This window comes from Strigops habroptila, chromosome 2 (genome assembly GCF_004027225.2).
Source record: "Strigops habroptila isolate Jane chromosome 2, bStrHab1.2.pri, whole genome shotgun sequence".
NCBI lineage: Eukaryota > Metazoa > Chordata > Aves > Psittaciformes > Psittacidae > Strigops > Strigops habroptila.
Window position 1 is genome coordinate 34,384,319 of NC_044278.2, and position 72,089 is coordinate 34,456,407.

The 72,089-nt window shown below is 40.9% G+C and overlaps 1 long non-coding RNA gene across 1 annotated transcript; it reads left to right on the plus strand.

The window, feature by feature from the left end:
- Nucleotides 1–9,909: 9,909 nt before the first annotated feature.
- LOC115604000 lies at nucleotides 9,910–49,524 on the plus strand. Its single transcript, XR_003990098.1, has 4 exons — nucleotides 9,910–10,122; nucleotides 11,763–11,868; nucleotides 12,675–12,761; nucleotides 49,145–49,524. It is a non-coding gene; the product is annotated as an uncharacterized LOC115604000 (long non-coding RNA).
- The last annotated feature ends 22,565 nt before the right edge of the window (nucleotides 49,525–72,089 follow it).

Genomic DNA, 72,089 nt, shown 5'->3' on the forward strand with positions numbered 1-72,089 from the left:
TAGCCTAAGTTTTTTGAATCCCTTTATAAGCAGCTTTTGTCTCATATTTTGTCCTGACTTAGCATCATCTCACCTCCCAAGGACTATTGAGTGTATATTGTCTCCAACAACACATTACAGTGGCTGTGTGACATTTGCCAGACTCCTGAAAACTGAATGCAGAAATCTAGTAGTGATTCTGATGTACACATTTTATGTACACATCATGTATACACTTTAGTATACAGTCACAGCAAGTCAGATTTATCCCCATCATAACTCTGTTGGCTTTAATGAAGCAGCACCAGAAAGTAGGTTTGGCTATGAAACGCTAAAGTAAGTTTTTTAGCCCATGTGCAGCTATTTTCCACAGTGGAAAGAGTACATTATTTGGCCATTAAACAAAATAGAAACACCAACATTTTGAGTGTAATATTGACTAAAGTAAGGTTTTTCTTCATCTGTTCTCTTCATGTGTTGAAGGAAAATGAACTGGCTGTGTTTAAAAATGTGGCCAAGCACATATGAAAAGTAATTAAGTAATATATAAAATGACTCAAGAAAAAAACCTAGGACATTTTCAGCATTGCTGGCAACTGTGCTTTTAGACCAGAACTCACTCTAGGTCCAGGTGACTTTTGTTTGTTTGGTTTGGGTTGTGTTTCTTTTCTTCTTTTGTTGTTGTTTTGGTTTAGGTTTATTTTTCTGATGCAGGTTTGTGTTTTGGGTTTTTTTTTTTTTGTTTGTTTTATTTTGGGTTTTTTTGTTTGTTTCTTTGTTTGGTTTTGGTTTTGGGGTTTTGTTTTTTGCTTTTTTGGGTTTGGTTTTTTTTGTTGGTTTTTTTTTAAAATCCAGCTCAGGTTTGTCAGAACATGCGGAACATGGCAGAAAGAAAATCCTGTCCACAGCATTTTTTTCACTGTGAGGGAGGTCACAATGGCAGAAATTTCACAAGAACAACTGACATCATCAGATTTCCACCTTTCAATTGGTTTGGGGCCGAAACAGTCATTGATTTTTCACTTTCTACTGGAGCTTGTAAATAGCCAGTGTCTTTTTTCTGTAATAAGAAAACTAGTATGATACTAATTAGATACAACAAAACTAGTTCTGATCTTAATTTATTTTCTCAATCTTACCATTAGTCATGTCTATATTTTGCATATTCAGTCACATTTGAACTCAGATAAGGTATCTTTAGTGAAATATTAAATAAATGACAAAGACGTATGGAGAACTTATTATGTACTTTTATGAGTGGTAAAAACAAAGCAAATTGGTAAATGAGTATTCAATTCCTCTACTTAAATACCTATAGAAAATAAGGTAAATACAAATATATTTGACAGTGAATATGTCCAGTGGGAACATTGCCTTGCGTTTCACGTTATAGTGGCTAAACATTAAGTCAAGCCTTTAACTTGAATTTAATGCATTAAAGCAATAACAATCAAGGCACAAGGCATTTCCTGGGACTTAATGACTGACTGGGAGAGTTGATGGGCCAATGTGAAGCCGAGGGCCATTAACTTCGGCTAGTCATTAATTTCCCTGAAAATTCCCTATGCTGAAGTTGTCAGCGCTTTTTATAATCTTTTTATATATTAAGTACATATCTAAACATTTTCCCTCCTGTCCAAGCAATTTTTAAAAAGATAAGGAAGGAAAGATTTTGGCAATAATGCTGTTTCCTTTTGGCTTTTCTGATAAATTAAAAAAACAATGGCAAAATTAAAGAAGAAACAAACCCAGACCATTTTGGAAGCAAAATACAAATTCCATAAATGAACACTGTAAGGATTGTTTGAGAACTCTAGGACAGTCATGCACAGAGAGTGAGGCAGACCGTGAGCTTTTGCAGTCAATGGTGCCTGGGTGGCTGTGATGGAGCTGGTGGCAGTAATGAGCCTCCTCATTTCTTCCAGAGGTTCCATAAAGTCAGGTTTCTGACATCCCCCGCCCTGATGCTGCCTGTTCATTGTCACTTTTGCACATTTCTCCAGCAGCAGAAGGTACTAAGACCCCTCCAAATTAATTCTAACACTTGGAACAGAAAATGTTGATTCAAAATCACCATTTGCCAAGAGGCAGCAGGTCAAAGGAAGTGATCTTTCCCCTCTACTCAGCACTGTTGAGGCGACACCTGAAATGCTGGGTCCAGTTTTGTGCTCCCCAGTATGACAGACATGGATATACTAGAGAGAGTCCATCAAAGGGCCACAAAGATGATAAAGGGACTGGAGCATCTCACCTGTGAGCAAAGGGTGAGAGACCTGGGACTGTTCAGCCTGGAGAAGAGAAGGCTCATGGGGATCTCATAAAAATATATAAATAGCTGAACAGAAGAGGACAGAGCCAGGCTCCTTTTGGTGGTGCCCAGTAACAGGACCAGAGGCAACAGGCACAGACTGAAACACAAGGGACTCCATCAGAACACCAGGAAACATTTTTTCACTGTGAGGGTGACTGACTACTTGCAATTTCCACAAGTAATTGCAAGTTGTTGCTCTTCCTGGTTTGGGTTTTGTTCTTTTGTTTGGTTTTGTTGGTTTGGTTTTTAGGGGGGGGGTTTTGGGTGGGGTTGGTTGTTTTGGGTTTTTTTGCATAGATTGATTTTCTTATTTGATAAAGTGGTTACCAACTAGTGCCTTGTAACTTGCTCAACCTGTTCTCAGGAGTCATTCATTCATTTTATAATTGGCAAGAAGATGTTCCATCTCCTACTGTAGCTTGTTTAAAAATCAGTTATTGCTAACAACAAACGAAAACTCAGCATGTGAAGTGTTAGAAAAGGATGTTGAACCACGTGTAGGGAATTTTATTTATCTTGATATTTTTGTGCACCTGTGAAGTAATTGGGGCATATGAGTCCATGATTAAATGTAGGTGGTAAAATTATTTCAACCCTGTATTAGACCTAGTGATGAAATTACTCACTTCACATGAGGAATACCCTTTATATTAACATATTTAAGATACAACCCTTCAGCATGGAGGAGTAAAGGAAAAAATCCATGATGAGGAAAGGGCTACTCTTAAATCTGAAGTCCAACGTCTGTTTAGGTAGCATTAATGTGTCTTTTTCCATCGCTCTGCTGATTTTCATCATGGATGCAGCCCTCACAAGCAAGCAAAGAGATGGAATGCAACCCTGGCTCAATCTGACCAGAAGCAAAATAGGAGATACCACCTCTCTCTTTGCCCCATTCTGACTGCGAGTAAGAAAGAGGAAGTCTAAAGAGGATCCTAAACCAAAAGCACAGATACAGACATTCAGCAGACTCCAGGGAAGTTGTGACCCAAGTCTCAATCTGAACTTTGTGGCTGATGCTTCCCTCTCAAACAGGTTAAATTAAAATCTAAACCCAGAAACTGAGTTTGAATTGACAGAGAGGAAAAGACGACTCAGATATATACCGTGTTGCCTCAAACAGTGGCAAATTATCCAGTCTGAAACTATATTATGCTGTGTCAGCGCTTTCTCTTTTTGGCAAAACACCATATATTTGACAAAACTGTTTCCATTAACTGAAACCATTGCCAGCGAGGAGGCTGTATTTTATCATTTGAGGTGTCACCGCAGCTGTAAGAGTTCTATTAGATTGTCTTGGCTCAGTGTTTGGTATTTATTCTTATCATTTAGGAGCATCAGATGCTTGTATCTTGGAAGACATCTATTGAATGGTGATAAGTGCTTGGTACTCACACAACAAGTGATATCTGCACTGAGTTAACTCAGTTTCACAACTTGCGAATTCAGAGCATCATCACAGAAAGAGCTGGGAGTTTATTTATATCAAACTGATCCATAATTAAGTTTGGCACTTGCTTATATAGAATTTGGGATTTCTCTTGTGCTTTCCATCCAAAGATGTTCTACAATTCTTCCTTAGGCAGTTAATCATGTGATTATCCTATTCATTGCTATTATAAAATAGTCACTTTATAAATGTGTATATTGCATGGGGAGTTAGAGGCAGAGTCATTGGAAATAAATTTTAAGAAAATATTCTAAAGACTTGTAAAGAGATCCAAACCGCTGGAAGGAAACGAATTGCAGTGTTATGAGCTGTAATCACTGCAGAGAGCAGAAAGAGGTGCCATGTAACTTTTCTTCCAGCTGGCTGAGGAGTTGCTAAAGAAGTTTCACCAGGCAGAGATGTGGCTCATTAGCATGGCAGCTATTTGATTAACCAATTAAGAAATTATATTGATTTGCACAGCAGTTTTTAGAAATACATGTTGTTTTTATTGCTGCTGCTTTCAATAAGCAATGGTGTCTCTAACTAGGTCTGGTCAAAGGAAATGGTTGCATTAGAGAACAGATTAATAAATTCAGAGATAAATATGACTTCAGCTATTGATGTGGACAAAAATGGATATATTTCCAAGGGAGTTATGTGGTCATGGCCATCTAATATGTAAATCCATAGTTAGCTACAATCGGTTGCAAAGTAGATAAAAATTTCTAATGATTTCACAGTTTGCTGGAACTGAGCTTTTCTATTGTAGCTGGAAAACACAGTTTTTTTGAAAACCTGTATTGGAAACTACATGTAAACTGTGTTGCTTTTTGGCTTCCTCTTAGAGATGGTTCCAGCAAAACCCATGTATTTTTTTCTTAAAAAAAAAGTGACTTGAAATCTAGTAAATTCACTGGGAGAAAAGCGTGGTAAGGGCTTGAGCAGACCTGTGATGAAGACCACTCTAAGAAATAATATCAATTCTACTACGTGTGTTTAATTTACAAGCTGCACTGGTCGTGAACCTGCTACACAGACTGCAAAGGAAACACTTTAAAGGACAGCAGATGAGTTTTACTAAATGGTTGTATTTCCATGGAATTGACACTCTAGCCTTACTTTGTTTGAGATGGGTGGTTGTTAGCATGATCATATTCATTGTGAAGAGTCCAGAAATAGTCAGTAATGAAGAAACTGATATGAAGGAAAATCTCTCTCTCTCTTTCCTGACCTGGTAATCAGAGAGTTTGTATCTCTGAAACAATGAGTTTGGAAGGATTGTAACAACATCAAATTGTAACAGCCAATTTCACTAAAGCCTTATACCTTAAAATGTCCATTAAAAAAAAAAAAAAAATTATGACTGAACATAACTCTCAGATATTCTTTTCCAAACAAGTAGAAAAAAGTTTTTGAGGGCTCTAGTAATAGGATGATAATTTAACCTGGGATGAAAGATGTAGCATGAGGATATTGGTTGTTGTTATAGGCAACTGTTACTCATTACCAGTGATTTTAGATAAAGCAGATTCTTCGAGGGAGAACTTGTTCTAGGGCAGCTGAACAGTTGCTGCCTTCTGGGTTTTCAAGCCCTGGCTGGAAACACAGCCTTTGTGATGACATCTGCTTAGACGTAGTATGCAGGATTACAGCATCTTCTTACCCTTGCAGAGGTCTGGCCACACTTCTCTCACTACCACCATGAACCATTCCTTCCCACTGCTAGCTCATTCCCTTTGTTCTTCTGAATCCTGTGTCGGGGAACTTAACCGTTTCTCCAATTCTGCAGTTCTCTGGGGTGAATTTCAGCACTTGCTGATAAATTAATGTCTTTAAGCAGATGTTAATACTAAATTAATAGTTTCAACTAGAACAGCATTTTTACTTGACTGCCATAGCTCTGCCCATTTTTCTTTTGTCTCTCATGTCCATTTGGGAATGCTGCAGAGCTTTCGCAGAGGTTCAAGGTATTAAAGTACCCTCACTGCACTGTGTTGTTTTTCACTGTATATAGCAAAATTAAGCAAGAGAAGTGCCTGAAATTAGGATGACTTTCCAGCTGCTTGCAATACATTTTGCAATGCATAGTTCATAGGGGCTATTTAACACAGATTTCTGATTAGCATAATATTCTTGCATGTTAAATGTTTCATATGACATTTTTTTGTAGCTACTGTGGGAAATAAAATGGCTTTACTGTAAGAAAATGTTTTCTTGGTAAATGTACTTATGAAAGTGTTTTAACTCCTTACTACTACTCAGAACCATGATGTGCTATCCTAACTATGTCGTCAATTGTGCTTGTTCATCTGCAAATATTGAAGAGCCCACACTGCTATTCTTCCTCAACCAGCTGTTGGCTTTATTATTATGCCAAACCCTGGTTTCCATAGCATAGATAGAAGTCATTATTTTGATTATAAATGGATCTAAATTTGCTTCATCACCTCACTGACTCTGAAGGAATTTTGCACGTAGAGAAAAAAGCATACTTTTCCCCAGAAGTAATTTCTTGAAACTACCTTGTCATAATGTAAAAGAGCTCTGTGCCGAGTGTTCAGACTTATTTAGTCAATAAACTAAGAGGTATAGGCCAGGCTGGACAATGGAGAAAGCAGCTTTTAAGGTGATGACCTGCCCAGCCCATGTTCTCAGAGGTGTAAGCACACTTGGGTAGCAACTGAAATTAGGACCTGGTCTAGAAAAATGCTTGAGTTTAAAAGCTTCTACCTGATCTGGTCTCAGATGGATGAAGCAGAGCTTGGTGTGGTAGATTAGACCCGCAGGCACAAGATGGTGTTTAATAAGTTCTAGTGGAAGGAAAGTGAGAGATGATTTACCACCACATAAAGTAAATGGATGGCACATTGAGGTATATCAGTAGGAGTACTGAGTCACAGCTCATCATCTGGAAACCTGGAAATTTTCAGTACTACAGCAAGCCAGCAGTTGCTGTACATATTTTGGGAGCAAGGGAAAAGTGACAAGTAATGCTTTTTGGAGCATATTATAAAAGAAGTAGGTTTTATCTTCTGGGTGTTTCCATCCTATAAGTTTTCCTGTCAGATTTGGGAGAACAATATTTCACTTGGCTTTCAGTTTGTCTCTGAATCATTGTAACAATGGAATATATGCTTGCAAGCTTGAATTGCTGAAGAAAAAAAGGCAGAGCTGTTTGGGAGGTGGGTGGGAAAGAGGAGAGGAGGGCAGAAGAACGAGAAATGACTGATCTAATTTTCTGTACCTCAAGGCAAATATGATAGCATTTGACTAATAGTCACTATGAAGCCACCAAATGCTTGTTTTCTTGGTTTGAGAGCATTTCTCCTGTGATGGGCTAGATATAAGAGCAGCTTTGTTTAAGACCTGAAAGGAGCGATGACTTTTTTTGGTAAAGGGAACAGCCTGTGCAGTGGACATGCTCCAGTGAAAAAGACAAGAACTTTCTGCTAGAATTTAATACATCTGTAACAGTTATGGGAAAGAGACCTGCAGCCAAAACAATATGTTTATGGAGGATTTAGTGGAAAATGCCTGAATTCTTCTAGACTGGAGGCATGTCAGTGCAGTCTCTATGGCCAATGTGCTGTTGGAAGAGACAGTTGGACTAGCCAGCCCTTGAAGGCACTGGCAGACCCTACTGTAGGTAACTATGGAATGTCAGAGTGATATTCACTGGTCAGTAACTCTTGATATCTACTGGTTACCTTCAATCAAAATTTAGTTGAGGAAGCAAAATTGGAAAACCCATCATCTTTTTCAATTTGTCTCCTGTATTATAATCTCACAGAGAAAGAGAATAAACATTCAATCTAGAGATAAAATACTCAATCTAGAGATAAAATATTCTTTATTACTTATTAGATGTAAAAGCTTGTGCTATATGGTTAACAAATGCCTTTGTAAGCAGAGCTGTGGCACCCAAATTTTCAGTGTTCACATCTTTTTCTGAATTATTGCACCAGTGTGCCACTAGGTTGTAAAGTTCTGGAGTAGAAGACCAGAACCATTTTCATAGAATCATAGAATGGTTTGGGGTGGAAGGTATTATAAAGATCATTTAGTTCCAACCTCTGCTGCAGACAGAGACACCTTCCACTAGACCAGATTGCTCAAAGCCCCACCCAACCTGGCCTTGAACACTGCTGACAGCGTGGGGCAGTGACAACTTCCCTGGGCAACTTGTGCCAGTGTCTCACCACCTTCACAGTAAAGAATTTCTTCCTAATATCTAATCTAAATCTATCCTCTTTCAGTTTAAGGCCATTCCCTCTTGTCCTATCAGTACATGCTCTTGCAAAAAGTCCCTCTCCAGATTTCTTGTAGGTCCCCTTTAGGTATTCAAAGACTGCTCTAAGGTCTCCCCGGAGCCTTCTCCAGGCTGAACAACCCCAGCTCTCACAGCCTGTCTTCATAGGAGAGGTGCTCCTGCCCTCTGATCATCTTTGTGGCCTCCTCTGGACTCTTCTTGGAGAAGCCTCAAAATGCTTTCTCTAAATGCCCATATCATTTTTTATCCTCATTTCTACAAGTTTATAATTCTTGGTGAAAGCTTTGTTTGATTTTGATCTCTTTTTACATTATGAATGGCTTGCAGATGTGCTTATATGTAATTTTTATTAATGTTGTGAAATTAAGTTGTTTAAACTTCTTTCAGATAAGTACCTGTCTATGTTGCTATTAACAAATGTGTTACATTTTCTACTTGCTACTTGCATACAGAGTTCTCTTTTACTCCTCATTAAATATTCAGATAGCCTGGTGTCTCGCTCAGGAGACGTAAGAAGCGGAACTGAAAATAGACTTAATTGTGCAGAAGACTAGACAAAGGCAAGTGACTTTATTTTTGTACCTTACTTCTTAGTACCACCAGACTTCAGCACGGTATCACAGTTTGTAACATGACTGCACAGATTTCTGGATCACCTTGAAAATATAGGGTCCCAAAATAGAGAATTATCCCCAAATATTGTTAGAATAAAATGTTTGGGAAAGGTAAAGATTGTCTTATGCAAAGTGGAGTCTATCGCTGTGAAAAAAATGAATGTAACAGATTTATTATACAAATTTGAAAACAGTATTTTGTTGGTGTGATGCTGCCATCAACACACCCAGCTCCTCCCAACCCCTTTTGAAGTTGGTTGGACTTAATGGATGGTGCTAGCACATTCTTTTGGTGTCAGTATCACAGCAAAAACCACTTCAACAAAAAGACACAAATCCAATAATTTCAACACATCGTTTGTTTCCAAAATGCAAATACATCAGGCAAAAGACAGAGAATGAGAGAACTGTTAGTACGGGGTGGGCTGTTCTTCCATCAGTGCAGGAGCTGGGACAGCAGGTACACAACCTCGAACTTAACTGCAGTTCTAGTTAAAATACAGACATTTTCTTAACGATTCCTTTTATGTATTTATGTGCTTCTTTTGCAAAATGTGTAAGCATTGCAAAACCGATTTTGAAGAGCCGGCCACCTCCAGCTAAGTCACCTCTTGCCCCCAGCTGCCCGAGAGCCACCAAGAACCGGGCTTCCAGCATATTCGTGAGCATGTGAATTATCCGTAAGGGGTCAAGATAGCGCCTTTGCTGTACACCCGCGACGCCCCGCAGACGGGATATGGACATCCCGGCGCTCGGGACACACGTGGCAGACGGCCCCGGTGTGACAGCGCAGCCCACGCCGCCGCCTCCCTCCCTCCCTCCCTCCCCTCCGCAGCTCAGCGCGGCCCCCAGGCTTGCCGAGTCCGCGCCCGCCTCGACTCCGGCAGGAGCCGCAGCGCCCCGCGCTACCGGAGGCCGCTGCTCCGCTGCGGTGAGCGTGGCCAGGGCGCTGCCGGCGGCCCGTGGGCGGGTGGCGGCGTGTGCCGCGGCGGCGGGGCCCGGACAGGTGGGCTGGCGGGGGGCGCTGTGAGCGAGCGAGCGAGCGAGCGAGCGCGGCGGCGGGGTTGGCGGCGGCGGGGCCGGGGGCGGGCCGGCCGTGGGTAGGCAGCGGCGCGGTGCCGGGCGGTGCTGCCCCCCGCGCGGCGGTGGCGGCGGGAGCCCCGGACCCGCGATAAAACGAGAAGGGGTCGGGAGGTGCGCGCTGCGGGTCTGTGCGGCGGCACCGGCAGAAACGTGCCTGGGAGGGAGGGAGGGAGGGAGGGAGCCGGAGACGGAGCGGGAGGCTGTGCCGAGCGACGAGCCGCCTCCTTCCATCCCTCCCTCCCTTTCCTACTGCCGCCCGCCCTCCCGCAGGAATCCCAGGCGGGCGGCGCGGCACGGCAGTAGCCGGGACGCGCGGCTCCCCTTGGCTGCGCGGCGGCGGGAGGGAAGGAGGGAGAGAGCCGCGCTGGTGAGGAGGAGCCGCCGCCTCATTCTGCGGCACCGGCCGGCGGCGTGAGGAACGCGGCGAGCGCAGGTGGGTGGGCGGGCAGCGCCCGCTGCCCGCGGCGCCCGCAGCGCCGAACCCTCGGGCTTAGCGGTGCCCCACTGCCTCCGGCACTGTCCCGGCGGGAGGCACCTGGCCAGGCGGCTTCGTGTGCGTGGTTGGGGTGGGGGTCGTGGTGAGGGGCTCCGTGGGATAAGAGATGGCTGGGGCGTCGGGCTGTTGGGGGCTTCGTGGGGCGGAGGGCGCCGCGGTGGGGTCGGGGGTGCGGACGCATGGGATCGCGGGGTGCCGGGGGGGCAGCGGCGGCGAGTGCCCGTGGACGCCGGTATCGGGGCGGCGCCCGGCTGGAAGGGAGGGTGGCGGGGTTCCCGGGGGGTCCCCGCGGCGGTGGGTGCCTTCCTGCCCGACGGAGGCGGGAGGGTTACCTGGAGGTGCGCGTTGGGACGTAGGCAGCCCCACCGGCGCTTGGGGCTTGATTCATTTATTTTTTTTTTTTTTTTATATATATATATTTTAAGAGCAACTTGCTCTTGGAAAACGGCGTTTGATTTCGGTTTCCATTCCAGCGTGAGGTTCCTGGTGGAGGCTGCGGTCCCCGTTGTCATAGGGCAGCGCAGGGGTGCGGGTCCCCGCGGCCGCGGCCATCCGTGCGCTCGCCGTGGCACGCTGGACAGAGTTAGCTTGTCTCCTTAATGTGTAGAGAGCGTTTTCCCAGACTGGGACATAGTGGGAGCATTCGGGCGACTGCTTGCAGGGATGACAGGGGTAATTCGGAACTGGAAGAAGGGGGAGTGCATGTGCGCGCAAAAGCCAGTGTTCCCCCCGAGCTTGTACTCTGAAACTTCGTTATTCGGTGAACCCCCTGTTCTGAACACCAGAAAGCTTTGCTTTTTCCAGGAAGCCCTGAATTTTCTGGTTTATCGTGTTTTCAGGAAAGGGTTAACATGAGGGCTCTGCGTACTTAGTGTTTTAGGTCTTATTTTGAGGTAAATGGTTAATTTAGCAGAATCAGTGGCATAGTCCTCCAAGTAAACTGTAAACCGGGTATAAACTGGTTTCATTGTATGAAAAAGTTCAAGATCACTTTTAGTTCTATGAGATATTCTTCCAAGTACTAGTGTGGTTTTGGTTGGTTTTTTTGTTTTTTGGTTGGGTTTTTTTTTTTTTTTTTTTGAGTGGTGGTGGTGGTGTTTGTTTTTCTTTACAACCTGTATAAGGTGACTAAGCTGAGCATGGACATTACATTTCTGCAAAACTGTGTTCATTTTTTTTCAGGTGGAAGAACAAATCAAATTAGTTTTCGTATTTACCAAATAATGAAGTGCAGGTGTTTTTGTGTTGCTGCTTCAGAAGTCACCTTGCTCTGTCAAGGTTATGATGTGTTCACTGAGCAATAAGGATAACTTAAAAATCTGTAAAGCCCATATCTGTCTCTCAGAGTTTTAAAAAGTTCTCTTGGGTTATACTGAGTTGGGATTGTGATTTTTTTACTTCCTTCCTGAAATTTATTAAAGAGAAAAATTACAGGTAACTCGGTTTGAGTATCTTAACGCACCTTTTACAAAGGGGAATGCTTTAGAGTGGTTGTATAGAAAAAGAAGTGAGCTGAAACATTGTGGTAATAGGATTTGCAGCGTAAAATATGGCTAATTTCTCTTGTGTGACTACAGGTGGCAGTGTAGAAGCCAAGAACAAAATTTGGCAGAAATTATGTTCTGTGTGTAAGAAAATGAAGAGTGTACTCCTGACTAAGCACAGGAACCTGGAAAACCACAGGTATGTGAAGTGATTCATACAACTGCGTATGGTGCTCCCAGTATTTACTGTATTCTGATGTTCCTGGCTCAATAGGTATTTTTGGACCAATTATCACTTAATGTATTCACAGTAAGAGCCTAATCAAACTGTCATGGAAAAATCTGTATTTGATCACTAAAAGGAGCAAAAATACTTTGAAGGTAGTATGCAAGGAGAGGTGGTATTTTCCCACTTCTTTATGGTTTATTTTAATGGTGAAGAATTGGAGCACTATGTTGCATGAAGGTATTTTTTTCCTTCTAAATAAATAGGTTTCATATTGATAAACCTAGCAGCATTTATAGGCCTGAATATACTTGAAAAGGAGAAAAAGGAGAAACATTAGAGACAATAGGAAGACTTGCATGCCTGGATGTTTTGGATGTCTATTCAGTATCAGTACTATTTTTATGAAGAATTTCGATTCATGAAGAATTGAAAGCTCGAGGAGAATTACGGAAGACGTAACTAAGAAGATGTCATTTCAAATAACTGTCCAGTTGTGATACATTTGCATTGTTAAGGGCTAAATCTTGTAAGATTTAAAAAAAATAAAAAAATCAGTAACACTGTTTTCTATTTATGAAAAAAATAGTAAAAATAAGCAGTACATAATAAAAGCTCATGATGAGCTTTCATATTTCAATCCAAAGGGAAATACTAAATTACCTTCGTAATTATTTTTTCTCATTAATTAGTGGTGTTAGAGTGAGGCAGAGTTTTCTGTGTATGTTTACATTGGTGTACACAGCCTCTAGAAATTAGTCTGTGGGTCTGCATTCTAGGATTGCTGGGAAGCCATGGAGGATGGAACAGACTCAGAGCTGGAGCTTGAGGATTTTTTTGGAAGTGATGAGTGGGAAGTTGTCCTGGTAAGATGTGTCAAAGTGGAATTATCGCTGTGTTTATGAATATATTTATACTCTTGCATTTGATGGTTGTTATTCTAGTCTGAGAAGGCTTTATATCTGAACCTTTAAATTGCTTCTGTGAGGACGTGGTTATACCACAAATGTCCACAGATGACAAAGTCCCCTTGTGTCAGCTATCCTGCAGTAACTGGCCTTGGCCACAGTTTTAGTTATCCCCAGTTGTGAAGTAAGTTGCAGAAAGAATGATTTATTTCACTGTTAGAATGGCTAAGAGTGTACATCCCATTAGGTATAGCGAGCAGCTGTCACCAGTAAACTGTTAAATGATAATAGCTTGGCATCTTGAGATTCTGAAATCCAAATAATCCGAATCGGAATTATTGGGTGGTTTTTGTTTTTGTGTGTTGGGTTTTTTTTGGTGGTTTTTTTTGTTTGTTTGTTTTGGTTTGGTTTTGGTGTTTTTTTTTTTTTTTGGGGTGTTTTTTTTTTTTTTTTTAATCCACTGCTTAAAAAAGCATCCAGGAAACTACACTTCAGGTATAGCTTTGTGGGCACCTGTACCCTGAAACTGTAAGCTCTCTGTAGAGAGGCTGTATTTCTGTTGGTAAATAGCAAGACCTTAATCCTAGTGGGGTTTGCGAGTGCTTTCATAAAGCTTTCAAAATACCCTGTGCCTTCATGGGGTACCCTGAAGAGCTATTGCAGTTCTTAACTGCAATTTAAATATAAAGAAGTGTATAAATCAAGATCTTTGGGACTGTTCTGCAGCGGACAGCTCTTCTAACCATTTTTGGCCATCATGTCACTGGGTTGTCACCTGTTACTTCTGAGTGGGGACTCACTCTAATGTAGCTGGGGAGAAAAAAGCGTCAATACTAATGTCTATACGGCCCCATAGTTCTTTTATTATTATCTCTTATTGAGCAAAACAGTTAAGTATACTTTAAAAACTTAAATTGATAGACCTGATAAAGTCAGTTGTAGTCAGTTTATGTAGTACAGGTCAGCGTATGCTTATGGCTGCTTTGAACATTATTGAGTTCTTTAGTTTGTGCTAACACATTTAGATCAGAAAATGAAAATGTCATTTGTCTTTGGTACAAAATTTTAATGGGGTCTTCAATACATCAAGTGTTCAAAATTTTAAATAAAAAAACCTCTGGTAACTAAGCAGTGTGATGCTCAAGAGTTCAATTTACAGACACTTGTCTGTGCTAATTATGAAGTATTGACATAAATGAATGAAACTATTTGTTAAAGTGCCTTCTGCAGTGTATAGCAGTTATGTGTTCACAAGATGATTCATAGCATTCTGCAATTTGTGATGAGTTTCCCTGCCATTACTGGAGATTACTAAGTATCTAATGTATTTGCACTACACTGGGTTACTTTAAATTAGATTTGATGGTGGAAAGGAAAAGAGAACCATTTTCTATCAACTGCAAAATCAGGCCTGTTTTATGAATCAGTTAGTATTGAATTTCCCTTTACTGTATAGTACAACTTATCCTTTACAATAAAATGCAAATGTTTAATCATCTTGCCTATAAATACAGCCGTGACAGTGTGTGTGGGGGAAACCCTCAAGAATTCTTCTGTGTTTAAAGTTGTGTACATTATAACTAATAAAATGTAGCAGACTTGGTGTAAGTGAAAGTAGAATTCATAGTAAGAAATCTAATTTTGGAATCTAAATGTGTAAGGTCCCATTTTGAATTGACAAGAGAGAATACTCCTTGATTTGATGCAGGATGTATTGGTAAGCACAGCTCCCATTAGCAGTTCAACAGATGCTGCATCTTAGAAAACTGTCTTGAGCTTCTGTTTTGAACTGAAAGTTGTGGCTGGTTATGTGTGCTGTTGTCTTCAGAATACTATATTTAAGGTCTCGCACAATCAGACGTTTCATATGATTGTAAAGATGGCTGTAACCCATTAGATTATGAAGCATGATTGCCTGGCAGATATTATTGGAAATATCTGTTAGTGATACCAGCATTTTACACAAGAAAAATTAAACTTTCTCGCTCCTTAGTACCTGTGGAGGATTATCTTGAAAATGCTTTGTGGGAACCTAGAGAATGTACTAGGCTTATGGATTAATGATGCTGAATGGAAGGCAGATAAAGGATTCTTTTATATTTATTTTCTAAAACCTTAATAGGCCAGTATCAAAGGCAGATTTTTAGAAAGCCACTAGAATGTCTATCAGGAGGATGAGAATGGTCTGGATCAAAGTCAAGGGCAGAGGGAAAGGGGAAGGAGACACAAAGTGAAAATTTCAGATGGAATACACTGAGAGTAAGCCTAAAACTCAAGGAGTGTGTCTAAGGCCATTTAGCTTGGACACTTTGGTTTCTCAGGCTAGAGGTTGATATCAGGTCTCCAGTTAGAAAAGAGTAGCGTTTTCTTACTCTCAACAGTATTAATACAGCTGTTAAACCAAAGAGACAGTTATTACGTTGCAAGATGCCCACTGTAGATTACTATAACTGAAGTGGACTCTTGTCCACTTCAAAAGTCACAACATGCTAAGCATATGTGTAAGGAAAGTATATTTAATGAGCAAATGCGTAAACTAAACCTCTAAGCATGTAGTCTCACTGCTTATCTCTAAGCAGGCTGCCACTGGGCTTCTGTGAGGGGTAACTCCTAATTTGGAGGACATCAAACCTGTAAAGGAGAAATGATCCTGAAATTACATCCTGTAGATGAGACCTTGCTCCCAGGTGATGGCCAAGTATTCTTTTGCTCTGAGAATGCCATTGCATGGTGTTGAGTCTAGGTGATAGATGGATATCTCCCGATACTTAACTAAGCGGGGTGCAACTGGATTTATGTTGCTGGAAGGGAGCATACCTTCCAACTATATGCCAAGGAGGCTTACAACAAAAGGAGTCTAGGCTACGTTTTAGCACTGGAGAAGCTGGTGGAGAAGTGGTGGTGACATAGAAAGGTTCCCAAAATAGTGCTGGAAGCATCATCTGAGTAGCTAGATAGAAGGTTAAGAATAAAGACCTCTGCAGCATCAGTCTGCACTGAAATCCCAATACTCTGAGTGAGGACAAGCAGAAAGGACACACAGGTCAAGATGACACAGCCTCTGGGGTTGAAGTCCTTAACATTGCTTTACATAGGACAGAAGTTGGTGAAGGTCATATAGAGAACAGTGAAGAACTGCATGAAAAATTAGGTCAAATTAGGAGACAGACGAAAATAGAAGTGTTTCTATGCAAATGGTAGAAGACTAGAAGATTAAGATGGAGGGAGTGAATGCTTAGTTCTGAGGTAAGTTATGGATTGTATAGGTCTACCATAGAGAGGGTAGCTAGCAGGACACTCAGAATTTCTATGGAAAACCTGGTAGGGGGAACAGTCAAATGAGTAAAATGCTTATAGCCAGTGTGGAGAAACTCAGAACAAATGCATATCCCCTAACAACTGCTTCTCTGACCCTTTAAAAAAGATTTAAAAAAACAATTAGCATGGTTGAGCAGGCTTAAGGAACAGAGAGATACCCTTCAAAAACTTATGTCCAAAGAATACACAAAAAAAAAAAAAAGTGAGAATCAGGCTAATTTGACATAAAATACACAGTAAAACAAGTTAAAGCCTGGTAAGTGATTTTTAAAAGGCAGAGAAGCTTGTTACAAGTACTCTTTCAAGAACATCAGAAATAGGAAGGCCATTGGGTCAACAGATAACTAAGATCTAAAAGAGCTCAAAGAACTCATGCTCACCGTGTAGGAGCTCATATTCCCGAAACAAAATCTTTTTCCTTTGGGGAGAGAAGCACAAAGTCCTATTGAGGCATTTCTTCCAAATCAAGAGATGCTGAAACAATTTAGAACAAAATTATAAAAATGGGTTACAGCATTTGTTACCACAAAAATTACCAAGTCTGAATACACCCAAGACCTCTGGAAGATCTCTCTGTAAAATTGCTGAACTGGTAATGGTGGTGTTTAACAGCACAATACTGCTGTGGTAGCAGTGAACTTGAGCATGCCAGAGAAATGTTGCCAGTTTCAAAAAGGCTTCCAGAAAGCATATAGGAAAAAGCAGGACAAGTATGACTGGCATTCTTACCAGCCAATTTGCTGGTAAATACAGTGAAGAAGAAAACTAATGGATTAATAGACAAACTTGATGTACCAGGAAAGAGTCAGAACAATCTCAGAGGTTTGGTAGAGTTCTTTGAAGATACTGTTTAGGTTGTGAGTAAGTGTGATCTAGTTGATGCACTACTCCTGGGTTTCAGAAAGTCTTTTGAGAACTATTTGCCAAAGGTGCTGAGCGAAATGAAACTGCTCTGACATAAGAGGAAAGTTCTCTCCTAGACGGATAGTTGGTTGAAAGAAGAAGTAGGAATAAATGATCTGTTTTCACAGAGGGAACGGAGGTCACCGGTAGAGTTGCACATCTGTGCTAGGATCTGTGCTAGGCTTAACACTAGTCAGCGTATGCATTGGTGATCTGGAAGAATGAGTGCAGAATGATTCAAAGTTAATGAGGGTAGCAAAAATGAAAGCTAATTATGAAGAATCAAAGAGGGATCTTATGATGCTTAGTAACTGGAGATGAAGCTTGCTGCTGATACTATGAAGTAATGCACGCGGGGAGAACACTCCTGCTATTATTGAGACTGTAAGCTATTAGCACCAAAGGAAGTGATGTAGAGAGCTTTCTGTAGTAAATCCAAGCATTGGTTAAGTGTTTAGGACTGGTTAAAAAAAAAAAAATTAGGGAAGAATGGCCAACAGAACTTAAGTGCTATGCCAGTCTATAAACTGCCTGTGCTTTTGTCTCGACCTCTGGGTGCAGTTCTGATCCCCATATTTAAAAGAAGGGTGAGGGGAAACAAAAAGATAATAGAACTAGAAGTGGTTGGCAATGATAAAGAGCAATTAAATAGATTTAAGGATCTTCAGCCTCACAAAGAAATAGCTAAAGATGAGAATGTTAAAAATCTATATAGGAGTGTAATGGAAAAAATGAACGCTCATTAGCTGTCTCTTGTAGTACAAGACCCAGAGGGGATCAAATAAAATCATCAAGTGGCAGATTCGGAACAAGTAAGAGGGGGTATTTTTTTTCTTGGTGCATAGTTTAACTATGAACCACTATATATACTAAAAGTTTACCTGGCTGTGGGCTTTCAGTGCAAAAGGATCAATTCTTGTTTTGAAGAACAGAAAGCTCAGTCCCTGAAGGCTGGGGAGGGATTCTGAGGTGTATCCCTGCAATATCCCTGAAAATAGGGAAATCACTGCTTTCCCTGGCCTAGTGCTGAGAGACCTCTGCTCTCAGCCTTTGCTAAAGATATAGTATGGGGATAGACATATCTTTGGTCTGACTGAATATGCTATTAGTATGTAAAATGGAGACTAATTGCAGTCCCCTAAAGAAAATGCTGACCATATGCCATTCCAGATGCATGACAGAATTATTGCTGAAGAAAATGTGTTGAGAAGGACAGTTTGTTTTTTTTTTCTTGGGCTGAATAACTTCCCGAAAGGGGAAAAAAAAAAAAAAAAAAAAATCAGTTTTCTTTAAAGACTGTACCAGTCCATATTATACCATATTGATACATGAAATTTGGTGCCTATGCAAAGGAGTTGAGATTCTTCATTCTGAGGTGTCAGTATTCAGCTTTAATTCTGTGCTTGCTCAAAGTAAATTGAGCATTTGTTATTCCTTGCAGTTTATCTTCATATGGACTGAATTAAAAACCTAAATGCAAAAATAAACTGGAAAAGTTTGGTACAAACTTACTCATATAATGAAATGCTTACCTATATAATAAAATGAAAAATACAGTTTTTGAGTCAGGAACATGGAAGATTAAATCTCTTTTCCTATAAATATGGTGAGATTTACACTTAGGTTCTTTCCTTACTCAAACATACAAGGACTAAAAGCTATATTAGACTTGGACTGAATAAAGACTTGGCAAAAATAGCTTATTAAGAGTAAAGGATGACTTGACCACTAGACATGAAAATTGTATTTAAGTATTAAAAGGATGCAGAAGTTAGAAACAAGAATTATGTAGTCATCCAACCAGTAACACATGAAATGAAAGAAGAGTCTCCACGTTGTAGGGTTTATGAGCTTATGTGAGTACAGCCAGCCGCGAGGTACAGAACTGGTGCAAATGCTGTGCTACATCCTACAAGGAGGTACAGGAATGGATGTTGGGTTATACACAAAGGTTAACTCTAACCCAGGAAAATTAGTCTTCTTGGGTTCCCGTGGTCAGTAACAATAAATCAGTATCTCCAGTGTGTAATACAGAGAACTCCAAGCTGGTTTCTGCTCTGAATTACTGTCTAGAGGAGGCACACTGTCCACACTGGCTACAAACTGACAAGGGAGACAAAGACGACTGGCCTCCCTAAGTCAAAGGTGGCCTTTGAATATACCCATTCTTTATGTTAGTGTCAAACCTGATTTATCTAGAGGTTTTAGTAGGTCACTTTTTAAATCCAGTGGTACTGAGATAAAAATACATAGCAGGACAATACTAGCTAAACCCCTTTTTAAAGGTTCCAGGAAGAAGTGCTTATTTCATACTTCAGATTGTCCCACAAAGTTTTCCACGCTTGCCTGACAAAGCTGACAGCTGTATTAAAGAAAAAGAAAAGTAAAATCAATGATTTTTTTGTTCTGAAATAAAAGGATAAATAATGCAAAAAGAGATCATCCGCAGTTTTTTAAATTACAAGAGTTAGGCAATAGAGCCTGTTTGAAAGGAGGAGTTAATTAGGTACCCCACCAAATATCCCCAACACACTCTTCTTTTTCAGGAATGGGAGAAGAATCAGCCTCTCATTAGCTCAGTTATTCTGGTGATCTGTTCTTTAGAGTATTCCTATTTGTTCGACAATAGAAAAGCATACTTCTAAGCGTATTTTTTTCATTTTCATTTCCTATAATGAAATATAGTACCAAAGGGGAAAAAAAAAAGTGTAAGAAAAAAATCTTTGTTTCCTCTTTATTTGGTAATTAATGTAGTTAGGTAATGAAGCTGAACCACTGGCAGCCTGACATTAAAGGAGATTTTGGTCAGCACAGATGACAGTAAGTTTTAATTTTTTCTAGAAGTAATTTGGTACCAGACACTGTGGAACAGAACTTCACTGGTAACGCTTTTGAAGGGTTAGACATTCACTTCTGTTTAAAACCATACTTTAACCATAATACATAGTCTTAAATAGTTAACAGAATGTAGCAGCCATAGCACACTTCTCAAGCAGTATTTATTCCAGTGTTATTTCAGGAAGTGAACCCTGCTGTGGTTTTTTGGTGGGTTTTGTTTTGGTTTTATTCTTTGGAAATAATTTCTTTGGAAACTATTTCAGTTATACTTTTCTAATGCAAAATCCTCTGAGAAAGCAGGCTGTGTATTTCAGTATTATGACACTCCTGCATTTGTATCTTTTTTTTTTTTTTCCATTTTTCATATCAACTAGACTTGATGTATTTCTCTGTATTTTGGGGACATGGCTGGCTCTGTAGTTATTCCCTAATGCCTTACAAATAGTTGGTTGTACTTGTTAGTTTTTATCTGGATGGTTCTTAGTGTTCCTGGTATTTCAGATGATTGTGCACTCTATAATAAAAATAATAAGTGGGAAGTCAAAATGAAAGTCACATGCTGTCCTCGAAGTTATATGAAGTTTATATGAAGTCTGTGTTGCTCACAAATAAAGTTGTAAATTCTTACAAAATCTTCAATAAAATGGAAGCCAGAGCCCAAAGCAAAACAAAAAAACTGCTTATCAGGTCTCTGCTGAGCCCAGTGGCCTGGAACAGACGTAGTTCTGACATCACCTCCTACAGCCTTACATCTTGCTGGCTCCTGAGAATGCAAAGAAATTGCAAGTCCTCTAGTTTCAGAGATGGAAACCATTGCTGATTGCCTCTTTTCCTTTTACATATGCCTTCTTTTCTGGTTTTGTTCCTTTGTTTTTTCTTTGCTTTTCTGCAGTTTTACCCTTAATCATCACCCAATTACACAAATGTTACAGAATTTTTAAAAAATTATTACTTATTTTGACCTATCTTAGTGTTTCCTGAAACTTCTAAATACTGTCTCCCTCTTTCCTTTACTCTGTGCACAAATAGTTTCTAATTGGAATGAATATTTAACAGCATATTGAAGATACAGACATAACAGTGCTATCTTCATTGACCCAAATCTGGTCATTTTATGAAGTTTAAATAAGCTTTTATTTTGCTTGTTCAGTCAGAACAACCTGGGCTACCCTAAGTGTTAGTATGCTGCATCAGTTTTCTGATGGCAAATGCCTTTTGAGAGTTACTCAGTTTAACACATTCTACCTCACCAGATAAATGTGCATATGATGAATTACAGAGAGCAAGACTGCACTGGCAACATCTTAAACCATGTTATCTCAAATGCTTGCCGATGTGGGCATTTGCATGTTAGATTAGGAATCTGTGAAGGTGTAATCTTTTGTCGAGAATGGTGAAGATGCTTTTGAATGGGGCGCGGTGTCTGTTGAATGGCTTGTTATTTCTAAGACTGTAGCATAAACAGCTCAAACTCTGTTGTATGCTTAGTTTAATTTGCAGTGTTCCTGGGAACATGGTTGTTAGGAAAAGCCAAAGACCAAAGAATTCAGGAATCTTCTGATTTCTCCACATTAATGCCAGCTGTGGCTCCACTTGCTCTGACTTTCTGTGGTCCTGTTCTTTGCTGTGCAGTTTCTGCAGTGAGTGAAAGGCAAGGCTGCTCACTGCACAGAGTTGCAATCCTGAGGGTTAGGTTAGCATCTTCAGAGATGTAGGATGGAATTGTGAGTGTGCTGTGGTCACAAGGCTGTTTTGGCAGGGAAGTACCTGAGCTACTTAGCCATCTTTCTCTTCAGACCATTTGGAAAGAGTCATGCTCATCTGTTGAAAGAATGAGCATAGGTACCTGACCTTGGGAGATGATTTTGAGTTCTAGATGGCAGGTGGAAGTAAGGCCCTGGCCTGCAGCACAGTGTCCAGGCTAAGGTAGGATTTAAGATCAGTGTCTGCACTTGGATATGTCTGGATTGTTTACAGCTTTGGCCAGGCACTCTGGTTTGTCCTTCTGAGACTTAGTTTGTCCTACTGCCTAGGTAAGGAGCCCATCTGTCTGCTGCAGAGCTCTGACTTCGCTTTGGGAACCGTGGGCCATCAGCTAGGAGTAGTAGTGCATGGCTTCCATTGGAGCCTTTTATTTCATCTAGCTTTTGGACCAGTGTTGGCAGGGTGGAATTTCAGGGAGCTGCCACATCCAGAGACAGTATGTGTTTTGGGGCAATATGTTTCCTCATCCTTTTTCATCAGCCTTATGCTTCTTAACTTTTAACTCCCAAAGACTGCCAGTAATTCACATCTCTCTGCTATGTTCAGCTAAAATGTGAGACCTGCTGAACATTGTCCAAATGATCTTGTGTAAATCCTTGTCTGTTGATGGCTCCATTGCAGCTATCACTTTTTGTTTTACTTCATCACTACAGATTATGACTTGTTAGATGGCAACTGAGAATGGCAAGACTAAAAACAGAACTGTAACCTTTCTTTCTACTTGAATTTGGTCTATAGGTGAATGTTACAAAAGGAAAAATGACTGGTTAGGTGTAATTTTGTGAAATTTTTTTTTTTTTTTTTTTTTTTTTTTTTTTTTTTTTTTTTAAATACTGGGCAGTTAAGGGGAGACGATCTGGTAAAACCAGTGACGTATTTCATAACTCCACCAAATGTCATTTTTTAGATATACATTTAGACTCCAAATGAAAAAGTCAGCCCATTCCAGCATAGAGCCATGAGGTTTTCACATGAAGTGAAGGGGCATATTAGGACTAAGGTGGATGGAGATAAGTATGTAAATAAGACTTTTTAGGGCTTGAAGTCTTGGTGATTTCTGTAAAGAGTTCTGTGGTGTTTTCCGTGTGTATTCCCTTCATCCCAGTGCTCTTAAAATTGGTAAATCAGGACCGGTTTGTTTTGGATGAAATATGTAGCTCTACTATGGAGAGAACCTTCTATTTAAAATAGTAACTTCCAAGTTTGAGCTCCAGTATTGTCCTACAGAACTAAAAAATAATTACAAGAATTACTGAATTGCTGAATATGAGCTGGCAGTGTGCCCAGGTGTCCAAGAAGGCCAAAAGCATCCTGGCTTGCATCAGACGTAGTGTGGCCAGCAGGACCAGAGAAGTGATTGTCCCTCCATAGTTGGCAGTGGTGAGACTGTGCCTCGAATACTGTGTTCAGTTTTAGGCCACTCACAAGAAGAAAGACACTGAGGTGCTGGAGCATGTCCAGAGAAGGGAAACAAAGCTGATGAAGAGCCTAGAGAACAAGTCTTGTGGGAAGTGGGAACTGGGGTAGTTTAGCCTGGAGAAAAGAAGGCTCAGGGGAGATCTTATTGCTCTCTACAACTACTGAAAGGAGGTTGTAGCGCGGTGGGTGCTTGTCTCTTCTCCCAAGTAACAAGTGATAGGACAAGAAGAAATGGCCTCAAGTTGTGCCAGGGGAGGTTTAGACTGGATATTAGGAAAATTTTTTTCACCAGAAGGGTGAAGCATTTGAACAGGCTGCGCAGGGAAGTGGTTGAGTCACTGTCCCTGGAGGTATTTAAAAGATGTGTAGAAGTGTTTCTTAGGTCATGGTTTAGTGGTGGACTTGGCAGTCCTGGCTTAATGGTTGGACTCTGATATCAAAGGACTTTTATGACCTAAATGATCTTGTGGATCTTTTCTTTCACAAAGTCTTTCACTAAAAAGAAACACTTGGATGAGGCTTTGAGCAACTTGGTCTAGTGGAAGGTGTCCCTGCCCATGGCAGGGGATTTGGAACTAGCTGATCTTTAAGGTCCCCTCCAATCCAAACCATTTATGATACAACTTTTTTTTTTTTTTTTTTAATTTGAAACCCCCCCCCCCCCCCCCCCAACAGACCTGGAAAATTTCAACCTAAAAAAGAATTAATTGCTTTGCATCTGTGGGGCTGGAGCATGGCAGGGGCAGTGGTAGTAGTGTTCATAATGAATTTTGAAACATTCAGAAGATAGCAGTCATTCCAAGAAGTCTGCTATAGGTCCTTTGGTTCAGCAAAACCTATAAAGCTCCTAAGAATTTGAAGCCAGATGGACTACTAGCTTAAATAGTTTGCTGAGCTGCTCATAAACTGTGACTGGTTTAACAATTAGTTTGACGCTGATTTCATTTTAATGATTCGAGTTAGAAGAAAGTTTTGTCCCACAGAAATTTCCTTTTGTTTTACTTCTCATTAATTAATGTCTTGGAACATAGTGAAAAGCTGATCAAACCTATGGATGATACAAATCTGTGAAGCTGGAAAATTCTTAGGTAGTTAGAATTAAATCAAACTTAGCTGTGAGGCTTTTGTGGAATGGTATGATGTAAAAGTGAAGTTTTAGAAAGAAAACCATGTATCAAAATCACAGGCATTAAGTAACTTGGTGAGCAGAGGCACTCAGGGAAGAATTTTGAAGCTAGCAGGAGAGGTTATGTTGTTCAGTGGGAAAGAGGAACATGTGCTTAGATTTCATGTCCATGATGTTACATTTAATGCGGTCAGAGGCTGTGACAAAAATATATCAAAAGGTCTAGGAAATAAAACAAATAACTCTTCCCCCTCCCAAAAAAAAACCAAACCAAAAAAATGCCCTCCCAAAAAAACCAACCAAAAACCAAAAGAAAAAGATAGCCCAGGCAAAAGACATAATGGCTGAATAACTAAACAGATACTATTGAAAAGGTCCTTTTCACAGTCATTTTGTCAAATGAGTCTTGTTACACAGGATTCCTGGTTTTCATCTGAATTTTGACTGGTACTTGCTTGCTGAGGGGTTTTTCCTACTATTTTTCAGTGGTCATGCTCTGTCAAAATACGTCCATCTAATTGCCTACATTTGAACGGGGGAATATTTTATTCAGAAAATGCTGTGGATCTTCAACTGCCTTATGGTATTTTAAACAGAAGTTCATCAGAACTGATAAAAGTTTGTCTCTTAGACCAAACATTTCTGAAATAGCACAGGACTTTCCTTAAGTGGCAGTTGCATCTTTTTTTGGTTGCGTGCTGTTGTCTTGTTAAAGTTTATAGATGTTTTTGTTGCCTGCTCCAGTTGCCTCAAATGTTCTTTTACCTTTTCCCTCTCCAGCCTATATTGCTGTACGACCTTAATGCAGAAGCTTCTCTTCTTTTACGAGCTGGTTACGTGGTTACCATTTAGTCACCCAAGTTCTCCACCAACTCTGTTAATGAAGACATTTGGCCTACATGACACTTTGAAAACTTAGCATGTTTTTCTCTTCCAAGGCAGTCACTTTACTGTGATTTTTTTTTTTACACTGAATGTTAATCTCTCACAAGCCCGTTTACTGAAGTGTTCATTATTATCATCCTTTTCCTCCCCTCTCATAAATTCTTTTTATGCACCCACTTTGTCAGGCAAGACTTTTTTCCCCCTCTTCTAGGCAATATTATTTTCTGCTGGAGTATTAGTTGAAGGGCATTAGCTTTGATGGCTTTGGTGGGGCATTCAGAAAGGCTGTCTTTAGTCTCATGGGAATACTGACTGTGTTTCCTCCCTGGCTAATGGAAAATGATTGGGGTTTCTAGGGCAATTCTGAGTTTCCAAGTTAGGCTTTTTTTTTCTTCCTGAATTTCCCTCCAGAGAAAGCCACAGCTTTTGCACATGGTGCCAGCTGCAGCATCCCTTCTGCTGTTCTTGCAGTCCTTTCAGCAAAGGGCAGAAGCTCCTTTCTGACTCCTGTAGCTGCAACAAGGCTGGATTTGATGGCAGCTGGTGAAGAGCTACATCTCTCTGTCCATGGTGGCTGGATATATCGGGAGAGCAGAAATAAGCTGAATGATTGAGAATTACAGGTCCTGAGTGTTTATGTTGGCTTAAACTGTGTGCACTTGATACAAAATACACCATACAAGTGTTTCGGTGCTTGAGTTGTTTCTGTTTTCAGTGACTGTTAGAAATCAGAGAATCTAAACAGTTCAGCTAGTGTTTTCTCAGCATGCCTCTCATATAATTGGGCTGACAAATACTTGGTGGCCGGTGTCATTGGCTTCATAATATATAGTAATTAATTTTCATTATAATTCTGAAATCTGTCCTGTTTTGCCATGTAGAAGACTATTTCTGTCTTACCTGAATCGAACAGACTTTTGAAGCTGGTATGTGGGTAAAATATTATGTGGTGCTGTTACAAACTTGTCATTAATGAGTTTATTTTAATTCAGGAAATTTAGTTCTTGTAGTATGTCTCCATCTTTGTTCTGGTTCTGGAAAAAGTTGAGACTTCTACGGAGACAAAGCTACTTTTGAGACCTTGGAAGCCTTACTCCTAAGAGTCTGCTGGAGGTCTGCTTCCAGGCTATTATTAAATCAATAATTATTGTTTGCTACTAAGGATATACATGATGCTTCACACTGCATAAGTTTTGTCACTTATAGAAGAAAATGGTGTATCCGCTCTAAAATAGCTTTTTGTAGAATATGGAAGACACTAGATGATAGATGAAGCCTTGGCTGTGTGCTCTTTTGCTTTCTCTGAATTCATTTTTTTCTGTTTCTCATCATATTGGTCTATTAGTCTGTCTAATTTCATTTAGAAAGTTTACCTCAAGTGTATATACTTGGGTATTTTACAAATGTGAGTTTGGAATTTAGCTGTAATGTTTCTGTTATTTCTATCTCATGTAATTCATGTAGAAACCTATTGGTGAAACCTGAATGATTGGTTGATTAACTTAATTGCATTTATCAATTTTTAATGTGACTGGGGTTTATGTTTGCAGTTCTTGACCTTGCTAATCTTGTACTGATTCCCTCCCCCCCCGCCCCTGGCATTTCTACATGTATTTTAATTTTCTTTTTTATGGTATCCTTTTCTATGTTAATTTTTCTACACATGCTGGGAGGGGATTGAGGGTGGCAGACGTATGCAAAGATGTGCAGAGAACCATCACGTTGTGAGGTGTAAAATTAAATTGTTTATTTGATGTTAAGAATTTGCTTAACACTACACCTAATATCTATGTTTGGAAGAAGAACATGGGGAATTCCTTTAAAAAATGACACAAAAGTAGGAAAGGATGTTAACAGACAATGATTAATTATGTTATTGAAAAAGGGGAGCTTTTTGTATCTCTTCTTAGTTTGAAATGAGTTGCCATATGTTGAGAAGAAGGTAGAGACTGGCAGAAGACTTTCCTGTCTTACTAAGCTGTGAGATCAGGAAATAACTAAATTTACCGCGGGGAGTTTACCTAACTAACCACAACCTTTTACTAATATGTTCACTTTGTCCTTGCATACAAATTTTGAAATAAAAACGCCAGTACTCTTGTGTCACTGATGGGAAATAAAAGGCAACATTTGGTCATAATTGGTAGGAGGCAAGACTGACATTCACATGAATTTTCCCCAATTACAGAATGAGCAGAAGATATTTCATAGAAATTAAATTATTTCTTAAAATTTCTGTCATGATAACCTGGCATTTGGAAATCCTTGTGCTTTCGCACTCTTAATGCTTCATCTTTAGAAGTTGTTTTCTTTAAATAGGAAATACATTATTTGTTTAAAACATTAAATCTTTTCTTTAGATTTCAGACTTCAGCTTTAGCACAGCCTTCAGAATCTTGTTTTCAAGGCCAGAAGTATCTTCATGCTACCTTTTAAAACCTCCTGCACACCAAAGGACACTGCAGTGTGCACAGCAAAGATTCTGCTGTGTTCAGTATCTTGCAAAAACTTAAGGGGATGACAGAATCCATCACTTGGCCTGGTACTCCGTTCAAACAAAACGTCCTCACCGATAATTTATACAGACTTAAATCCCCAAGTCTCACTTGAAGACAATTTGGTTTTTATCCCTTAAATCACTTGGACACTCTTTTTTAGCACCTTCTGCATATAGTTCTGATGTCTAAGTATTCTAGTATTGATCTCACCATACATAAAAAAAGCAAGATAGGCAAGCTTATTTCTGTTAGGTGTCTAGGGATTGTCCTAATCCTTTTTTGCCATAACACTGCCTGCAAGGTGTATGTTAAGTGATTTCTTCAGTGATCTAACATCTCCATGAAAGTAGCCACGTTATGGTCCCAGGTTTCAGACATGCACCAGCTTTCTGTGTTCTTAGGAGTATGACCTTGCATTTGCATTACAGTTTGCCTTCACTGTGTTCTATGTGTATGCAGCTGGGAATTTGGGGAAATACCAGGCTTGACTGGAGATCAGTCTGCTTATGTATTTGAGTCTTCTAGCGCTCCTCTAGACCTGATTCTACTGCGTGAGCCTTAGGAGTAAGAACTATCCTAAACTGTGTCTTCTCTACCTCCTTGCAGTTTGTAATAATTTAAAAATGAGTCATCTACATGTCATTTAACATTACACTTCGCAGTTGTCAAACTGTACTTTCCTCTTACGTAGGAAAAAACTGGAAAAATTTTACTTTGTTTTTTTTTCTTTTCTACAAACTCTAGCAGCTCTTGGGAACTCCCCTGTTCTGTTCCCAGCTTGCCCCTTCACAATCCGTTTCCATTTTTCTGTTAAGTTAGAATTTTATTTTTTTCCCCCCTACGCTAGAGGACACCCATACAGGCTACTGTTGCTTTCTTCTGTGATCTTGACCACCTGCAGTCGCTTATCTGGGGTGCCTTTGTTAAAGGGTACAGGTACTAACCTGGCTGATTGACTGCAAAAGCTCGTTTATCTGGAGACTCCGAAGGGATGAGAGCTGCAGTGCTTGGCATTCAGGCCCCATTTTACCTGATAGCTTGCAGTTGTCAGCCTCCTGACTGTGGGAGGGGGAGAGTTAAAATGCCTCTTTGACATTTCATGCCTTCTGTTCGTATCTGATACGTCAGCTACGTTTTGGGATGCTGTCTTATGAAGTAACTCAATGGTGTCTGGCACCTTGTACTAAATCAAGGTTATGCTCTATATTTATAGAACCACTTTCTGGAGCCTATCAAAGCCTGCTTAGAGCTACTTAGAAGTCATAGAATCACAGAATGGTTTGGGTTGGAAGGGACCTTAAAGATCATCTAGTTCCAACCCCCCTGCCGTGGGCAAGGACACCTTCCACTAAGCCCCTTCCAACCTGGTCTTGAACGCTGCCAGGGATGGGACAGCCATAGCTTCTCTGGGCAGCCTGTTCCAGTGTCTCACCACCCTCACAGTAAAGAATTTTTCCCTTATATATCTAACCTAAATCTACCCTCTTTCAGTTTAAAGCCATTCCCCCTTGTCCTGTCACTACATGCTCTTGCAAAAATCCCTCTCCATATTACATATAGGCCTCCTTTAGATACTGGAACATGTACACTTAAACTTTTTTTCAGCCTCTATGTTGCGATAATGATTGGCTTTTTTCTTTTACGAAGTATTCCTGGTGTGTGGTGGTTGCCTGTGACAAGTTATGCTCCCAGAAAAAGGGCTGTAGAGCTTCAGCCTGAAGACTTTTTTCATACAAAAATGTATTTGGTATCCCTATCCAATATAAACTAGACTAGGGCTGCTCAGCTGCTGAAGTCCATATGTGGCTTGACAGGATTCTTCATGTAACCCTTTTTCCCAGAGGCTTCTTCAGTGTAGACCATGGATTCAGACATAGCTGATACCTGCTGCTGCTGCTGTTTTCCCTGCAGCCCGTCTGTTGTCACTCTGTGTATTGCTCCTCAGGAAAACACTATGCCTGCATATGGGTTGTCACCACCAGTATAATTCACTTTGTGTGGGTCCCTTTCTTACCTATGCATGTGTTTTTGCTGGGGATGACTGAGGCTTGCTTAAAAGCGGTGTGAATTACCTAAGCAGTAATTGCCCATTTCTGGCAGTTGTCTTCCCATTCCAGAGGGTAGATAAGGATACAGACTGTGTATATAATGCATGTTTGGGAAGTCTGATGCTTTGATGGAGCATCCAGAATTTGCACAGGCTGTGTCACGCTCTTGTGAATTTGCACTGCTGAGATGTACAGAGCCCCCACGTGCACATAAAGGGTGATGCTGTTGGGGTCTCACAAGATGTGTGCAGGGCTGGGGCAGGAAGCATAACATCATGGTGTTTGATGGTGCCATGCTGTCACATCTCTTGAGTGTGCAGTGGAGTTTGGAGAGGCTGGGAGCGTTGTCTGGGTTCCTCAGCTAGTCCAGTTTGTTAGCTGGCCATAGACTCTAGTTCTTGAGGAAGTGTTGGAAACTGGAGAATCAGAGAGGGAATAGTGGGACTCCCTTATTTGTCCCCCTGGGATATCAAGTTGCTTACCCTAGCAGACCATTTTTGGATGGGTAGGGGAATTCACATCCCCCCGCCATGCTGCATTTGTGCTTTGGTTTTGCCCTTTGGGAAAAGGGAGCAGAGTTGCAAAGCATGAACTGATCTTGTCATTGGGAGCTGGGAAGGGACAAAGGCAAATGCACAGCAGGGGTCCATCATGCAGGGCATGTTCAGGCGAGATGACCCACAGTGACACTAAGCAAGACACAAAGTCTTATGACCTGGTATGGCTTGGGACTGCAGAACTACTGTCATGGTATAACGGGTCATCGTCTTCTACTGTATAGTTTGTTAGCGTGTATCCAGGAAGCATGGTCAAATGTAACAGAAAAGGAGCAGTTACCTTTCTCAGCAACTGAAGGATGTAGAGATTTCCCAGCTGTAAATAAACTCAATTTCTAGAGGAGAGGGCAGTGGAAAAGGATGATAATAAACAATGGAGTGAATACACATTATCAACTCCTGCAGTGTTAAATTGATAAAAGATGCACACTTTGAGTTATGTTACTTTGAGTTTTTGAGACTTAAGTGTGCAAAATACTAGAACTCAAAACTAAAAATGGAGTGGAAGTGTGAAAGCTTAGACCTGGTTGTGACTGAGGGGAGGTCCATCTTCAGGCCCCTGAAAGCAGAAAACCACTGCCGAGAGTTGAACAAGTTGTTTCAGGTAAAATTCTGTAGAATATATTTAAAAATAGTGAACATGCTGATATTTTTCTGGAAAAATTATGAATTTGTTTCAGAGCTAAGTTTTTAAATTCATAGAAAGGGAAGGAATCACACTATTGTATACTTCAGGAAAAAGAGGGGAACAGTGTAGATCTGGACTGCTATTACCAACAGGGTTTTTCTTTTTTGTGTTCCCTAGCACATGCTAAAAATATTTTGAATATCTTAACATCTGCATTATTATGAAAAATGGCATGTCTTTGTTTTGTTTCCAGCTGTGTCATTCTTGCATTACATCTTGTTCCATTTGCTCTCTTCCGCTGGGATGTGAAGTCACTTTCTTTTGTCAGTTGTAGGCCTGATTGCTCCGACTCCAGAACTGCACTGTGCACCACTTGGAAGAAGTTATTTCTTTTGCTCTGTCTCAACCCAGTCTGTATGTTGGGGAAGGTGGAGTTATTTGATTGGATGTGTCTTCTGTTTGGCAGAGAGGGGCAGAAAATGGGGTAAAAATAAAGGGAGCTAAGCCTCTTTAAATGTAGGAAACATAAGGTTGAGGAAAGACTGGGTATGGGAGTGTATTTTGCATACTACTCTGTATTAGCACATCTAATCTTAAATGCACCAGTGTGTCCCATTGATTTCAATTGAAGGATGGATGAATGGATAAGGTAGACTCTCTCATGTTTGTCCAACTTCCTGGCAGGCTCCTAAGCACCATGCAGCAGAGGAGGACAGGTGAGTGAAGTTTGGCCACCATTCTGATTCATGTGTCAAGTAAAAGCAGCAAAACAGGCAAGAAATAGGGCCAGACTTGCTGCCAACGCAAGAAAGGGAAATGTTACGACAGAGTGGTAATGAGGACAAGATGGCAGGGGAGGTCATTAGCTGTTGGATGTTGTTGCTTTCCAGTACCCTGCCTGGAACACAAGGTTCTTGGGTTCCTTTTTCTCCCTTAGTCTAGGGTACTACAAAAGATGATGCCTATGCACTGATTTCTTGATTGATTCAAGCAACAGAGCTGAGTGTTAATGCTCTTACTCTGTCTCTCAGGTGTGCACTTGTCAATAGGTTGCCACAAAAAATGAATTTCACTGCCTGGTTTGATTAATTTTTTTCCTTCTAAAATTTAAGAAACTTTGCATATGCACAGTGCACTTCAAAAGACATGTTAAGCGGGCAGAGCCAGGCCACCAGAACTCAAGGGTTGGCTGAAATCAAGGTTGCATGTGTTACTTTAATTCTGCTTCCTTGGATGTATATGTTGGTGCAAAATCTTTTAATAAATGGTAAGTATTGGGGTGGGTTTTGTTTTTTGGTTTTTGGTTCCCTCCCCGAAGAAACACACCTGTGATGAAACAATGGTGTTTATGGGATGAATCAGGGATAAGTAGTGAATGAGATGATCACAGTTATTCCTGAGATGGTTTGCTTGCACAAAGCTGTAGCAGACACATGGCTGCCCTAGGCAACCTTCTCTTCCCAGGGGTTCCTGTCAGCTGCCTCTGTCTTCAACTCCCCTCCTCTGGGCAACAGCACTCATGGCAACAGGCTCTGGGACTTAACATACGTTTAGTGCCCTCCCTTAGAAAATCCCTAAAGGTAGGGAGTTCACTTTTTTTGTACCCTTGCAGTGAGCCAGCAGTGTGGCAGCCGTTCTGGCTTCATACAAGCTTCCCATGTACTTCAAAGGAGGTGCTGGGCTGTGCAGGCAGCCTTCATTTATCATTTTAAAGTAGCCAGCATCCCACTAATGGTGCACGTGCTGTACTTTAGGAACATCTCATCTCTAAATTTCTTCTTGTCACAAGAGTGCGATAGTGTGAATGACAAGGCATTGGACAAGGACAGAGGAGGGTCTCATGGTTAAGACATCAGATGGTATGAGAGTGAGCTGAATTTTGGCAGTGCTGCCTATACCATAGAGTTCCTGCATGAAACTGTCATTTTTGTGGCCAACTGCTCAAATGCTGGTGCGTGTCTTGTTTTCTATATTTCCAAATCAACTCCAGGAGCCGCACAGTCATTCAAAGCCAGTTTTAGATGATTTGCTATGAGAAATTCAATAAAAGGCACAACCGCTATTAAGGAGTAATAGGGAGTAAGACTTCACTAGTGAATATATTACTTGAGACTAGAAGAATCGGACAGTCTGAGGTCTGGAGTGGTCTTGTGCTTGAATTTGCAATTTCAGGTCAAACACAACTTATTGGGATTTCCCCCCCGCCCTCTGCTGCTCCCTCTTTTTTATATTCCCCAGAGAGCGGCACACTTAAATAGAAGTGATTGAAACAAAAAAGGCAATAGATGTGTCAGTTAATCTATAGCTCTTTTCTATATTAAGTTAGTTTTAAATAGCATTAAAGGCTCAGTTTAGCAAAGCACTTAGTAAGGCATCTAACTGCATATTTGAATTGAGGCCAGGATTGATAAACTTGGATACTGCGTGATAATACATTCTAATAGGAACACTGCATCCACAATGGTTGACGTGTATGTTCCAAACAGGGCTGTGTCTTCCTTCTGCTTAGATTCAGGGTTGCAAGTTTCAAAGCTGGTTTATTTGTGGTTTTGGTTCACATGTTTCCAGTAAGAATGCGATACAAAGGAAATTTTTTGAAGTAATCGATTTACAAGCAAAGAATATTCTCTAATTTCCCCAAATACCTGCTGTCTGTCACATAGCTCACTCTTGGTTTGATTCTTTCAGCACTTTAATTTTTCCAATGCTTATTGGGTCATTTGCTATCCCTGTACAAGATCCAATTACAGCAGATTTTTGGAAAGAAGCTTCTGAGACTTCAGAAAACTGGAAAGGAAAAAACATCCGTCTAAATTTCCACCAACCAATTCTCATTCTTAGTTTATGGGGAAGCATTTAAATTGTCTGAAAGGTAACTGTAATGAGGCCTTTAGAATTAAAAGTAAGACACTATTTGCTAGTTGTGAAAAAAAAAAAGGGGGGGGGGTGGCAAAAATATTGAAGACTTTCATGACTTCCAAAAGATAGACCTGTGCACAGTTAGCCTCTTAAGGATAAATATTAAAGGTCTCTAAAACACAGGAAGGAAGAACAAGAGAGGGAAGCTTCATGCAAGGAATAAAGAGTGTAATTAAGACTATCTATAGAAGAGGCAGAAGATGGTACCTAAAATATTGACAAAGAGTTGAAGTCTTGCTAAACTCATGCCAACTTAAATTACTGTAAACAGAAACAAAATTAAAAGATACATGATTTTCACCTGACTTTCAAGTGGAAAAGTATTAACTTTTTTTTAATTTAATTTTTATATTTTTAGATTCCTGCAAAAGTTTTCAAAGTTCTTTCTTGTGGCTGGGGAAAGAGCACCTTGGCCAAGTGTTATTAATCTTGTAAATCCTTCATAGGTGTACAGGAAATAATATATTTTAAAAGTGTATTTTCATTATCCTTGTGGATTGAGTTACAATTCTAAAATTGAAAATTAATCTCAGTGGCTCCATCTCCTTGAAGTCTCTCTGTAAATCAGATGAAGAATGAACAAAATGCCATGCTTTTCTAAATGAGGATGGTGACTTCTAGAGAATAGTGTCTTTAGGATGTAAGAAAACTTAGCCAAAATGTGTACATTGAAAACAAAATAGCTTTTATAGCAAGGAAGAGTATATTTGATTATTTTAGAATAAAATGTAATTGCACTTTTGTTAATAGACCAATGAGGTTGATACATTGAGAAAATCTTTGATAAGAGTGAATGGGTTTCCCACTGTATCCTCATAAAATTAAGCAAAGCGAGTAATGTTTGGTTTTCATGATGTGTTTGATCAACATTTTAAAAAAACGTAGTTTGAATTAGAATTTAATAAATCTATTACCTCCTTCATTTATGGAAACAGAAAATGAAGTTATCTCCTTTTTCGCGCATAATTTGTAATCCTCAGCTGAAGAATTCTGTCTGGAAATCCTCCCACAAATTGAGCATAACAGCTGATAAAGTACAAAGTAGTATTTTACTGTACAGTGATAGAGCACTTTGCTTTAGTATAACGATCTTAATTTTGAGGCTCTGTGGGGACAAAATTACCATTTCTTTTTTATATTTCTGTTAATCTTTTAGTAATCATAGCTAAATCATAGGAAATATTAATTTCATATTTTTACCTTTTTCTTTAAAAAGAAAGCCTAAGTAAATTTTATTATGACTACTCATACATAAATGTCTCTGCTAAGCAAAGTACCAAAATAACAAAATATAACTTCCTTTTGTCTCTTTGTAGATGTTATCATAAAAGTAATTATAGCACTTTTATTTCCTTTCCATTTCAAAAATCTAGACTCCTGTTTTATCTTCTATATGCATAAAGACCTGATTCCTTTTATTAAAAACAAACAGGCGACAATGATGTAAAGTTGTTTATTGGGGTTTTTTGGGGGTTTTTTTTGGTTGTTGTTTTTTTCAGGGGGGGATGTTCTTTCTTTGTTTTTTGTTTTGATTTTTTTTTTTTTTTTTTCATCAGGAATGTCATCCTATATTGGCCCATCTGGCTGGAGTATATTCCTCTAGTGTGCAGCCCCAAACTGGCTTATAGTTGTAGAGGATCTGCATGTGTACAAATAGGTGATATGTCCATAAATAAGAATATGCTTTAACTCAACAACACTTAAAAGAGTCTGCATGAAAGAGTAATCTGTAATCTTCCTTCTTCTTTCTGGAATAACCATTCTAGAAACTTTTTTTTCACTATTGTTTTCTTTTGTAGCAGACTCAAAAAAGCTAGGTAGCTGATAGTGGCCTAGTGGGTAACCTACCTCCCCTCCCCTCCCCTCTCCTCTCCTCTCCTCTCCTCTCCTCTCCCCTCCCCTTTACTTTTCTTTTCTTCTTTTCTCTTCTTTCCTTCTTTTCTTCTTTTCTCTTCTTTTCTTCTTTTCTCTTCTTTCTTTTCTCTTCTTTCTTCTTTCTCTTCTTTTCTTCTTTTCTCTTCTTTTCTTCTTTTCTCTTCTTTTCTTCTTTTCTCTTCTTTTCTTCTTTTCTCTTCTTTTCTTCTTTTCTCTTCTTTTCTTCTTTTCTTCTTTCTTCTTTTCTTCTTTTCTTCTTTCTCTTCTTTCTTCTTTTCTCTTCTTTTCTTCTTTTCTTTTCTCTTCTCTCTTCTTCTTTTCTCTCCTCTCTTCTTCTTTTCTCTTCTCTCTTCTTCTTTTCTCTTCTCTCTTCTTCTTTTCTCTTCTCTCTTCTTCTTTTCTCTTCTCTCTTCTTCTTTTCTCTTCTCTCTTCTTCTTTTCTCTTCTCTCTTCTTCTTTTCTCTTCTCTCTTCTCCTTTTCTTCTTTTCTCTTTTCAAGCTCTCACAAATGTATTTGACCATTTGAATATTTGTTTGATACATATCCCACATGTTTTATGTGCATGTATATATTTTATATATACACACAGACATATATATGGGGGGTGTGTGAGTATATTTTACATATATACATAAAATACCAATCCAACTTCCTCTGGTGGTTTCTATCATTGTGACTGAGGCAGAATGTTTTTTCTTCAATGGTAATGCCTCTCTCACTAGGTGATTTGTAATTTTAGTTGTTCTATGTACCTAATTCCTCTTCCAGAACTACCCCTACAGAGAACATACTAAGGGAATATTGCTGGGTTTGATTCATATGGACAAATAAAGAACAGGGATACAAATTTGACAGAGAAGTCAATGGCAAAAGCCTTATTGACTCCAGTGGGATGAGAATGTGGAGGGAGAGGATGTACAGTAATACATTAGTATTAAATCACCGCTGCCCCCACACATACTTTGTGCTGCTTCACCACGATTCACTGTCTGTACCTTACTATTCACCTTATGAAAACTAGCTCAAGTTAAAATACTATTAAAAAGGTGTTCAACAAAATCAACCTCAGTCAGTTATAAGCTTCTTTGAAGACCTTGTTCTGTCATGTGCTTTTTACTTTTGGGGGAAAAAATCGTTATAAATTCTTCAGTAAAGCAATGATCAGTACAGTCACTGATAGTCAGCTTAGACTTGAGAAACTTAATGGCATTACATAATGAAGAGTAGTGAACTAATATAAGGAATCTGGGCCTGTTTAACTTGGAGTTGCTGTATTTCTAATGCATATCCTTCTGCAAATAACTTCACCTGTAAGTCAAGCTAGTATGGCTGCTTACATGTGTAGCATTAAAAAGTTACACACATGACTGAAATCAGCCCTCTGTAGCATAGTCATCAAATCCTTTGGTGCATACTGTGACTTTGGTGGGCTATGTGAGTGCTTAGATGTCAAAATTAAAGCATACGTCTCAGGCCGTGCTGAATTAGTGCTGCCTTTGTGGGCCTGAAGTCCCACTGGTTGAGTGTAAATGGTATAGCTGGTGTTCCTCCACATGACTCCAGTTAAAAATGGGGTAGGTTTGAAGCGTGAACCTAATGTTTTGTTGTGAGCTCAGTGAAAAAAATGAGATGTTACACAGCTCCTTATTGCTTTTTATCTAAGGAGAGATTGGTGTATTGCTCTGTAGAAAATGATAAAGCTAGAAGATAGCATCTAGAATTTCAACACCTAGTATTCGTGGTATTAAAGTATCATACAAAGTAGTGTTATGATTAGAAATACACAATTTGTTCAGAACATGTGTATTAATCTTTTGAAAATGTAAAGCCACATACTTGGAAGTTTACAGATACGCTGATTTTGCTACAAGTTGCCAAGAAGGAGTTGACAGTTTGGACCAAGGATTGCTGTGGTTGCTATGTGCAGAAGCCTAGAACAAGCCAGTGGGAAATAATAGCAGGATGGGAAAGTATTGCTATGGTTACAGAGTATTTTCTTTAAAAGAGAGGTGGATAACGCAGCAAGAATCACTGAAACTTAGGTAATACTGTATTATACAAAAGCAGAAAGACTGAAAGATAATAACTGTCTTGTGCTCTTAATGGCATTTTGTTAGTTTCCAGCAAAGAGGGATTTAATTAAATTAGGAATAATTTGTGAAAGCTTTGTTAGAAAAATATACTTAGCTTTTGTTTTTTTGTAAGTGGCATGCTAGCACAATATCTTGCATATTTTGGCTCCGTCCCTTCGTTTTTTAAAACAAAAAGATTTTAATTTTTTTTTTGTCAATTAGATTGAGTGCTTTAAAAAGGAATAAAACGGTAATTAGACCCAAATAATTAATGTAAACTTTCAAGTCAGCTTTTCAATACATTAAAAACTGTAACTTGGGTGCATTTTGAAAAAATATATGTAATACAAAAATTATTATAAAATACAATAAAAATGTAATAATAAAAGCCTGCTTTAAGTGGTTCAGTAAATCTGAACTGTAAAATTCATCTAGGAAACATCGTCCTTCACTTACAAACATCTCTTAGAGTTTAGTTGTAATCACCTCTGTTGGTTTGGTCCTGCAAATCAGTAAGTAGAAGACCACTGTACAGCTCAATTTTTGTTTTGATATTTGGGAAGATCCTCTCCTCTCCCCAGCCATGTTTATCATGAGGTACGGTGTGATGCATCTAGATGGCATGGGCTGGACCGTGCCCAGCTCATGCTGCCCCACCAGCATTCAGAAATGCTCTGCTGGGAAAGGTGGAGCTGGGGACCAAGCAGTCTGGTTGGAGGGACAGGACAGGTCTGTGCTCTAGGACCAAGAAAAGGGAAACTCCAAGAAATGGCTTCTTTTTTTTTTCTTCCCATGGCTACTGTATTACGTTTATCTGTCACTCTCCAATAGCCATGCCTCTGAACGCTGCATTGTTCAACTGCGCTTCGAGACCCACTGCTGAAGTTCATTTGAGTCTGAATAATAGAACCAGATGTACAAGTCAAAACTCCTGAGCTGCATAACTGTACTGAAGGTTTACAGCTGACCCTGACTGATGTGCCACCTTTATTCCTTGTCCATGGTGAAGGTATGGGGCAGAACTGATTGTGCTGGGGGGTAAAGGATGGAAAGAGGCATAGATGGATCTCTGCTCACAGGAGCCAGCTCTCCTTTAGAGCATGGCTCCACCACACCACATAAGTTCTTCATGTCACATCTCTGCCTTGGGCACAATTTGTTGAAGGTAAGAAGAGAGAGGATTTAAATTCTGAGCTGAAATATGCTCAGCTAGTTGTGACTGTTTTCCATAGTTTCGTGCTGCTTTGCCTGTACTATGAGGTAGGAATTTGAAACTTGGAGGTGAGACAATGTCCTTTTAGTTTGCTCTTGACAAGTAAACCTAAATAGGGAAATAACTGCTGTACCTAGTGGTGCAGACCTTGTCTATTACAACTGGGATCAAAGAACCTCTTTAAGGTAATACTACACCTTTGCCAGAGAAATCCTGACTTCTATGCAGTGGACACATAAGATTGACTGTGAAGTACAAAGTGGGGAAAGAATGGCCCTGATGAGGACTGAGTATATACTGCAGCTGGACTAAAGTGTAAAAACTCAGTGTAAAAACATTAAGACAAAGGCCCTGAGGAGAGAAGTCCAGGACAAAGACCCAAGATGGGGAAAAAGCAAGGGAAATGAGATCAACTGGGGAGATGAGGGGTAGCCAGTTGGGCAGGAAAACAGGAAATTTAAGCAAGAAGTCCCAAGAGGGAGTTGAGAACTGGGATTTGGAAACCTGATGGACTAGAGACTGTGACAAAATGAGAACTGGCGACAGTGGGAGAGCATGATAGTGATGAGGGCCAGTGCTTGGAAGCTTGAGAGTAAATGAAGAATAGCTCTTGTAAGGAAAAAACCAAGGTGCTAAAAGCAGAAGACATCAAGGCTGAGGAACTGGGTCAAAAGTTACATACAACTCAAGTACACTGATCTCTGCTAGGAAGAGACAAAGATTTCTGAGCGTACCCCTACTATCACGTCCTAGATGTCTTTCGTAGCTGATCCACAGTCAAAATGATGGCTTACATGGAAGAGAGCATCTTACTGATGCAGTTACTCCGTCCATCAACACAAACAATAGAGGCTGTAGTGTAGACCAAACTGTTCCACGCTGCTATTCCATGCTGTGGTCAGGCCCCTTTCTTACGAATATTTGCTCCACATTTTTTCCTAGGGCTTTAACGATATACTGAATAAAAATACATTGAATAATAAGGTAGTAAAATAGTAAGATAGGCACTAAATTATCCAAAATCAGAATTAAATTTGGCAATGTTGTCTTAGCTCACTGTAATTCTGATTATGTAGCCATGATAGAGGATCTAGTTACATATTCACATAATATTTATTCCACAGGATTTCCTTCTTCTACTCATTAACTTCAGGAGGATTTGCATAGGGATGCATCAAATCCCCATGCAAATCTCTATAGATTGACAGCCACAGACTCTGAAAGATGTATTGTGAATGAGAGAAGTTTGCAAAGAAAGGATGACTTAAGGGAAGGACAACTGAGAGCTGCCGAGGGATACTCTATTCCTGCCTCTATATCAGAGATCTGTGAGACATCCTCCGTCCAGTCCCTTACCACTGCTGAAAAGATGGTTTCCTACGCATTTATGCCATTTTCAGAGCATCTGACTGTTCCTGATGTTGGCAGTGCTGAGCAGTCTTTTCTGTTGGTGAGGTCAGTGATAGCTGCATTTTGAAGGTCTCTTACTCCTGGCTTAAGACAATTTTAACGAGATATTACTGCCCCTAGCCAAGAGCCATTGCTGTGGGGATGGCTGAGGTGGCTTTGAAGCAGCTGCTGAACCATTTCAGTTTACAGCTCAGCCTGTTAAGGTCACCTGGCATGGTTTCTCATTTTCTTTGCTATAGCTTAAGTTGATGACTACAGTCATCCAAGCCTTACTCTCTTTACACGTCAATTTCTCAGGTGTGAAATGAAGTTAATTCTTGATCCTTTTTTCATAGGGAGATCATGCTTAGAAATATTATGGAAGTCACTTTCACAGTATGCATAGAGTGGTGATAAGCCCGTGAAGAAATCTGCTGTCTCTCAAAGCTGGAGTTAAATAGGTTACATCAGGAAAGTCTATGGCCATGTGAATGGCAGAGTAAATTGAAATACCATTTTGCCCACTGAGCAAACAACTGATGATCTTGTGTACTAAATGGGATGGACCTGTAAAAGGAAAAAAAAACCAAACCAAACCAAAAATTCCCCTAAACAAACCCCCACCTACCCCCACTCAAACAAAAAACCCCTAGGTTTTGAACAGTAACTAAAGACTGTTACCATATGTGCACATGTAAAGGAAGATGGACTTAAAATTGCACAGGAGTCCTTCAGTCTGGCCCGATCCGCCTTTTGAGTGTTCAACTTCAGTCTGTTCAAGATAGCTTTTTGTGCATCATAAACTTTTAGAACTATGAGTATTTTACAGACCTGTATACCTCTTTACCATAAAAACATTAAATAACTGGGAATACTAATTCAGCAATGAAGTTTACCTAACAAACCTCATAGCAGCCTTCCAATATCTGAAGGGGGCCTACAAGGATGCCGGAGAGCGACTCTTCATCAGGGACTGTAGTGATAGGACAAGGGGGAATGGGTTTAAACTTAAACAGGGGAAGTTCTTTACTGTGAGGGTGGTGAGGCACTGGAACAGGTTGCCCAGAGAAGTAGTAAACACTCCAACCCTGGCAGTGTTCAAGGCCAGGTTTGACAGAGCCTTGGCGACATGGTCTAGGATGAGGCATCCCTGCCCATGGCAGGGGGGTTGGAACTAGGTGATCTTATGATCCTTTCCAACCCTAACTATTTTATGATTCTATGAAAGCTGGTCACCTGGCAAGTCCATGTGTACTTCCATCTGGTTAGCAGCCTGAAAGACAGATTTAGAAGGTAACTGAGATAATCTCTCTAAAAATCATGGGTTTCAATCCTACTGTTTGGGTGCAATGGACATTATATTTAAAGACTAGCATAAGCAAATATATTCTGTAGGACTTCTCTTGTTCTTCCTATGCACCTTTGCTTGAAAGTTGGCTTTCATTCAGTTTGCCAAGGTCCCTTCCTTTCTTTTGTTTTCCCATAATTCTCAAATTAAACAGGACTTGATTTAACTAGTGACATACTACTGAAATAGTTAGGCTTCTAGCCATGAAAACTGTGAACAACAATTTCAATTTTAATTAACACATCACATTTGTAGAGGATAAGTTTTTGAACTAAGCCATTGAAACTTTTTAGAGGGAAAAAATTAATGTCAGTTTCTCAAAGACCAGAGAACTTCAACTATATTTCTTTTTTTAAAGACAGCTTTCTTGATATTTTGTAACATGTTTTAATTTTTTGATACAGCACCAGTAAAAGCAAGTGTAGCTCTGGTGCAGAACGTCACTGCTTAGTAATTATAACAGTAAGACAACTTGGACTAAAAAGTCCAGAGACTAGGGTGCTTGATTACTGGTCGTCAGTCTGTGTTTATGCTGTTAAGTTTTTGATGTCCTGAATAATCCTGGTGAGATAACACTAAACAAGAACAATCGATAGGGCACCCCTGAAATCCACCTTCTACTGGGAAGCACTGTAGGACTTTTCATTTTGAGTATAATCATTGCTTGTGATTTCATAACAAGATACTAGTATGCTGAAAAATACTGAGCAGATGTTCCTACAAATACAAGAGAAATATTCTTCCTGGTTTTGTATACATGCATAGAAGCAGTCCAGGTATGAGAGAGATATTTTTGTCCTCCTGTTTGTGCGCTTACCTACACCAGAATGAGAATGAGATTATTCCCAGGCATGTCACATAATAGCCATTAAGCCCCAAAAGGAGGCTTTAAGGATATCCATTTATGCCACAATCACAAAATTAGTATTGTATATCAGACAGAAGATCACAACACCAAAAGCCTGAAACTACAGGATGCCATGATAATACTGCAAAAGAAATGAGAGTAATCATTGGTACTGTGTCACTTGATTGGCCTTTCTGAGGAAGCAGAGTACATGCCAATATACTTGCACTGCTGGTAGTCCCTGAGGAGTCAGTTCAAAGCTACAATCTCTCTGCATCTCTCTGAGCCAAGTGGTCAAGTTCCTCTTTTCTTTAGACATGTTTGTCTGGAGATGCTTTTCATTATTTTAAAAAGTGTATTGATAACAAAGAAAAAATATTTGAAAATACCTTTCCTTTTTTTTTTTTTTAATTAAAAAGATCATGAGTCTGTAAATATTTCAGAGTATAAAACAGGAATTGAAAATATGGAAGATACTGGAAAAGATGTGAGGAAAATCGAAGCTCTGGCAATGTTATTATTTTTGTGTGACAGAATCTATGAAATTTCCTTGGTGATAAGAGGCACAGGTGCAGAACCCTGTTATGTTTTGGCTGATTTGCTTCTGCTGCCAGTACCTGAAGTGTTCTCAGTGAACTTTGTGCTACGGGAAAAGACAGTAGGTCTCCTAGTTTGTTTCACTTTTTATGTGGTGGTAAGATGGCCTAGATTTGCCTCTGTTCCTTGTTGAATTACAAGTAGTTTCTAGTTCATCACTGAACATTAATTGCTCTTGCTTTGGGACAGACAACATATACACTTGTATGAATAAAGAGATTTTGTTGTCTTTTAAGAAGGGAAGGATTACTGCAATTAAGGAGGAAAGGAGGAAGTTGGTTGCAAATAGGAGCACAAAGCTCAAGTCAACTGATTCTTCTTCCCTCTCTCTCTCGACTTCTGTCTTCTCAGAACTCTTTTGTTGTTGATTAAGAGTACAGAAGACTGAGTGTCACTTTACGCACGTCTCATCACACTTACTTAACTATGTACATGAAAAAGAGTCACATTGTCATTTGGGTGCATAGGGTGGGTTTCACTTGCCTACACGTCATTGTCTAGTGATCTTGGAGGTGCCACAATGTGTCCCAGGCCTTTGCATGGGGTGTGCAGATCTTGAGCCCTTTTCAGTTTGGAGGACTGGCTGCAGGAGGTTAGGGGACACATGGCACCAGAGACCTGGACTGAAGGAATGAATTGCACCTGTAAAATCTGAAAAGAATTTGTTGTCACTGGTTTTGTATCGCTGAAGTTTTTTGTTTTGTAACTAGCTAGCCCATTTGATAGTAGATTGTCTGATAATGAGACCCAAAAGAAAATATTTTTTACACTCCCTACCTTCCTATGACAGTTTGACACTTCAGAGACTGCAATGGGATGCTACTAGTTCATCAGTCAAACTCAAAGAGAGTGCTCTTGCTGCTTTCGTTCTGTTTGAGAGCACAAGAACATCCTACAAACAAATATCTGAACAAGTTTTCCACTTGTACTTATGTAAGTGTCTTACATATTTATTTCTCTAAGTTCACTCTCCCAAAATGCTGGAAAACTCTGGAAGAGGCTGAAAACGTCAAGGTAACAGAAATAAACTGTCACTAAAGTCTTACCTCTTCTACTCCAGGGAATAATTCTGGTATTTGAGAGAGTCGAGGAGAGAGTAATGAGCTTGAGGGATTCCTTGTCAAGGAGGGAAGTAAAACCTTTCATAAAGTCCAGCCTGTAGTTGAAAGTAAGAAACAATGGTGTCCAGTTCTGGGCTCCCCAGTACAAAAGAGACGTGGACATACTGGAGAGAATCAAGTGAAAGGCCACGAAGATGATGAAGGGACTGGAGCATCTCTCCTGTAAGCAAAGGCTGAGAGCTGGGACTGTTCAGCCTGGAGAAGAGAAGGCTCAGGGGGATCTCATCAGTGTGTTCAAACAACTGAAGTGACATTGCAAAGAGGACAGAGCGAGGTTCTTTTCAGTAGTGTCCAGGACCAGAAGCATTCTGTACAAACTGAAATACAGGAAGCTCCATCTGAACATTAGTGATCACTTTTTCACTGTGAGGGTGACTGAGCGCTGGGACAGGTTGCCCAGAGAGGTGGTGGAATCTTCATCCTTGAAATTATTCAAAAGCTGCCTGACCCAATCCTGGGCAGTGTGCTCGAGGTGGTCCTGCCTGAGCAGGGACGTTGAACCAGATGACCTCCAGAGATCTTGTCCAATTTCAACCATTCTATGATCTTTTTGTGGTGAGATGTCACCTCTACTGTATTTCTTAACAACAAAGAAGGTGGAAATTGCCATTCTGCTGCCCTTCACTGGTGCTGCTTCTGCTGTTTATTTAGCCCTCAAAATGTCTTCTAAAAGTTATTTTTAATTAATAACAATTTATATTAATGTATAAAAATTATTTCTTTTAAAAGCCATAGTTAATAGTTCTACCATTCTTCTGTAGTACTGAAGGGTCTGTGAATAATTCCCATATTTGTGCTGCATAGCAGAGTCTACGTGACTGATGCTTGCTGATACAAGTAAACAATAGCTAGTATGGCAGAACACCACTGCTCTGTGGAACATAATAAGTCTACTCATTTTATAGACTCTTAGAAAACAGCTATGATTGCAGGCAAAACAAATATCAAAACTCTCTAAACATGTCTAAGCCCCTAGATATAAATTTGTGTACATTGTCTGACCAAACTTCTGGCATACTGCGATCAGATGGATTATTCTTGGATAGTTGGACAGTTCTTTTCCCTCTGATTTCTTTATAAATTTTTCTTTAGCACTTGATTGCTACCTTACCATTACTTTGATATGTATTTATAAATAATTCCATTCATTCTTGCTTAGGGCCATAATGTAGTTTTGAGATAGTCATGTATACTGAACAGTGTACCAATCTGATAGTTATTACTGTACTGAAGTCTCATTTGGTACAATGCTACTCCTTTCTCTTCCCATCCAGCTTTCCTTGCTTGTCTGAGTAGCAAAATGCTGATTAAGTTCCTTGCACTTGGAAATTTTGTTCTGCTTATGAACATTAAGACTTTCAGTTTTCTTTCCTTTTTCTTTTTTTTTTTTTTACCTGCCTAGAAGTAGGTGGAACTAGGGTAAACATTCTCTTCTGACACTATTTTCTTTGAAATAAATTATTTGATGCTATTTGTTCTTAAGAACACTTGTGTTTAGGTAGTGACTCGGTAGTCTGGAAGAGGTTGCCAGTTTGATGGACGTACTCATGCTGGTTTACATCAATGGAGATTTTTTTCCTGTAATGTTGATTTAATACAGATATTTTGAAAATGATAAACTTGAAGTGTTTGTAACATTTCTTCTTTAACTGCTTTTTTGGGTGCAATTTTTAAAAAGTGAACTCTCACGTCATATTTGGAAGAATTTTCATAAGTATTTTGTGGCATTTCCTCCTCTTTCTTCCTGCCACAAGTTATCAAACCATTAATGGTCATTTGTGCTGAAATAGTCTATCAGTAAGCCTGCTTGCTGTGGACTGGGCTATGTTAATTAAATCTAACAGCCAAGTGTGGGGTTTTTTGTATTTGTTTTGTAGTTCAATTCTCCCCACAGTTCCTTGGGGACTAGAAACTAAAAATACGTTTAACTGTACAGATCGTTCTAGTTGCTTAAGAGCATTTCCTCATTCCTGTAAGGACTTGCTGTGGGATCAGCTCTGAGTTGACTGAATGGCAAATTTTTGTCAGAAAGTCATCCATCTAATACCAGATCAGGAAAGCATCTTTCTCAAGTAGATGCTATTGGAATAAATTATTTTGAGAATTAGAAGTTTGAAATTCACAATCAGAAACGTGGCTACCAAGGCTCTGCAAACAAGTTGACTGGTTTAAAAATAAAAAGCCCAGGAGCATCAGTACGTTGACCAGTGACAGTGTCTGGTCTTGCAAAATTACACCTCATGTATAATTCTATGCCTAATGTTCTACTTTGGGGACATGTTTTTGTATCTTAGTATTAATAGTGGATCACGTTGTTTCCCTATCCCAGCAGAAAACACTGGTGCACCACAGTTCATTTTATAAGGTTAAAACTTCCCGGACTATTGAACTTTGTGATGCTTGTTAGTGTAAAGCAAGGTTAGTTAGTCCTTTTGTTGGGCTTGGGCACAGGACTGGTAACCAGGGGATGAAGCTCTGTTCTTGCCTAAGTCTCCAAGCCTTCCTGTATGACCTGGAGAAAATCATTTAGTCTTCTTGAAGCCTAATGTTCTATAAACAGGAGAACAGTTCTGCAGGTACTCAGTAATGAGGCCTTTTCATTCCTGAGTGTTGTCACGATGCTTTGGGATCCTGAAAAGGAAGGTACCAGATAAAGGCAAAGGACAGATTGCTATGTTCTTCCTTTTCAAGATTCGAAAGTGGAGTTTGGAAAAGCCTCTTGAAGTTTGAAGTCCTGTTTCCTTAATATATCCATCATCAAACATAAACACTTCCCCCCCCCCGCCCATATCCCCCCCTTCCCCCTGGTTCGTTTTTCAGCTTTCATTTCTTACTTCTCAGGAAAATCTCCTAAAAGTGGTCCATGTGTATCTGCTAATTACTACTCTATGCCATTTTAGAAAAATGAGGAATAACTACATAGTTAGAGGAACTGGGCAGTAAAAGGAGTAGCTTTTGGACAATTCATGAAATAGTCGGTGCCTTTTAATGGTAGGGTACTTCCTCTGCTCATGAATTATTCATTTTAATGCTTTTGTTATAATGGCGGCAGTGTTCACTCTCTGAGGCAGTTCTGGATAGCCTTCCTCTGCTGAAATACTGCACAGCAGCAGCTACCATTTGTTTTATAAACTAATGAGTCCAAGTCAATAACATAGTAAGTATATTTTCATGATCAAGAAAATAAGAAAGGGGAAGAAAAACAGTATCACAACTAAGAGGGTCTGTTTTGCTGAAGGATTCAGTTTGTTTCTTTTCTGGGAACTATTTAGGGAAATAATTTAAGATATTTTTATAGATTATTATAGTTTAGTATTAAATGCAGATTATATCTATGATGAAAACAGACATCAGTGTCTCTGTATAACATCATGCAATAAAAGGCAGTTTAAAAACACTCATGGTACATAAACACATCAAGTTTTTCTTAAAACTAATGTTTAAAGGTCTCTTTGAGACAGTTTTTTGAGATGAAACATAACATAACCACATAACCCACACAGAAAATGTATCTGAGTCATGTGCATACAGAAATAAAAGTTTCTTTGTGGTATCTAGTATCAGTCTTTCATTAAAGCATGGACTTTCCTAAAGAGAAATTCCAATGCAGATGGTTAAGGGTTCTCCCCCTCTTCTCCCCCCACCTCCCTACCCTTTTCTGACGCTGACTTAAGCCCCTGAGTCTTGCAGGATGCATTAGGGACGGTCCCCGCACAGAGTGGGGAATTCAGGGCCGGGAACCCCGTGGTACTGGTGTCAGTGGACAGAAGCACGCACTCCAGTACAGTGCACTCACTTGCTCTTACGCGATTTAAAAGGAGTGTTTTCTCCCAAGCTGTGTACGTACTCCTAAAATGCCTTCAAGCAATAGATAAGTGCGCGTGGGGGACGGAAGCAGTGAGCAGATAGATTAGCGATTAGGTCATTTGGATTAGGACGGAGGGGTTTTTACGCTGAACTCTCTTCTCATTTCTTGCTGATCAGATTCTCTGCATACATGGAGGGTTGAAAACTGCGTAAGTAGAGAAAAGAAAACTCCATAGATGGGTATAGCTGCAGAACTATCAGGAGCACTGAGGAAGAGAAGAGTTTGAATTGAAAGTATATGTGGTTTCGGGGAATCTGAATCATGCAGTATTACTTTCACTTTTTCTAGGCTTGTATTTCCTACGAACAAACCATCGGGGAGATAGAAGTTCTGATTTAGATAATCTCTTGCAGTCTTTGGAATAACACATTCTGCTGGAGGGGGAGTCCTTTTGGAAAAGGTTGCACTCTGTGAGCGGGGAGCTTTCTCTGCTGCCCACATCCACATTGTTTCTGCCAGGAATGGTAACTTTGGGCCTTTTCCTGTGAATTTTTCATATATTTAGGTGGCTACCCCACGTAAAATGGAAGCACCGATAGGAACCCCTCCTTTCCTTTTTCCTGTAGCTCTGCTCAGACCATTCTCTGTTAGCATGGTAGTGGTACAAAGTGTGTGGTCTTTCAGCTCTGACTAATGCATTTTGTGCTGTGTGACTGAAAATGCCTCGTAGTCTGCCAGGGCTGACTGAGGGTTGTGGAATGTGGTGCCTTTTCTCTGTTTCTCTCTGATTTTTTTTTCTTTTTTTTTTTTTTTTTTTTTTCAGTAGAAGTGTGTAGGCAGCTTGTTGAGAAACCTCGAGATGCAGGGGAAATGCTTGTACGTTGTGGAATGTGGCTTCCCCTGGGAGACCCTGGCCGGGCGGGCGGGCAGTGAATGAGCAAAGTGGAAGAATGAGAAAGGGAGGAGGTTGGAGGCAGGGACAGATAGGAAAGAGTGAGAGAGGAGGAAGGAAGGAGGTGGAAACGGAGGGGCCCATTTCCCTTTTTCTGAAGCAATGACAGCTGGTTCTGTCCTGCCTCACATGACAAAGTGCTGTGGAGAGGAGTATTTAAGCTGGAAGCCAGTGAGCAAGGGTGGTCAGCTGATTTTATTTTAATTTCTTTCCAGGTTTTAGTCAGGTGATCGCTGATGACTAGTCAGCCCACCAAGAAGGGACTTCAGCACACAGGTAAGAGTGAAGCTGCATACTCTTCCATGCAACTGCGGGGTTCAAGGGGGGAGGTAAACAGCCCTAACATTGTTTGAATAGTTAAAAAAAAATGCCTCACTTGCTTGGGTGTGTAACACTGTGATTGTCTCTAATGCGTCTACTTCTGCTATTCAGTCTTGTTCTTGTATTTTTTTACTCTTTTTTTAAATCTGTCTTTAATTAGAAGCTTTATTGGAAAAAAAAAAAAAAAAGACCAATTGTGTGTTGCTAAATATAGTCCCGGGTATTGCATGAATGTTGCATTTTGTTACTTTTTGAATAAAATAACTTTCCATAATGCAAGTGTGTCAAACTCATATTTAGAGGGGAATTCCCAAATACTTAAACTATGAGTCATAAAAAGTTAAAGGACCAGTACAACAGTTCAGGATAAAAAAATCCATTCAGCCTTGGGTAACTGCCTTTGTATCTGTTGGTAGTTAAATATGTCTTAGAAAAAAAACACTGATGTGCAGAAACTGAGGCAGTTACAACTTTGCTGACCATAACCCCAAACATAGGTAGCAGAGGCTAAACAGATGACTGGAGAGGAGGATTGTTCAAGCGCTCTCGGTTATATGCATCTTTTCTTTCATTGTTTGTATCTAAGAACCTGGTGAAAGAGTCTTCTCACGTGCTGAAGGTGCTTCAAAGTGCTCTGACTCCCTAATTCCTTTTATATAATGTCTTAGAAAGAAAACAAAGCAGAAACCCACTAATAAGTACACTTACTGTAAGTGAGAAATTACAAAATAAAAATGCCTGGTGCGTGCGACAGATAAAAGCGGTTTTCAGTTGGTTGTATGCCCAGCTATTGTGCTACACTCCCTTTTCTTTAAACAAAACTGTGTAATGTGCTCTTCCTTACCTTCTGCTTCTCTTTACTAGAAGATCTCATATACTCTCTGAAATTCTGAATGACTCATATTAAAAGATGTGCTCAAGAGTGTTTAAGATGAAAAAGACAGACAGATGTTCCCAGCTCCCACCTGTAGCTCTGAAAAACTCCTCATGGTTTAGGGTTGAAGAAGGCTGTATTTTGAAAAGCCGTCATACAAATCTCCAGATTTTACTGGTAATCTTATTCCTGCCTACTATTTTGCAGTATTTAAATAAATAGTATTTGAGACATGCTTTTCCAATCAGTATATGCAGTGTTTCGTAAGATGCTTTTACTGTACACAGGAGGGATAAGGTTGCAGGAGACCCTGGAATAGGGTAGTGGGATAGGTGGCGGACTTCTGTTGACTTCAGTGGACCTTTTATCACGCGCAAGCCTGAGGAAATACCCAGCTTCCGGTGACAGACTGGGAGGATAATTACAAGAAGCATGGGAAGCATCAAAGAGGTTGAGAGTGGTAACTGTATTTACAGCAAGGGATAAGAGCTGTGAAATTGGCTTTTGTACTAATCATGGCACAGAGAGCATTCTTAGATTTCAAACACTCTTTGGCAATAGTTGTCTACTAAAGGATTTCAAGACATATTTTTCCCTTTTTATGGGATGGGAGAAGGAGAGGTTTCACAACATGAGGAAAGATTAGTGAAGTGAAACAGTGTGAGGCAGTAATGACTGGTTAGCAGAGATTGCTCTGAAGAGACTGTTCTACTTGCCATGAGGGACAAGAACAAGGCACTTGCTCTTCAGTCTTCCCCTTCTCAATGAGAATTGGGAATTGCATAGGCTTGGGGCTCTGGAGAAATTGGCTATCAGGTCTGAAAGTACCCCAAGTTCCTGTAAGCTGTTCCACATTGGCTTTGTCTTAAGCAAAGTGATCTTTTATGAATGGATGCAAATCTTCTTACGTTTCATGCAGTTGTCCTTAGGGGAATTCCTGGCAGGTGGGCTTGTCCAGGCTGCATGCTGCAGAAAGGCTGTCAGTGCACGTGTGTGAACAAGGTAGTTCGTATTCTTACATATGGGTGCTGCTGTGGCGTGAGAGAGGATCGAACATATAAAACTGCAATGGGTAAATATAAAACTATTTTGGAGAGTACTGATTTCTTTTCCTCATTTTTTGTGAGGTTTTTTTTTGTGGTTGTTTTATTTTAATCTGGGGAGGTTCTTTAATTTATTGATTGTGAGCACTAGCATCTTTAAACTCCTGGCAAGGTATCCTGTCTAATTCAAATGTGTCTCAAAGATAGGAAATATTTTAATTTCAGGTATATTTCTGCCTTTTTATTTGTGTTTTTAATAACTGTGCATCTGAAGAGATGAGTCCGTTTGAAATCTTTCAAGTGCAGTTCCTAGATTTCCACTTATTGATGTGAGAATATCTCTTTCAAATAAATTCTGACTTGTGATCACTTTAGGTCATGTTTATTTAACCCTGGTATTGCCTAATGATCATGACTGCCTTGAAGCTAAGTAGGAAAAAATAAATAACTTGCCTGCAAATGAGGAACTGATTCTGTGTATATGGCATTATGAAGAATAACATCTGCAGTATTTAATTTTCCTTAGAGTAGTGGAAGAAGAATTAAGACTTCAACAGCTGTACTGAGTAAACTTGCAAGAACATGAGCTCTTAACACCTTTAAATACAGGGACGCTTACCTTCATAAATAATATCAGTTTAAGAATGTCAAGAAAAATCTCAAGAAGGAATAGCTGAATCACATTATTTTAATGAAATGTTCATTATAATGAAGTGTTTTACTATACATTTTCTCATCGTTTGTTTTTGTTAACTTTGGAGAGTGAAGACCACAGATTTTGTTTGTTTGGTTTTTATTACTAGATAAAGGGCAGACCTCACTGTTACTAGTTTTGGTAAACCTCTATACTTGTATTTAAGGTCTTAATTTAACACCAAACCACTTATTACTTAAGTGTTATATCCCACTTCTCTTTCAGTTGGACAGTGTTTTAGTTGTTTAAACCCAAACCTCTTCTTTCCTCTCTCTCCTAGTTACGAGCGCAGGCATTGGAAACCTGGAATAGGGTTTTCCACTTCTGAGGAACTAAGAAGCTTAAACCTTTTTGGTAGCTTTCACATGAATCTCTTAAGGCTTCAGTTGCATACTAAAACTCAAATAACCTCATTAAATTTTACTATTGCCAGGCAAAATCCTTCTTGTGTCTTTAAGATCCTCTTAGACGCCTTATTTGATAGTTTATTGCACTGTTCAGAATAGTCCGGAGGCTTACTGCTTTAAGTTGCTGTTATTACTGCAAACCCAGCCGTGCAATTATTGGCTTTCCCTAATGGCCCTGAGGCTCTCGCAGAGCTCGTCGTACCCCGGGGCTCGCAGCGGAGCCGGGCCTCGCCACCCGGCGGACGGACGGCGGTGCTGCACCGCGCCGCTCCGCACCCGCGGCGATCGGCCTCCCCCGCCGCACTACAGCCGGCAGCATCCCCGGGCTGGTGGCTTTACAGCTCCAGCAAGTTCAACATTCCTTTAGTTTCTCGCTTTTTCCCCGGATTTTATGCGTGTTTTCTGTGGTGGTGCAGATTACGTGATGTCATATATAGCAGCCTTCCAGTACCTAAAGGGGGCCTGCAAGAAATCTGGAGAGGGACTTTTTACAAGGGCATGTAGTGATAGGACAAGGGGGAATGGCTTTAAACTGAAAGAGGGTAGATTTACGTTAGATGTATAAGGAGAAAATTCTTTCCTGTGAGGGTGGTGAGGTACTGGAACAGGTTGCCCAGAGAAGCTGTGGATGCCCTATCCCTGGAAGTGTTCAAGGCCAGGTTGGATGGGGCTTTGAGCAACCTGGCTAGTGGAAGGTGTCCCTGCCCTTGGAACTAGATTATCTTTAAGGTCCCTTCCAGCCCAAACCACTCTATGATTCTAAGATATACTGCAAGCAGTGGTTAATTGTGTGCAAAGACATACTAAAAAAAAAAAAATAATCCACCGTGATGAAAACTGATGTTATTCCAAAATGATGAAAGAAGACTCTTAAGGAGTCTCTAGTTACTGAAATGTGACATTACTATTAGCAAACCAAATTTAGTCTTGATGCAAAAGCATACCAGCAGAATAATTTTTAATATGGCTGGATAAGTGGGAAAGGCTGTTTGTAAACTTCTCAGAATCTGTTGGACTATAACAAAATGTTAGAAATGCCTAAGCCTTCCTAAATCAAGTGTTTAATGTTAATGTTTAACATCAGTATACAAGAACTATTTCCCAAATCAATTTTGCTTTCCCTCTTAGCAGTTGAGAAGAAAAAAAAAATCTCTTATAACATTGGTAGAAGTAATGAGCTTCTAAAATAGTCATGAGCTCTGACACTCTTTCTGATGAATGATTATTCAGAAGCTAAAGTCCTACCACAACACACTTCTATCTCAGCTGAAAGCTGTCACTGCAGCACGTGCTCTAAACCTCAGTTGCATGGACTGAATATCCAGTCAGCTCACCATGGGAAAGGAATAAGCAAGAAACTGTATTTGACATTAAAACACCCCTGTACTTTTGGAGCATCCTAAGAACAAAGTGGATACTCTAAAATGCAAGAGCTAGATGTATGAAACTGCTTGCATGGGACTTGTCGCTGGCAGCTTGCCATTCCCTCCCCCCTGCCACCACATGTACCACTTTGACCAGCAATAGCAGATTGCACTCAGTGGAAGCTGATGAGAAGGATTTTTCTGAGCCTGAACACAGAAGGTGCCATAACAAGCATCACAAATGTCCCATATTATAAAATGACTAAAGATGAGGGAGTATGAAAAGAGTTAGTAAGTGATGCTAATGATGTGCAAAATTCTTCAGCAAAATAGGGCTCAGTTCTTGCTCACAGAAAGCAAAATAAGACTGAAATGAACAAAAAAAAAAAAAATTAAAAATGCTGCAATTTGAATGAAGCAAACTGGATCTTGATAAGGGTGTTTTGCTGTTTTCTGTTCATTCTGGTCATATTTATGGTGAATCACCTCTTCTGACAAATTTATTTGTGCATGCGCTTTTTTGGAAACAGTGTTATGATTTATCATTTCTAAGAAGAGAGTATGGGTAAGCCCCAAAATGGTGACCTGCAACTGAGGTTGGCAACCATAGAATCACAAATGTTTTGGCTTGGAAGGGACTTTAAAGATCATGTAGTTTCAAACCCCTGCCATGGGCAGAGACACTTTCCACTAGACCAGGTTGCTCCAAGCCCCTGTGTCCAACCTGGCCTTGAACACTGCCAGGGATGGGGCAGCCACAACTTCTCTGGGCAACCTGTGCCAGCGCCTCACCAGCCTTTACATCTTAACAAGAGGAATCGGAAAATCCACATTAGGGGTGTTCTCCTAAAGGCTGTATTCCAAGCTCTTTACTATTACTGTATGTTCTGAAGCTCGTATTTAGTTATTCAATCAAAATTCATACCAACAGAATCAACATATTGTGACAAGTTAATATAGCCTGGACTGTGCAGTGCCTCAAGATGTTTTCCTGAGGATTTTTTTGTTGCACATCTTCTCTTCTGTCATAGTAACAGAAGCTGAAGACCTACTTTTCCAAATGTTTTCTCATGTATGTAATTATTAAACATCCAAGTGTGCACTGCGTGATAGAAAAGTTTTAATCCTCTAAATTCTACATTTCATCTGCAATACAAGTTCATTGCTCTTTTCCAAATATGACTGCCCATCGCTTAGGAGCTGCTGGGTAGGAACTGCCGCTGTTCCAAGTAGGGTGTCCAGTCTTGTTCTCTCTAAACGTATGGGAAGTTTGCTCATGAGGAGAGGCCAGAACTGAAGTGTTGCAATAAATCTTGCAAATAGGCAATTGTAGTTTTAATTGTATTCTAATCCACGCATGCTCAAATTGTACAGTTGGTTCTGAGCAATGGCTTCATGGGATCTCTTATTGACCACTCGGTATGAAAAAATTATAGGATTGCGTATTTTTCCAAAGAATTTTGAAGAAATTCGTGTCAGTGGTTCACGAAACTTAAAAGGTCTCCTATGGGATGAATTCTTTACTGACTACTATTGTGAAAACCTGAAGATGTGATCAAATAGACATCCCCATAGCCCAGCCTGTTCATCTCCTCACTGAATTCCTTTTCCTTTGAAGAAAAAAGAGCCGTAGAGTTAAAGCTTGAACATTTGGCCCCATGGGTAGTGGTTGCACAAACTGCTGTCCAGTATGGGCATACTTCACATGCTAAAGCTGAATCTTCTCCTTCACTGGAGACAAAAGCTTTTTCCAGAACTTCTCAACAGTCTCTGAAAACACGCTAGATACTGATGTATCATAGAGTCACAGAATGGTTTGGGTTGGAAGGGACCTTAAAGATCATAAAATCATAGCATAGTTAGGGTTGGAAAGGACCTTAAAATCATCTAGTTCCAACCCCCCTGCCATGAGCAGGGAGAACTTCCACTAGACCAGGTTGCTCAAGTCCCCATCCAACCTGGCCTTGAACACACCCAGGATGGAGCAGCCACAGCTTCTCTGGGCAGCCTGTTGCAGTGCCTCACCACCCTCACAGTAGAGAATTTTTTTGTAATATCTAATCTAAATCTGTCCTCTTTAAATTTAAAGCCATGTAAATGTTTCCTGAGAATAGGTGGGGGGAAGGGGAAATCCCCTTTCATCCCTCCTCCAAAAAAAAAAGGAAAAAAAAAAAAAAAACCGCTGGAAAAAGAGGTCAGCCCGGCACGTTAACACGGGAGCTCGCTCGCTGGCTAGGGACGGTGGCTGTTGTGCGCTTTGGCGTTCGTTTGGGTTCGGTCTGGTCCGTGGGAGGCTTTACGGCGGACGCCGCCGTGCACGGAACCCACGGGAAGGGCACTTCGCCATGGCCCCCGGACAGCTCCGGGACTGGAGGGTGGCAGCAGGGCCGGGCCGGGCGGGGCGGCTCGTGGGTGGCAGGATGTCGGAGGCAGCGGGCGGGGAGCGCGGGGGCGGGGAGCGCGGGGCCGGGGCCGGGCGGCGGCCGGGGACAGCCCCGCTCTTCCCCGCGCGGGGCGGGGGCTCGGGCACGGCGGCGGGAGGCGATCGCGGCGTTGCATCCGCTTGTCCTCTGACGCCTTTTAAAGGCGCAGCCCCCGCGCCCCAAGGCGTCCCCAGAGCGCTGCCGCGGTCGGGCTCCACATGTAAAGACGCCTCCCTGTACGTATAGGAATAGTTCCGGGCAAAATCTAAAGGTTCCCCGCACTCCCCCGCCACCCCGCAGCTCCCGCGCAGGGGCGGAGCGTTTCTTCGGCCAGAGGCTTCCTATTTCTCATTAACTTCGTATAAATTAAGTAAAAGTACTTTCTGGAAGTAGAGCCTTGTAAGTAACATTTCGGAGTAAGAATCGTTCTCTCTCGTCTCGGCCAAGGTGGAGAAAGATGTGTTTCTTTCCACTTTTTTCTACCTTCTTGTGGTTCTGAATATATCTTGTGCTCAGTATTTTTGCGAGCATTTGGCTCAAGAGTGGTGAGCAGCTCGTTGTTTCTGGTGCTTGTTTCCCTCTGGAGCACACAGCATGTCTTTAATTTGAAGAAACAACAATTTGCCTCAAACGAGTAGAAACTATTTGCCAGTTTAAAGTTCTTTCAGTTATGAAGGTGCCTAATAATATTAATTGCCTACTCTTTGCTCTTTTTGTTCTGTAAAAAGCATAGAAGCTGTTACGGATGAAATAATTGTCAATTTATTCAGTATTAGTACTGCTTGGCTTTGAGAAAATGCAGGCAGAGAGCGGGTTACAGTACTCGGGTTGGTTTGTTTTCCCTTTTTATTAGGTTTATGCTTCAAGTAATAGTGTCCAGTTAGTCAGCTACTGGGTGGACAGGATGAATAGATTTCAACTTTACAAATGTTAATGCACATTGTGACCAGCCTTGAGTAATAATGGATGACAGTATAAACCATTCCAGTACCACTCTGCTATGTACTTTTGAGGAGAACATATGCATTTCTCAAAAATAGGAAAGAATCTGGTAAATGCAAAAAGGTGCTAGGGTAATGCTGCTTTGTTTTCCCAAGGAAAGCAACAGGCAAAGTCTTGAGAGGTGGCTTCTCCTCCCACTTAAGTACCTCAGTATGTGTGATACCATACCTTCATTTTGAGATTTGGTGGCTTTCTGCTTGTGAAAAATATTACCCTTAGTCTTCAGCCATTGCCTTATTGAAAAATTGAGCCTTGCTATGGATCTTAAACTGGAAGAAGTGAAGCAGTTGTGAATTTATACTTGCAAAACTGAATGAGGCAGCGGCAATCCTCTAATCTTGTAGCTGTTGAGTTAGTATGAATGATACTTGTCATATGTCTCTGTAAGTATGAGCTGACATTTGTTTATTCCTTGCTAATACAAGCACAAGCATTGCCTCATAAAGTTGTTTAATCCTTACTGGAAAAATATAGGCACTTTATTAACCAATGATGAGAATGAGAATTCATCTGCTCTTTATTTTTTAATATAATTATTTAACATGTACATCTGACATTTGGAAACTTTAACTGAAATTAGCCTATCTTAAATGTGTTTGCCACTAAGATTTAAATGGGTTCCAGTATATTTGTTTCATATAGTGGAGGAGGAGGGGAAGTAACATTTGAAAGTTATCACTGCTTGCCTGGAAGTATACAAATGCTACCATATGTCTGGAGGTTTCACATCATTTATTAAGATGAGAAAATAACCTAATCTCTCATACTTTGAACAAGAGTAAAAAATATCCAGAAATTAAGTAGGACTCTCTGAGAACACTCTGAGAACAGTGTTGTACAGTCCATGTCTAAGAGGTAAGAGTGATCCGCACTGGCTCTGGACACAATATTGCAAAGTAGCAATACAGCAGCTATTTTTAAGCTATAGTGTGAGGAGGAATCCTTTAATGTACCAGCACCACTTGTCTTTCAGACTTGACTGAGTAGACTTATTTTAAAATAAGTTTGTTATAGTGTATTTTTAATCTAACCTGCTTCCGAGAACACTTATTTGTGGAGGTGTGTAAGTGGTTAGCTGTCCTGGATTTAAATGCAGGACAGTCGGAGCCTGCAGAAAATCTAGATTCCTGGGATATATAATCTCTTGCCAGACTTTGCTGCATCTGTGTCACAAGAGTGTTGCTGTGGGACAGAAAGGTGGAAGCAGAGCTCTTGGTCTGCCTAAGTGCACAACCTTTCTTTATGTGTAGATTTTGAATCAGTAGCCAGCATGCCCTTCAGGGCCACCAGCATGGGTGAGCACCAAGTGTTGATGCCACATGTTCAGTGGCACGTGGAGTTGACTTTGGCAGGGATTTAACTGAAGGATTTCCCTTGTGAAAGAGAGTGATTTGGGCGTTGGGGGCAGGGAGCGTTCAGTAATGGGAATGATTATGTCCCTAACACGAAGGAAAGGAAATACACTGGTTGCTCTCCGGCTGCTTTTGAAGGGTTTAGTAACTCTTTGCACACGTTTTCCCAGTGGAGGTCTGTGAATGAGATCTTTAGGCAGTTGAGCAAACAGGGAGCTTAAAGAGCTTTGATGAGAAGTTACCAGGGTGGTGCTTTAGGGACTACTGGCCAGACAAATGCTTCGAAGATTGTGCAGAGTTCCCAGTTGCTTAAGGAATGATTCAGATTTGTCAATTTAATTGCAGTCATGGTTGTGGCATGACCCACTTTAAAAGTGGGGTGGGTATCTAAGAGAAAGGAAATGTTAGGGGTATGGAAGCAAGGAAATCATCCTTGCAAACTTGTTACGTGCTCCTGGAGCTTTATTTGTTTTGCCTTTAGTTGCTGCTTTGCTGTTCATGTTCTCTCCTGCATGCACACATATCCCATGCTGGTCCTTCCTCTTCAGCTACAGGTTGATACGATTTCCATGTGTTTCACAATTGTCTCTGTGTGTTAGGGGTGATAATCAGACATGGGACGTTGTCTTGCAGTGCCATATTTGCCAAGGTTCTCCCTGAAAAAAACAGGAAGCAAGGACCTGGCCAACCCAGCCTCTCAAACGGTGGTGATTGCAGATTGGATAGCATGAGGATAGGTCAGTCTCTGCTCTTTCTCCCAGCCCTTCCTAGCCAGATCTCCAGGCTAGGATTTTCCTTAGGACAAGCTTAGATTTTCCTTAGCTGTCTTAGAGCAGAAGATTTAGTATTGTGTGAGTGTGTTTTGTTTGGAACGGAATATTTCTGTTGAGCTTTTCTGCATATGTGCAGAATAGCTCTTCAAAATGTCATTTGTGGTCATTTTTTGCTAGAGAAGAGGTTCTATCAGAGCAGATTTTCAACCATAGTCATGTATCATAGCAGTCAAGGTTTGACATGAGGAGATGCACCCAGAGCTGGGTGTTCAGGCAGGTAACAGTCCGTGGTTAAGTGCCTGATTGCTGGGCAGGTTTGCGTCACCTGGGAACCCTGGTTTTGATTCTTAGTTGGCAGCATCTGCAAAGGAGACTAGGCTGCTTGTGGAAGCTGAGAACCATGGATTGGGAAACTAAGCATCTCAGTTTTGTGCTGGAGGAGGCTGGCTGTGGCTTGGATTAAGGCTGTACATCTCTCTCTTGTAGGTGAGGTCTAGTCAGGAGTTCTCCAAGTCAGGCTCCCAATGTTTTGCTGGGCAGCTCCTTGCGGGTGTGATTATGCTGGCTCTTTTGAATACTTTAGTGACACATAGGGGTTGGAGAGAGTGGTATTATAGACCATGCTCTGCTTCACTGCCTCGCAAGTTACCCATTGACAGTTTTGGTCAACGTTTTTCAGGGGACAGTCTGTGATGTGCAGCTGTCCAGACTGCCTCTGGTGCGCCCTGTGGGGAGGAACCAGTTGGATCTTTGACTTTCCATCTGTCTTCCAGTTGGGGCACTCTCAAAATGTCTGTTATTGTGTATAGTCAAGGAATTCAGCCTTGACAGAGTTGCTGGGAGCTTGTTAACAGGGTAGTGAAAATGCAGCAGGACGTGACTGTTGTTAGTTCACTGGTCATAGTGAATAACTCTGCTACCCTGCAATTACTCTTTAGTGCAATCTGCTTGCAGTCCAGAGAATGCCGTTGGATGAGTGAACTGATGAATTACTTTGGAGGAGCTATAACCCTGCCTCCTAACCCTGCAAATTCTGCATGCAGGAAAGGGATCCCCTTCTGAGTTCCCTGTCAGCTGAGCCGCATGTACAGAGTGAGAGCACTGGTCCCTAAGACTTGAATACATCCATGTTCTCAAAAGGGCTCCAGAATTACTTGCCACAGTAAGTCAAAGGATGGATGAAGAGGAGGACAGGAAACCTGCTGTTATTTTTTTATGTGACGTGAAGCTCTTTCTCACCAGCTTTTGGCAAGTGAGAACACTCTGTAGATCTGGAAATAAAGTTAATTTAAATTGTCCTAAATAAAAAAAACATGCTTGTCAATAATGACATTTTGATTTAGCATCCTATATTGAGCCAATTGGAAATTAATCTTTTAGGAAAAAGTCTTACATCAGCATCTCTCCCTTTCCTATTACTCCTATTTTTTCAATGAGAAAATATTTTGAAAAAAAATTTTTTTTTTTCTTGGGATGGAAGTATAGAATACATTTCTTCTCTGTATACTCCACACAAAAGTACTGGTGTGTTGTCAAAGTCATATGGAGATTGTTCATCCCAATGAAGTAACTATGAGATACCATACCTATACATTTCACGTGACTCCAGATATGGAAGAATTCCATGTTGGCCAAGCAATAAAGCATTTCTAAACCTTCGGGGCAAGCAAATTTTGTAAGGTGTTTTTTATTTTTCCCTAAGTACTAGAGCTTGGTTTGTTTGAACTTTAATAGTTGGGATAGAAAAGGGCAACTGGCTACATCCCATTTTTCAGCTTAGAGAACTTATATGGAATTACTTCTTGTAAATTTTAAGTGATGTTTAGATTGTTAAAGAACAAAGTGATTAAATTACATGATTTGGATCCTCTGAAGTTTTTCTAAAGATCCAAGTATTGTTTGGTTTCAGTATGCTTGCTTTACTGTGTTGGTTAGGGCTCTTCATAAACAAAATACAAACATTATCTTTATTACTCACAGTGCTGCTGCATACTTGCGGTTTAGGTTTTGCCAACTATTTGCATTGTATAGCCACAGACTCTGTCTGGGTGGCATAAACAAAGTCTTTCTGTTCCTATCAGGACTTGTTTTTTCAATTAGGTGCATTAGTGTATCATTAGGTAGAGAGGTAAGAGTATGCCTGTGTGTGTGACTCCTCTCTAGTCTGAAGTGGCAAAAAACCACATCAGAATAGATTTACATGCATCTTATTAGCCGTAAGCACCCACAGCATGATTAATGCTCTACAGGAGAGACAGATAAGACCATCTCAGCCCCGAGAAGCTTACAGTCTAACTCTTGTAAGACTTGCCTTGTAAGTCTTACAAGGCAAGGTGTGAAATTGATTTGATGTTTATTGATATTGTGACCCTCCTCTGGATGTAATTCTGGGGGGCAGAAGCCATTGTATGCATATGAATTAGCCTGCAGCACCTTCACTAAGCCATGCAAATTAAATGCCTCCTATTAGTTGTGTGTAAGGTGCAAGATCAAAATTGCATCTCTTCCATGTTAAGACCTCTCCTGGAACCTGAGACCCACCTGTAGTACTGCGTTCAGCTCTGGCGCTCCCAACGTGAGAAGGAAATGGACCTGCTGGAGCAAGTCCAGAGGAGGGCCACAAAGATGCTCAGAGGGCTGCAGCACCTCTGCTATGAAGACAGGCTGAGAGCTGAACGTGATCAGCCTGGAGAAGAGAAGCCTCTGGGGAGACCTTAGAGCAGTCTTCCAGTGTGTGAAGGGGGCCTACAAAAAAACTGGAGAGAGACTTTCTATAAGAGTGATAGGAAAAGGGGTAGTGGCTTTAAATTGCAAGAGGATAGATTTAGATTAGATACAAGGAACAGGTGGCCCAGAAAAGCTGTGGTTGCCCCATCCCTGGAAGTGTTCGAGGCCAGGCTGGATGGGGCTTTGAGCAACCTGGTCTAGGTGAAGGTGTCCCTGCGTTTGGCAGGGCGGTTGGACCTAGATGATCTTTAAGGTCGGGTCCCTTTAAACCCTAACTAATCTATGATTCCATGTCTTAAAACAAGTTTCAAATAACAGGTTTTAGGAATCACAGGCTAATTTAAATGTTCACATGTACATCCATTATGAACTCACCAAAAATCATAGTCCTGGACTGCCTTTAAAACTTAACAGGGCAGGGAAATTGCAATAGGGGGCAAGCAATAGTGTGTACCCAAGGCTGTACTATGCCTGTGAGTTTTGAAGGAAAAAAGCTCTATATGTTAGTATGAGTTTAGTGGTGTATTATGTTCTTGACTACAACAGCAATTTCCTCACAGTCATCCACATCCCCCAAACCTTCCTATGGTTTTCTTTCATAGGATTGGAGAAACAAACTATATAATCATGGAGAAATATTTGTCCTTCATTTTTGATCATATTCCCATCCAGTGCTTCAAATTGTATTTGCAAATGTTGGCATTTTCAAATGGAATTTCCCATCAGTTTTTCTTGAACTATTTTAGCAATTCTCGAAATGTACAGGATGTGCAGGATGTGTGAATTTTTTTTTTTTTTAAAGCAAAACAGAATTTCAGTTTTCAATAGCTACTTTCAGAAATATCTCTGAAGCCATTGAAGTAAATTAGTATTAGTGATGTATGTACTAATGTAAAGCCTTTGAGTTTACAGGAGTTTTCCTACCAAAATCTGTGGTGTTTAGATAAATCTTCCATTATTTTGCTAAGTGTATATTTTTTCTGTACTTGGATAAAAATCACTCTCTACCGTGAATCTGTTTTTGTAGCCAAAGTGACTACGTAACAGGCTCCCTTTGGAATTTGACACTGAGACAGTTGAGAAGAGCAGGTAGCAAAGATACTTTCTAGCAACTAGTTTAAAGCCTCATAGCTGAAATATACAAAATTAGATATAATATTATTCAAACCATGATTAGTATTGGGACTGGGATATGTGAGCTTTCTGCTTAGTGGCTGGGAATGTTTCTGTTCTGAGCTATATTGATAAAGAATGATTTTTTTCCAAAGAAAAGTGTTTTTTTCTTCTCTGAAGGTATCTGTTTAACACCTGCCAGAAGTGTCAGCTATTTGGTATGGAAAGCTGGGAATTAACTTTACCAAGTGGCATATATTGTCTGGAGGACAGTTAGCAGTCCTACTAAGCTCTGACTTTGTATGCCAAAATAAGGAGGAGGAACATTTGGGAAGATTGATTTATGCACAGTAGTTGAGAAATAATTTAACCAGAAATGTAAAAAAAAAACCCAGCCCAAAACTACAAACCACTACCTGTGGTAATCTATACTGTGGTGTCATAAATAAAGATGACCACAGATAAAGATGCTGGTTTATCCTTCAATAAAAGATATTCAGCATCTTCTCTGGCTAACCTCTGGCAAGTTGCATTTTATTTCTACTTGGAGCTTGTTCTTCATTGCAAGTAAAAGCTGTAATTAGGGAACATCAGTGATTTCTGTCTTGAGGAAAGTGAGGGAGTATTCACCTTCCTTGAGATTGTGAATATAAAAGAACCCCTATCTTGTATGCTTATTATACCACTACACCAGTAAGCAGTCTTAAAATGCTGGTGGCTACAGAGTGGCACTGATCTCTTTACAGGAGAATTTCTATTACTATGTTTTGAAGGATTTTGAAGGTTTGTTGGAGAGTTTCTATTGCTATGGTTTACTGAGTGATTCCAGTGGATGCTGTTGTCTAATAATTCTTCAGTCCTGGGTGATATATTGCAAAGCAGTCTTCTGAGTTATTTTGTTCCCTTTCTGCATATGTCCTGTGTGTGAGGTAAGACTGTGAGATGTTTTTAAGGCTGTGATAATCCGCATGAGACATGTTTGAATATGCCTCTCGCCAGGTACTGATAAGTCTGCTGGGCTTTCGTACTACCTGGCAACTGACAGAGGCTTGGATGAAACTGGGTACTGAGTGATACTGAAGAAAGGAAGGGACAGCTTGCACAAGGTAGCAAGGCAGTTGTCTGGCCAGCAAACTTAATGTTTGAGATGGTCAAAGGGGGTCTTCCAGCAGAAGAGTTGAAGGAATTCTCATGTGCTGATAGTCATGAAACTTTCTGAATACCTGTGGGCAGACCATCTGTCCACCAGGTCTCTAAAATGCCCATTTAGTTTTGGGATTTAAGTGATAAATTGACTGTTCTTGAAGACCACTCAGAGACATGAGCAGGAGCGAAGCTGGCTTGCATGCTGCCATGACACTGATGGCGTGGTGTCAGCTGGCAGCAGGCAGGAGCCTCAGCCACTGCTTTTGCTGGAGCCTGTGACCTTCGGCTGGCGCAACAGCAGGGTGAGGGTAAGACCTCGCTCCAGAGCGGGTGTTGGCTTCCTGTTCGCTGGCCAGTTTGAATGGGGATTGTAAAACACATGCACACACACGTTATTCTCCTTGGGGCTTGGCTCAGGTTACCCAAGAGATCTTCTATTTTCTTCCTTCCCCCACATACACCATTGGAAAGTCACAGCAGCTGCAGAGGTCTCCGCAGAAGTTTTCTGTCTGTCTGGGAATTGCATTTTTAAGGCTGGTGGTTCAGCTGAATTCCTGAACATGCTGTATACCAGCCCTTTCTACAAAGATTTTTGCTGGGCACGTGCAAGAGAATTACTATGGGAAAGATCTGGAGTTGTTTAGGGGGAAGAATTGATTCCAAATGATGTCTTGTTGTAGCTTTATTGTGTTTTTCAGACAATGAATTAAATACCAGTTTCTCCATACTAGGAACTTGGAGGCAAAGACTCACTACCTTTTTAATTATCAAAATCAGCAGTTGCTTACCTAGTACAAAAATACGTATTTCCTTGGTTATTTATTTAGCCAATAATTAAAAACGCATGGTTTTGTTTCCAAGTATCTATGTTGGACTCTTTCTAAAGATGTTTTATGTTCTGAGTCCCTTATGGTTTTCCCAGTATCGCATATTTAAATGGCTATTCCAAAGTGCAAAAAAACCCACTCTCTAACACACATTTTTCCACGACTTCATGTCACTTTTACAGGAGAAGACAAAGCAATATGGAGTGTTTTTCTATTTGCATTTTTTGTTAAATAAGTTGTTTTTAATTAGAATGCCTAATAAAGCACCTGTGCTAAAGTGGTAAAGCATGTACTCCATAGACTGTCACCCTTAAGATAGCCATGATTGACTAGATTACATGTGGTCTAATATCTACTTTTCATTACTAGGAGCAGTTCTTTTGCCACTGGAGCAAAAGGGCATCTAACAGACAAAGCAAAATTTTGTTTAAAGATGCTAATCTTTTGCTGTTACAATAGGAAAAAATTAAAAGGAAGAGGAAAGTAATTGAAAGGTTTTATTTCCTGAGGGTTTTTTAAATGGATTATATTGATTAACAAAATTGCTGCATCTTACGGCAGAAACTTTTTATAAGGCGGCAGTAATTGTAATTAATTTTTTGTCTGTGCCACATATTTGATGATAGCTCTGATTCATGCTATTATATTCTCTCTTCCTTCACCCACAGCAAAACAAATTTAATTTGATTCATACCCTTAAAAAAAAAAAAAAAAAAAAAAAAGTTACTCACATGGTTATGATTCAGCTCTTGGCATAAAACTCTGTCCTCCTCCATCCTCCCCTTCTCCCACCCAAACCACCCCCACCCTCACCCACTGTATGTTTGTCACTGGTCTGAAAAAGTTGAGTAGCTCTTTAAAAACAGAGCAAACAAAATCCTTCTTTGAGCTGCTGTATTACTTAGGTTGATATGAGTCTAAGACAACTTCCTTTTCACAAGTGGTATGGAGGCAGCAGCAGTACTCTGTTTTTCATGTTACTTTAGCAGACAACAGTACTGCTAAAGTCTTGAGATGTGCTTGCTTTTAGCAGTTTAGCAAAGCTACAGTAAGCGATGCTAAAATTGCTTAAATACTTGTATTTGTGAGCCTGTCTTAAAAAAAAATAGTGTTTTTATGGAAACTGCATATAGGGATTCTGGTTGAAATGGAGTACCAGAAAAGCTTACCTTAATACTAATTTTGTCTTTTTCTTAATTAGTCATAATGATCTCATTTTTAGACCTTAATAAGTTCCCCAAGAAGAGAAAAGTTGTGCTGCTTTCTCTATACAAATGTATAGCAGTGTATCTTGTTTCCTACAACTTGTGTCAGATCATAGAATCATAGAATCGTAAGGGTTGGAAAGGACCTTAAGATCATCTAGTTGCAACCCCCCTGCCATGGGGTTCAAGGCTCTGTCCAACCTGGCCTTGAACACCGCCAGGGATGGAGCATCCACAACCTCCCTGGGCAACCCATTCCAGTGCTTCACCACCCTCACTGTAAAGAACTTCTTCCTTATATCTAGTCTAAACTTCCCCTGTTTAAGTTTGAACCCATTACCCCTTGTCCTACCACTACAGTCCCTAAGGAAGAGTCCCTCCCCAGCATCCTTGTAGACCCCCTTCAGATACTGGAAGGCTGCTATGAGGTCACCACGCAGCCTTCTCTTCTCCAGGCTGAACAGCCCCAACTCTCTCAGTCTGTCTTCATATGGGAGGTGCTCCAGCCCTCTAATCATCCTCGTGGCCCTCCTCTGGACTTGCTCCAACAGCTCCATGTCCTTTTTATGTTGAGGACACCAGAACTGTACACAGTACTCCAAGTGAGGTCTCACAAGAGCAGAGTAGAGGGGCAGGATCACCTCCTTCGACCTGCTGGTCACGCTTCTTTTGATGCAGCCCAGGATACGGTTGGCTTTTTGTATGAGTGGTGACAATCTTCTATCTTCCCCGAGTGCTGGAAGTATGAATGTTACCATTCTACTCACCATTGTATGTGAGGAGCCATAGCTCCTAAGAGCTGAAGGTTGAACACAGCTCAAGTTCTGTGATCAGACACTAGAAATGTTCGAAGGAGAAGTTTTATGCATGAAAAAAGAGATATTTATGGAGATCTGGTATGTAGAGGTGATGCAGTCCAACAATCCCAGTGGACAATCCCAGTGGACATAGTTCAGTACCTCTCAAAGTTAAGGTGTTTATGTGTGTAACACTGAGCACAGAGGACTTCATGCACACTGATGCTATGAATCAGTCACAGTAGGTACCACAACTTGTCTAAATTGGTGGGAAAGTGTATTTTTAGCCAATCATGCTAATGCAGTCCTTCCACTCTTTCTAAAAAAAGAGTGGATATCAAAGGGGGGTTGAAAAAAGCAGGGATGTCTCAGAGCCTAGATCACTTGTTTACCCAGAAAAGATTAACTTACTTTTTAGTTAAACGATGTATGTTTCATTAGCTGTGTGCTTACAAGCTTTACTTTTTCAGTAAAGGAATGAGCTATCCCAAGGAAAGGGGATCTATAGGGGAGAAAAGAGGAAATTAATTTCTTCCTCCTCTCCCTAACATTCTCTGATTGTACAGGTACTACAAGGAAATGATGGATATATGCACACGTCCTTGGTCTGTGACACTGTATCTGGTTCTGACATCCCAGTGATGCTGGGTGCTTCCCTGTGGGCTGGGCTCTTCCCCTCTAGCAGAGGAGGGCCTTCAGTGCAATTAGCATTAAGGGTGGTGACAGTTTACTGTGGAGCTCACTCCCTTCCTCAGGGAAGCATGAAGGATAGAGCATCTGCTCTTTTCCCCAGTCCTGAGGCGACTCCCATATTTTGAGCCCTGGTCACAAAGTACTGTCATGAATAGACTTGGCCTGGTGAGGGAACAGTGGTCTGTCTGCATGGTTTCTTTGTGGACTTTTCCTCTCCCTCTCCTGCATCATTGCTTTGTGCAAGATGGGAAGATGGGAACTGTCTAACTTGAGCTGTCTAACTCCCTAGGGAACAGGAGTGGCCTTTGGCAGCACTGTGGGGTACTGAAACCTCAACTGGATCAGGCCCTCTTGCCTGTGGCATCAACTGGATGGTCCCTGTGACCAATACCACTGATGAGCGTCCTAAAAGGAATCAGGCAATTTACCCCTTGCATTTGGACCAAGACAGAAAGGTGAGAAAGTCAAAAGGGAAAAATAGGTAAACTACTGGGAGAGGAGAATTGTGGAGTATGGCAGGAAACAGGCTCTGCTGGAACAATGAACTAAAACAAGTCTCCTGAGGAAACAGTCAACAGAGAGAAACACAGGAGAATAGGTGGGTGCTTTTGTCTGTGAGGGTGCATGGAGTGGGATGAAGAGAACAGTTCCTTCCCTCTCAACATTCCTCGTTCTCTCCCTTCCTGCTCTAATTGGGTTTCTGTGTTAAAATGAAGTACCCTTCTCCCAGAAAGCACGACAGACAGAATGCAGCTGAACTTCAGTCATGTTTGCATAGCCAACTTCTGAAATTGGAACATCACTGCCAGCAATTCAGTGATGCACCTTTATATGTTTCTTTTCTGCAGTAGGACAAAAGTCTCAACTTCTGACTCTAATCCCTCTAATAAAAGCTAAGATACTAATCACCATAAAATATACTACTTTACCAAAAAAGTCTTTCTTAGCAATGAGGTCCACAGTGAAAGCACATCTTCCTCCATTAGGCACCAGCTGCTATCATTTTTGAATGTTGTGTTTTAGCCACGTAGAAGGCGACTGCAGATCATCCAGCTCGGCACTAGGTTGGAATAAGAAGCACAGCGTGCTCCATGAGATGCGGTGTAGGAGCCAAGAGCTCCTTAGGTGCAAGTCAGCTCCTGATGGAAGCTTCTGTGATGTTAGTCAAGACATTTTAAGTATTCCTGGCCTCTCTTTTCTCATTTTCTAAAGGAGACTCAAGTCTACCATTTCACGGGGATATTAGGAGGATTTACCCTAAAATGTACTTCTGAGGTATTTATAATGGTTAATCAGCTTTTCTGTTATGGAGTACTTAAGTTATATGGCTGGCTTCAGCCACACGAATTCACACAAATGCTATACATAGAATACTTTGGAATATTTTGTGTTTGGCTCATCTGAGTCATAGTTTCCACTCAAAAAGAAGAGTAAAATAATTTGGTTATTTTAATCTAAATTATTTTTATGAGGAACCTCATAATAAATGCTTTAGGAAGAACTCAGAGATGAAGCATGATAAAATCACTGGGCTTAAATATCTCATCAGAGTCAAAAGCAGATATGACTGCTATCTACCAACAAGCTGCAGGATGGAAGAATGGGGGCATTTGTGGTATAGCACAGGAAAAGGAAAAGCGCCATTTTAGCAAAGGGAGGACAATGCTGATCATTTGATGTTGTGCCAACAGCTGGCCCTGAAAAGTTTAAGATGGAAATTTTGCAAAAAAAGCTCTAAACCATCAGAAGCTACTTCTGGAAGAATCTTCCAGTTGCAAGAGCTGAGGGGAAGCAGCAGCTTTTTTCAAGATGGAGATACACTCAGATTCAAAAAATCATCAGAGGAGTGTTGGGTGGTTTGCTTTCCAGTCCCTAATTTCTTCAGCTACACCTGTTGTCCGAATCTCTTCCTCAGTTGTTATCTACCATTAAACTTCCAGTAAGAGTGGGCAGTTCATCTCCTGTTTTTTATGTTAATAGAAAACCCCTGGCCATTTTGAGAGCGGTTTATTCACTGCCCCTCAAGAAGCTGGAACATGTAATTCTCCAGAAGTTGACCTGACTATGTTACTTATTGGCTTCATGCTCATGACAGCATAAAGACTAAATTTTTGAAGTATTCTGATATCTTTAATCAAAGATAACATACCACCTAAAGGTTAAGACCTACAATCATTTTCTTAAAGAAAAATTGCAATAGATGAAAACCCAATACCGAGCTATATACACACACAGTGTGAGTGTGAAATTTTTATTAGGTCATCTGCCTTTAATTAAACATAACATTTTTTGTTATCCTCATGCTATTCCAGGATAGGATGTTTTTGTCATTTTATGGTTTCATTGGGCTGTGGAATATTCCAAACAATTTGAAAATGGTGGTTAGATTAGTTTTCCCTTGGGTTTGACCTCAGTAAACTTATCTTGCGGTAAAACTAGATTTCTTTGTCTTTATTGCATTTATTACCTCAAGACAGTTGTTGTGTGTTTGATTAATGTAATATGAAAAGGGGGGAGGAGGGGATTGGGTGTTTTCTGTTCTGTTGGTTTCCCCCCCACCCCCCACCCCTGAGAGCAGCTTTGAGTCATTCCTCCAAGAGGTCCTACTCCCCGTTGCTAAAGAGGGCTGTTGTTCTGTGGAACAGGAGGGTGGGGGAGAGGCGATTTGAGTCATCTCGACTGGTTTGTCCTGGCATATGTTTCCTGCCCATAAATTGGGATTGGCAAGGCTTGTCGGTGGCAGGCAGCCTCGCTGTTGTTCCGGTTGTGCCTCGGATGGTGTTAGCTGTGCCCGTGGGATGTTCATGGCCTTGTGCGTTTCTTTAGGGTAGGAAAATGGAGATGAAGGGTGGCTCGGTGACAGGCACTGAAGGCACTCAGAGGTGTTGGCCTGCATTCCTGGAGGGTTTGTGGGCAGGTGAGGCTTTCAGTACTGCTTTTAAGTGAGGGTCTGTTTGTTAAATACTCTTCATCTCTTCTCGCAGCGCCTCCTCAAGATACAGGCGTTCAGTGTTAGTTAGCATGGGCACATTTTTCTTGCAGGAGTTTTTCCTCGCACAGAGAGAGCTGGTAGTTGCGAATTGTTCAGGGCCTTTCCGTAATTCCCCTTTTCCTTGACTTGCGTGATCCACTGCACGCAAAAGTTTTTCAGAGCGATGCCGGCACACCGCTCACCACCAGCCTTTGCTTTGCAAGTCGCTTCCAGCTTCTGCTTGAACAAATAGTTGTATATTTTTAAGAAACGGGGCTTCTTGCGGTGGTGAGGCGCTGCTTGTCGCTTGTGTGCCCCCACAAACCCTCCGGCCCAGCGCCTCGGCGGGGGGAGGCGAGCGAGGCGATGGCCGCGCAAACCCAGCCTCGGGGGTGAGCGCGGATTAGCGCGATGTGCGCCAGACATTCCTCCCGCGGAGATGCTGGCCGGTGCTGAATGCGGCCGTGTCTGTGTGAGGCGAGGGAGTTTCCTGCTTTAAATCACCAGCAGGCTCCGGCTGGGCGTTCCCGCTCCCGCTCGCTGCCCTTTTTTCCTTCCCCCTCAATGAGTGTCCTTTGTGTAACCCCGCTAATTCAGAAAATTCTCCGCGGTAATTGGAACTGCTCCGTCACGTGGCTGCCGACCGACGATTGGCCGCCCTTAATTGGCGGGTCTCTATAAGAGCGGCGTGCGGCGGTGGCGGGCGCGCAGCTTTGCTCTTGATTCGCATTGATCTGTTTTGTCGGCCCGCTCCTTCTGCCGCCGCCGCCGACCGTGGTGGAGGCGGGTTCTGGGCTACGCTGGGGTTGTGGGGTTCTACCAGAGCCCGCCCATGCCGCCGCCCGCCTTCCCCTACCCGCCACCCCGGTAACGCGGCCGCCCCTTGGCCGGGGCGCTCGGCAAGGCTCGCAGGAGACTCCTGTCATCAGGAAGCGCCGCTCCGCTCGGCACCGGTGAGTGAGGAGCGGCTCGGCCCGCTCCAGGGGGATTTTTCGGGTGGTGGGGTCGGGTCTGTGCTGTGGCCGTGCGCTCCCCGTTAACCGCGGGCTGCGAAGCGAACAGACTTATAGGGGAGGGAGGGTATCGGGGATTCCCTAGCTTACCCCTTTTCTTTCCCCCTTTTTCCCTGGCATTTCTCGGGTCCCCGTCTGGATAAAAGTCACCGCGACACGTGTGGCCACGACTTCCTTGTTGCGGTGAGCTCCTTTCCCTGTCCCGGGAAGGTGGGAGCGCGGGTCGCGGTGCTCAGGTGTAAACTGCGAGGAGCGAAACGTCTCCTGTGAGCAGGGAGAGGCTGGGGCTACTTCCCCCGGGAGGGGAGGGCTGGAGCGGCAGCTCCGCGCCGGTTGCTTAGCTGGTGTTTTTCGGATGTAGAAGCTGGAGTGAGTTTAAATCACGAACTAGGCAGAATCGCTTGCTTTTTGCATG